This window comes from Dermacentor andersoni, chromosome 6, assembly GCF_023375885.2.
Source record: "Dermacentor andersoni chromosome 6, qqDerAnde1_hic_scaffold, whole genome shotgun sequence".
Taxonomy (NCBI): domain Eukaryota; kingdom Metazoa; phylum Arthropoda; class Arachnida; order Ixodida; family Ixodidae; genus Dermacentor; species Dermacentor andersoni.
This window is the reverse complement of record NC_092819.1, coordinates 64,929,329-64,995,003: the sequence shown is the minus strand read 5'-3', so window position 1 is coordinate 64,995,003 and position 65,675 is coordinate 64,929,329. Positions and strand designations below refer to the sequence as shown.

General features: G+C 49.2%; 1 protein-coding gene across 1 annotated transcript; it reads right to left on the bottom strand.

Moving 5' to 3' along the window:
• Nucleotides 1-5,397: 5,397 nt before the first annotated feature.
• LOC126522736 (uncharacterized) lies at nt 5,398-36,192 on the bottom strand. Its single transcript, XM_050171523.2, has 4 exons — nt 36,007-36,192; nt 20,235-20,272; nt 9,669-12,182; nt 5,398-6,974 (listed from the first exon to the last, which is right to left on the bottom strand). The coding sequence occupies exons 1-4, from the start codon at nt 36,107-36,109 to the stop codon at nt 6,405-6,407; spliced, it is 3,225 nt and encodes a 1,074-aa protein (XP_050027480.2). The 5' UTR covers nt 36,110-36,192; the 3' UTR covers nt 5,398-6,404.
• Nucleotides 36,193-65,675: the final 29,483 nt, after the last annotated feature.

Below are 65,675 nucleotides of genomic sequence, written 5' to 3'. Positions count from 1 at the left end.
CCCAAGGATGCGTTCAGAAATTCTGCTGCAGTGGCTTTGGCATCCTCCTGCTGATCATCATAGGGACCCTACATACACGCGCGCATACTAAGTTCGTTCAATAAAGATTTGCTCTAAGCCACCTTTTTTAGACCCGCATAGAAAAAATCACGCTGTGCTGGACGTGTACCGCTACAGTCCAGAAAACATAACATAGCATTCAGCTCTTTCCTAATGTATATATCAGTTTTACAGGTCTGAAGACCGAGGAAGGCGTATGCATGGAGTTGGGGGTGCGCAAGGAAGTTATTGCCGTTTCCCTTTCTCAAAGGCGACACACCCAAACAAATTTTCCAGGAAATGACGGTGTATGGAACAGCAGATGCCCCATCGTATGATGTCGTTGATTACTGGCATCGGCAGTTCGAAAGCGGACGGAACTGCATAGAGAAGCCACCGGTTTCCATTTGACTTTATTCAGAAATGGATGAGTACACTGTCACAATATAGCGGAGGCTGCCATATTGAAAGAACGCCCCGCAAAGGTTCGAAGACCAGCTGAAAAGGTCACGATTAGTGTAGGTTCCATTCGAAACATTCAGGAACACCTGCAGATGCGAAAGGTGTCGGCGTGTTTGGTTTTGCGCAGCTTTCTTGTTTTTCGCGTGGAAGAGCGAGTGACCATGCAGCGGTAAACTTTTGGCTACGCCCCTCAATAGCCAAGATTGCAATTTTTGCAAGACTGATTACACTCGATGAATGTGGATTAATTTTTGTGACCCAGAAACTGAATCCCAGTCTGAACAATGAAGTCACTACGACTCGCCACTGCCCTAAAGGGCGCGCGTGTAAGTCTCAGAAAGCGAGGTGATGCTGACAGTTTTGTGGAAGCAGCAGTGAGTGGTGTTGACAGATTTCCTGCCGAAAGGTGCCACCGTAACGTGGACCAGTGATACAAACTCGCTGACAAAATTATGGGAAGCCGTGCTGTCAAAAGGCGTCCTGCTTTTGCAGGTCAGTGCTTCTGCTCATGACTCACGTATTGCACAATTATATGGAAGCGCGCTCTCAATTACGGATACAAGATTGTTCAGCACATCCTGTACTTCTCCGGCCTTCTGCTCCCAGATTTTCACCTCCTTCCAACTACGAAGTTGTTTTTGAAAAGCAAGCAGTTGCCTGGTGACGGCACGCTCATCACTGAAGTAATGTCATGGCTCCAAGGCCAACCTGAGGACTTCTACAAGAGTGGTATCAGCAGCTGCTTGCGTAGAACGATGGCGGAAGTGTGACTTGCGGTAGCAGCTATGCAGAGAAGGAGAATAAATATGCCAGTTTTCATGCTCCTCAGCCCAGAAGAAGTGAGTTGGGGGAAATCTTTATCGAACGCGCTTCGCATGTAGGCAGATGAAGTCGCGGGTTCCCGCCGCTCGCGATGGTCGCATTATGACGCATGCAGGGTGCAAAAGCTTGTGTGCTGGGTCCTGACGGATTCACGGAACTAAAGTGTTCTTTCAAATGTGTATTTTCTTTCATCTGACCGGAAAGGGTTAATCGCGAGTCGATAGATAAAGGTGAAGGTATTGGTCTGTTGCTTTGGGACGTTAAATCCCATCAGTCAGCTTGAAGCTAGGGTATCACACGGCAAATTTATCACGCGAAAAAACGCCGCCATTTGACAATTCCTTGGGAAGAAAGCACGTTTACTCTGGTCAACTCTCGAAAACATAGTTAAATACGTTATCGGCAATTACACCCGCGAAATGAGCTGCTAGCTGAAGCTCCCATACACCTGAATCAGGCCCCTGGATCAAGTTCAGGCACCGATCTGAGGGGGCGCGATGACACTTATAGCGTGTCCGGTATTCGGGCAAGCGCGGGCGGTTTTCCGTTTTAGCGGGGGCGTCAACGTGAGCGGCCAGATTGGTGGCGCCAGCTGGTGGCGCAAAGCTCAACCACACAAACACAGAGCTAATTACTATATTCTGCTTAGCTGCTGGCGTAAATTTTCGACAGTGGCGTAATCGTGTTCACAATTACGCCGCTGCCAAAAATTTGCACGAGTGGCGAAGCAGGATATGGTGAGTTACTGCAGTTTTAGCTATGCGTTTGTCTGGTTGAGCTCTACAACACCAGGCGGCTTCACCGCTCACGTTTACGCCCCGACCATCCGGTAATCTGCCCAAACCGCTCCCGTTTACCGGAATAGCGTACAAGCTAAAAGTCTCTAATTGCACCGCACTCCCTGTGGAAATCCGTGGAAGTTAATGTGGCTGAACGTTTGCGCGTTAACGTATCACGCTGGAATCTGTGAAGCATTTTAAGTCGGCGTGAAAATTTCCCATCCTTAATCTTAAATAAGGTTGGTTTCACAAAAATTCGTACTTATATTTTTCGCTGCCATTTTTTTAGGTAAGTAAGTGATGTTATGCCTTTATATTTTGGGGTCTTTTAGGTAAACAAAGCAGATTTTAGCTAAACAATTAAGCTTGAGATGTAGGCTGTTATAATTTAACGATAAGTTACAAAATAGTATATTGTCACGTTGTAGTGATAATGTGCCTTTGCAGTGACGTGTTTTGTATTGACAAAGTAACTGAAATAGTGGTTAGACGGTGATAATCGGTCTGTGAAGAAAAAAATATAGATATGACGTGGCGTGTGTCATATAACGTTAACAATACAGACATTGACTTTCAGGGCACTGTGGAAATATGTCAATTAAAGTGTCCACCCTCTAAGTTACGTGATTGAGTTTCGGCGTGTGCTATGTCCGGTCGCTTGTTACCCCCGCATTCTGTTAATGTAGGCACCAAATGTACCCGAGAAAGTCGATTGCAGTTCGATAGCTCGAACGAAGTGGTCACAACACTTGAATGACATTCCACGGCGATTCCTGCTGGAAAGTTTTGTAACCAATCGTTGCCGGTGTCTAGTCGAATGCACTGAAATGAAGGTGCGCTTCTCTATAGCAACCATATAGAGCTTATCGAAATTACCAAAGGAAACTGGCGCGGCGATCGCTCAGCTATGTCGTGGTACAGTGAGCTGTAACCATAGGAACGGTTAGCACATGAATTTCCCTAATCTTAGCGCTTGTGGCTTCAAACGTTCTTGCCACATTATTTATTACAATTTGTCTTTCAAAATTTAATTCCAAGCGCTCATAGTTTTCCAAGCACACCAAGGCAATTAGCGCGCATGCGTTATCATCGCTAATTGTAGCGTTTTACCGCAATATTTTGTTGAAAACAATGAATTTGCATATTCGCAAAGCCGTTTGAAGCCGAGAGGGTGAACTTCGTAGGCAAATCAATGTACATCCCATCATTCCCATGCTGACTAAACCGCCGTACTTGCAGTTCTGATTGACACTAGCGTCAGAGTTTCTAGTAATATTTGCCGGAAGCTATATGCAAGCAACTAACTGCCCGTTGTAGCCACCACCGAGGAGCGTTAATGACTGTTGCAGTGTCCTCGGTGGAGATGTGACGCAGTGTGCTCTCCCAGTGAAGCTCCAGGAAGAGCTTCGAGTTTGTGAATATAGATAGGGGTTAGAATAAGCGTGCCAATACACAGGACTGTATGATTGCCAATACATGGGACATTTAGTATTAGAGCTGGTTGGCATGCACAAGCTAAGCTTCCCCGACAAAAAATTTATAGAAAAACCATAGACAGTCTATATACGTCTACAGACTGTCTATAGACTTTCTATAAATTTTTTTAAGCGTTGGCGTGTATATACATATATACTCACCGTATTCATACGTAGATGAGAGGGTTGTCCTTCGGACAGCTTTAGGACACCTAGGTGACAGTCCTTTTTCAGAAGAGATTCTGGGACGTGACCTCCTGTGTCTACTGTGAGCAAATCTACAAATGTGCTGCAGTTTTACTTACCGGGCCTCTAGAAATCTAACGATTTGATTGACCGTTTTTCTACACGTTGTTAAACATTGCCGTTGGAATGATTCTGCTAGCGATGCCATGCACTGCCATGCGCTTTGGTCGACTGGGCAAGGTAATTTCTAAAGTACAGTAGCAGTGAAGACACAGAAGCTCCTGTCGGGTTGTGTAATTCTCCGATCCAACGTCTTGGCTGTTTCAACGATGTCTCAAACAACGGTAAATGCTCATGATTGCGAGTTATTTTGATAATTGCGTTCCACTAATACCAAGTGCAACTTTATTTTTCCCACCACGGATTGCTTTTATCCATCATCGTTTTGACAGCGTATGCACAAATTTATTGCGAGCAACCCTTCCCTTCGTATGGTGTTTTCGCTCACACAAGAGCACGCAGTCGATTTCAGACTGATATTCAACTGAAGCTTGACTAGCGGCCTAACGTCTTACATTTTGAGCACCGTCTGTGCAAGTGCCCTTATTATTTACTGTGCAACACTCCACATTACTGTAAAGTACTCTTCACGATGTGAAAAATGAACGTGGAGGCTTCAGCGCTACTCAAATGCACACTAGACCACCTTTCTCAGAAAAGCTGATTGGGTGCAATAAAGTATGAGAAGGCTTCTGCATGGCTCTCTGACTTGACAGCCATTGATTCGCGAGCCTAAACAAGGCAGGGAAAAAAAAGCACGAACTAGGGCCTGCTGCAATGAGTAAAAAACAAATGCTCTAAGCACAATAGGAACTTGCCAGTTTTCACATTTGCGAAGCAACTGCTTTACCGCATAGCATGGACATCACTATGGCGGGTATTGATGTGAGCAAATCTGCATAGTAATTTCATTGCGTGATCTTGCTTACAAGAATTGAGAGCTAGGAGCCAGGCGCATCATATATTTTGCAAATTTCGTATTTTTTTACTCTCAGTACTTATACTAAAATAGCAAATTGTTAACTTTCATTCATGTTCCTTGAAGCGCTTCTTTGAAGTTTCACATTAGAATTCTCAGAAACTGACCTATCAAATTAGCACTCCATTACATGCATTCAGAACACCAGTAACAAGTCGGACTATAATTTGAATGAATGAATGCTACGTCTCGAAATAAAACGTTAAAGCATAAAACCACCGAAAATGAGCGCATTTCCAGCGGTAAGGAATGAGTTAAGGTGCGCCAGCCAATGTGACCGCATGTGATGAACTGAACGGTGAACGCTTCATTGCGTATGTGTCTGTGCATACTTTAAATTTCTCTCCTTCTCATCCTTCAGTTCTCTTTACCAACTGCAGGATAGCCAACCGGGCTTAGGCTGATTAACCACCCGGCTTTTACCTTATCACATCTCTCTTACCGTATGTTTCGTGGTGTCCGCACAGGTGTCACTTGATGATTGTGAAGACACACTCTGAGGGCTGCCGTTGCCATGACTCGGTGTACGGTCCTACGGGCATCCCTGTATGCGCTGTCTCATGTACTACCATGAAACGGCGGATTTCTTTCCCTCTTTTCTTTAATTAAATACATCTTTATTAAACAAAAACGCTCAAAAATAAAGGCTTCTTTCGCTCAAATACTGAAATATGAGGTCAGGAGAGTACTGTTATGTACAAAGACAGAGAGAGAAAAAAAAAAGGTGACCTGCGGTCCTGAGTCCTGCCCAGCAGTATACGGACCGCAGGTGTCAAACCGGCAGTGTTAATGCTCAAGGAGCCGGCTCGGCAGCAGGGCTTGCTTCAGCTCGTCGTCGTCTCGTTTCACAGGCGGCCATGGCCAGCCACAAACACCGGGTTAAGTGAGTGTGCACTCATGGATTCTTTGCAGTTTCTTTGCACCCGCACGAGCCCGCCCACCCCTCATCTACCACGTCCCTTGTTTTCCTTTCTGTGCAGCCTTTTCTGCTTTTGAAGTCACCATATTTTCCGGTCTACGATCCTGGCACTATGTATGTTCGAAAATTGTTGCTCGCGGTGCGGACAATTCGTGATCACGTCAAGATCAAAGATGAAACATCAAGATAACTTCACACAGCGAAGCCTGCCTGGACTACTCTCTCTCACTCAGCGGCACTTCTCTTACTCGGGGAAAGCTCGAATGTAACGTGTCCTGAATACGTCGGCAACGTAATACCACGACTCTTTTAACGATACCAGGTCCACAGTTACCTTTTTTTTTTACACGGGCGACAAACAGTTCAGCCAAAAATCGCACGTGAGAACTACACGCTAGGTGTGAAGTGTAGACCGGAAAATGTGGTGGTGCTTCAACTCATATTGCTCGACCATTTTGTAGAGAATCAGTTCGTGTTGCCCAGCACTTTAGCGTCCGTGCGGAGCGCGACGTATATGCCAGCCACAGTATACGCGGGACACTCTTGCCGAGTTGGCATGTTGGAGGTCTGGTTGCTGCGCCCTGTTGCTGTGGTATTCTGGGGCCCTTCTGTCGCATCGTGTCTGTCCTCCGTCTTGGGTCGCCTAGCTTTCTTTGGGGCGACGTTCACTGTTCGAGTACAGGTCACTCCGCGCTAGATTTGGCGTCTGGCGACTGCGTCGTGGACTGTGTCGTGCTCCGTTGTCGCTTCTGTCCGCCGCTTCCCTGCGACGCCGTGGACCCCCGCATCTTCGTCACCAGCTTTCGTGCCCGCACGACTTTTCGGTCTCCGGCTTGGAAAGTCAGGGTTGCGTTCTGTAGCTTGCCCAGTGCGTACTCCGTGGACGCTCCTGCTTCGGTGCCGGTGTAAGGCGCCAGCGTGTGGGCCTTGGTGCCGGCGGCGACGCTGAAGCTGACGGAACTGCTGTAGCTGGGCGGTTGCGGAGCTTGAGTCGTGGTGGGCTGGCGCACTGCGGGAGGCGACAGCGGCCGCTGCTGCGGCTGCTGCGTTCGGGTGGGCCACCTGTACACGGGGTAGCCGACGTCGTCGGTGAGGCTCTGCAAGGAGGACTCCTTGACGGGCTGCGTCTTGGCGTCGGGCGGGCAGGACACGTCGTGCCACCATTCGCACACCAGCGACTGTTGGCTGAAGGCGGTGCCGTTGGGGCACAGGAAGGTCTGCAGGGAGCCGGCGGTCGTGCAGTGGTGGTACACCTAGGTTTGGGAATGTGCAAAAGGAACGAAACAGTTATGTAGGCTTGCGCCTGTTTTCTTTTGCACTGCTGTACACCAGGGGCGTTAATATTGCTTGTCGACTTGACCCTCACTGCACTATGCGGCAGGTTGCCTGTAGGGGCAGACAGTGCCAGATTGGGACAGGGACCTTTCCCTTCACCGCGTCCCCCTTCACATTCCTGCTTCTGAATTTCTTAGATGACTGATTACTCGATTCTCCCCATCTCAAAGCTCAGAATGTAACAGTTACAGCACTTAACACCAATTCAAGAACCCGCGATTAGTCATTAGCACTGGCATTGCGTTTAGAAGTGAGATTCTCGAGAGCTATCGCCACGAAGCTTTCCCCAAGATCTTCGGCAAACCGCACGCCTGTCTGGCTGACCTCCATGCCTTCTTTCTTGCTTTCTCTTTGGCCCTACTGAACTAAACAGTGAATGTTTTTTTTTTTTTTTTTTCATTTGCGTCTACACACCAAACTCACCTTCTAGTGTTCCCATATTTATTGTATGCACTCCAAATTTGGAAGTTCCGAGGTTGACAAATAAGTGCGCAGAAGTTCCGAAGGAAAGTTGCACTGTGCATACTCATGAATTAATTCTCGTACTCAAGGCGATCCGACGTGGTGAGTGATTTGCCTTTAAAAACACACCACTTCCCTTGGCGTTGCTGATGGCTACAGGGTCGGATGAACCCACAAAGCGCTGAAGTGTCAGCACCTTGCTATAGCAAACCGCGACACGCAAAAATGGCTGCATGACGTTTGAATATGCGTTTCGTTGCTTGTTGCTCGGAATTGCGTTGTTTATGATGATTAGAGCAATACCTGTCTTAAACACTTCGCTTTCTGTATTCTGAGGTATGTATGAGCTGAAATTTAAATATTTTAGGGACATCAGATTACGATAGGAATCGTTAATAACCCGCCCTTCCCTTATGCGTTGCAAATGCGTTCAAGAAGATGTGATATAAGGCCATAGACACAGTTATTAGTATTAGCTTATCCAAAGCTAATATATTTAGTAATTTATCTATGCGTCATTCGCTTATGCCGCCTATTGCTACCTGGAGTTCAAAGAAAAAAATTGGAGGACGCTTAAGCTTCGCCTTCAAGAGTGAAACGCGACAGCGTTCCCGTCGACCCGCCAAGGGGTGCAAGACAATGCGCTACGGCGCAGCGATCACTTACGAGGCGCCCCGCATCGGACTTTGCACCCACCAATCACGCGGTGAGCGTCGAGCAACACAGCGTTCGGCGCGGCAACGAAACGTGCGCTTGAGCAAGCGGAACGAACCAAAGAACTCGGTGTCTCGGAGGGGGAAACGATCTACGCTAGCCAAACGTCGTGATCGGCACGGGCAGAGAGATATATAGATAGTGATCTAAAGAAAGGAAGGATGCTTGATTCTGCAACCCGTGAGGGAGCACGGCGAAGCGTCGTTAGGGGAGAGGGAGTCGGGGCCGCGACGCGCCTCGCACCGGTCCCCGCACAGCTTGGCACAGCCCCAATGCGCGCGTGGCGCGCCACCTGTCGGGGCAGCGCCGTACATAGAGAGGAGGGGGTCTTCTGTGTTTGCCGCAAGATGGCTCTGCGTGTGCGGAAAGCGCAGAAGAAATGTAGCGGAAACGTACTTCGCTACTCATGTAACTGCAACTTCTGTAAGTTACATGCTCATAACTACCGATATACACCGCAGTATAACTTTCTACGGCACGTTTCTAAGACAACACCGCATTCACTAGAGGCGCTTTTGTACCGCTTTGAAGCATCGAACTCGTGGCTGAGTGGTAGCGTCTCCCCCCCACACTCCGGAGACCCTGGTTCGATTCCCACACAGCCCATGTTGCAAGTTGTTTTTATTCATGAATTGCCTGTCGGGATTTTTCGCTCACGGCCAACGCCGCGGACGCCGACACAGGCTTTTCTGCGACACGAGCTTCTTAACGCTGTCGCGTTAAAAAGCAGAGCTCACGGATGAAATGAGCCTATTTCGGTTAATGTTATTCTGGCGCTACAGCATCCCCAGTGACAGCTGCAAAACAAATTAATATTAGATTCATGTTATTCGGTGACTTCCGCATAGCTACGCCGAAGGAAGTTAGCGAAGTGCAATAACTAGATTTGAAGAGAACTTGCCGAATAGCACAGTAAGGAACAAGTCATTCATTTTTAAATCACCCTGCATCGAGCTTCTAAAATGCTATCATAGCGAACAGAATTTTGTGAATCAACCTGCAACGCTTACTGTATTTCTTTTTTCCGTGCGATATGTTGTCTCGCCCATCAGATCGAGCTTCGGAAGGCCACAAAGCGCTGCTGCGATTCCCGAAGGCAACCAGACAGAGTGACCGTCTTTAACACGTCGCTGAGAATATCCATTACGTAGGCGACTCGAGTTAATAAGTGAACAACTCGAGCAATTTACTTTCTGTCCTCTTAATATTGCCCTTCTTTCCCCTTCCCCCAGTTCAGGATAGTCAACAGTGCCCAGTCCCTGCTAACTTATCTGCCTTTCATTTATAACTTTTTCTATCTCTATCTCTATTTCTCGTAGAATGCAATAAAATCGTAACAGATTCGGACATTTACAAAATATCTAGGGTGTTATCAGGACATTTTCTCATCATACACTGTTTCTCTGCAAAACGGCCCTTCGAATGGAGGTTCATACCTGACACCTGTGCTCCGTGCTGGCATAGTAGCCGGGGACTTTGTTGTGGCAACTGAAAGTCGTCTCCGGGATCTTGGCCAGAGCCGGGTACTCCTGCGCAGAGTTGCCCTGCACAGTAGTAGAGTAGCCCGAGCCGTACGGCAGCTCGCTCAGCAAACCGTCCGATGCGGAGGAGTACTTTCGCCTGGCGTACTGGGAGACATGAGTCGCACGTCTCTGGGCCGCAGCACTAATGCCCGAAGACAAGGATGGCGCCGGAGTTATTTGTTGCCGGTAGTAACTGTAGGTGGACGGCGCCCTCCTGGCGTGGTTCGGAGACGGCGCAGTCTGTTTCGGCTTGTGATGAGATTGTTGCCGTGGCCTACCCGGTTCGTAAAACGCGGACGCTGAGTTGTACCCTGTCTTGCCCAAATTGCCAGTCTTCAGCTTGCTGTTGGGCGAACCGAACGACGCGGAACTTTGCGGAGCGACGACGTCGTAAGGCACTTTCGGTGGGAGGTACTGGGATGTTGGTCGGTGATCGTTGTACACTCTAGGCACTGGTGTTGTCGTCTCGGCCGAACTAGCTGGCAAGCGTTTGTTGAGTGCTGTCGCCTGATAGTAAGTATTTACAGCGGGGCTCGAACGTGAATTTGGGGAGCCCATTCCCTGGGTGCCTCTGTTCTGTTCGCTTCTTGGAAGGGCGATGATGACCACCTTACTCCTGTTCTGGTCATTCCCGGGGCCGTAGCTGTATCTACCAGTATTGTACTGCGGCTCCCCTCCGACTTGATGGTATGGACCCCCGGCATTTATAGTGCTGGAGAAGACTTCCTTGCTGGTGCCGTCTATGGGATTCCTCACGAGAATGCGGATAGCCGTGGGCTGCGCGTAGTTTTGTGTACCGTCGACAGGTTGGTAAGTGGGCTGAATCCTGTTGTCCGAGGAATCCAATCCACTGGGCGGCCTCACGTACGTAACTGGCATAAAGGACTGGGCTGCGACCGGGCCGCTTTGTCTAACATGCCCTTCCTGCTCGAAAGAGTCGGTCATAGGACCTGCCTCCTTCTGCTGCTTGTCCTGTAGACCTTGGTTTCTCGGCGGCAATATCACGTAAGACTGTCCTCTGGGGCTTATAAGGACGCGATTGCTGGTGGCCTTATCGAACGTCTCTTCAGCCATTTGATCCATATTTCCTTGGATGGGAACTATAAGCGCTTGAACGTACTTTTCACGATTAGAAGGTGTCTTATTGGGGAGGTGGAACACTATGGGCTGCATGTCCTTGCCTGGCGACGGCGGCGGCTGAGACTCAAGCTTGTTCGGGAAGAAGCTGGACGCCTCGTGTCTGTCCCTGAGTGACGTGACGGCGTCGATGTGCGGCGAGAGGACCATCTTGGGCTCGTCGAGTAGCCCCGAGAAGTCCTGGTGCCTCTGGTGGGCTATCATACTGCTGAAGTCATGAATCACGCTGCCGGGCGAACCCGTGTAAAACCCCGGCGAACTCGTGGCTCTTGGACTATTTCGCTGCTCCGACGCCATGAGTGTGTCGAAGCGGCTGCTGTCCGCCGGTTGGTGAAAGAAGCGTCCCGAGTTGGGATTGTATCGCAGGATGCCCCTGGGTCCCGTGTTGATATCGTGCATGAAGCTACCGGAAGGCTTGGGCACCTCGTCCTCGAATCCACCCCCGCCACCACCGCCGTCGCCCCGCATGCCGTACGGCCGAGAGTCGGACAGCTCCTCGATGTAAGTGACGGGTCTCTTACGACTCGGGTACGCTGGTTCGTCCTGCTCGTCGTTGTCGTCGGCGAACGGCGGACGTCGACCACGGCTGCGGTATGGCTTGCGGCCGCGTAGCACTATGGGCCTCGTCGTGTCGTCCTCCTCGCTGGACACGTCCTCCTCGATGACAATGGGTCGCCGCCGCTTGCCGTGGTGCTTGCGGCCGCGTATGATGATGGGCGTCTCGTCTTCAATCTCACCCGACTCGTAGTTGCCGTCGCTACCCTGCGGCTCCTTGTCCGCGAACACCACGTTGGGCCCCGGCCCCGGCCTCTTGTTGACCTTGGGAGGTGGTGGCGGAGGCGGCCGCGGGCTCGGCGGAGGTGGGAGTACACCGAACGGCGATGACGGCAGCGGCATGCCGTGCATCATGCCTCCCGGTCGCGGGTAGTACGGCGGTCTCATTGGGTGGAAGCCGGCCATGTGATGGGGCATCGGGTACATCGGCATAGGAGGGGGCGGGTGAACCATGGGCCTCACCGAAGTGGGTGCTGGCAGCCTGGGCATGCCGAAAGGCATCGAGGATGGGTACAGGTGGCTTGCCTGGGGCGCGTTGCCTCCGCCGTGCATCGGAGGCGTGGAGTACTGCTTCAGGAGGAGCTTGTGCAACGTGGGCATGCCCGGTTGCGCGCCGTTTTGGAGGAAGTTGGTCAGGTCGGTCTCCATGTTTTGCCCGCTCTGAAGCGGCTTCGTCGTCTCCTTGCGGAAGAAAGGTAGCCGCAGCCGGCCGGAGAGCCTCGGAAGCTTGATGAGCTGCACAGTGGCACGCACACGAATGAGAAACTCTTCAGGCAGAGCACGCAGTAAACATCTTTGCACTCTTATGGGTGCTGGTGTCTCATGGCTAACACACTTACTGTTGAGGCATTAAAGAAAGTTACTGTACACGACCGCGAAACTACACCTGCGATTAGAGAAGCCTTAGTTAATTGAAAACTGCGCCCTAATTCTGAACGCCTCGTGCGCATCGAACTATCTTACACAAGCTTGGCAGAGAGAAGTAGTAAAGTTTATTTCGTTTATCCCCATCAGCGTCTCTATCTTATCCTTTAACGGTAAGCCTGTTAGCCGCGGGAAAAATCAGCACCCCGAGAATTCTCAGTTGGAGACAGCACTGGAAACGGCTATGGGAATAATGACAGGAACAGGCTGCTTCTAGGAAGCTGTTATGAAGTCTCTGCGGAACGCGTAGGTGCACACACATAATGCTTTGCACACCCCCTCTCTGGCGGAGGTATTGTGTGCGGGATGGTGTAACCTACGTTCGTAGAGATAAAAATGAAAACCCATCTACTTGCAGCACAAAAGGTAAGACAAGAAGCGAAACGAACAGAGACGCAGGCAGCGCTGTGTGGCTGCGTGTTTCCAGACAGGGACTCTTGTAATTTCGCTGTATATGCGCATCACTAGTCCTATTAGCGCATATTGGCCTCGAGCTCCACCACTGGAAAAGCTGGCGCCACCGTCGGCGTGACGTGCTATTAGGGATCACGTGGACATAGCGGCCGCGTCGGCTGCTCCGGGAGCGCCGAAGCGAGCTTAAAACGAGAGTTTAAATTCCCTCGTACGCTGCAGTCCTCATTTAGTGGTGAGATTTTCCCGCTTCGAGTGTCTTCTTTACAACGATTGAAAGCACTAGAATAGGTAGTGGCTGCCTTTGAAGGTGCGCAACATGGTAGGCTACTGCTCAATGCCGCAGTGCCGGAGGTACGCAACGGAGCCCGGTGTCAGCCTTATCCATACGTAGCCGCAGGACAAGAAGCTGCGTGAAGCTTGGCTCGCGAAACATAAAACCGGCAAACAGTCATCGGCTACAACTCGGGTATGCAGCAAGCACAGACGCGAGGAAGATTTCTGATTCAGCGCCGGGTCTGCAATGTTCCAAAAACGCGCACTGAGACGCTCGCCCGAATGAAAAAACTTTATTTTCACAAAGAAGGTATACCGGCGAAGGTGGAGCCCTCAGTCCAGGGCCCCAGTGGCCTTTGCCATCTTGCTAGCTCTGTCGATCAGCTTGAGCTGTTCTTCAGGCTTCGAGCAGGATAGCGCAGCCTCCCACTGCTCCGGTGTTGGTGTTTTGTGTACTGGCGCTACCTTTGGCTTTTGGCAGGCCCATGTAACGTGGTAAAGCGTTGCGTGTTCACCGCATAGCGGGCATTTATTGTCGTATGTTGACGGATAGATTTTGCTGAGCAGACTCAGATTGGGGTATGTATTAGTCTGCAGTTGTCTCCAGGCAACCGACTGCTCTCTACTAAGGTCTTTGTGGGGAGGGGGGTAGATCCTCCTTAGGGCTCTTTGGTTTTCTAAAATTGCTCCATAGCGTCTGGTGACTGTGTCCGGTTCCCCGTCGTGGTGCGCCCCCCGGTTGGCGTATGCTCGGGCGTTGGCGTCGGCACGCTGGTTCCCTGTCACAGTCTCATGACCTGGTGTCCACGTAATGAAGCATCTCGAAAAGGTTATTTTTCTCGTCTTGAGTATGCGGATGGCCGCAGTGGATATGCGTCCACTGCTGTACCTTCTGCACGCTTCTTGCGAGTCCGTAAGTATTGTTGTAGTGGCCTCTTCGCCCTTGTGGGTGATGGCGAGTGCGATTGCCGCTTCCTCAGCCTCCAGGATGTTGTTGCCTTTGATCGAAGCGCAATTGATTTCTCTAAGCTGGTGATCAACAACGCTGACTACCGCCCCGGAGTGCTCTTTGTATGTGGTCGCGTCGACGTATAACACGTCTTTTCTCGCCGAGAAATATCTGTTGTGTGCTTCTGATCTTGCCTTTCTTCTGGCCTTGTGTAATTTAGGGTGCATGTTTCTCGGTATCGGGCTAACCTCAATGATCTCTCGAATCTCTTTAGGTATGCTTTCCGTGCTGTTAATTTCTCTGCAAGCATCTCTCATACCCAGTATCTTCAGCGTGTTCCTGCCCGTTGGAGTCAGCATGAGTCTCATTTTCTGCGCGAGAAGGTGAGCTTCGATGTGTTCTTGCACTGTGTTGTTTATGCCCAATTGAAGGAATTTCTCCGTCGAGGTGTTGACCGGTAGTCCGAGAGCGCATTTGTAAGCTTTCCTAAGGATTGCCTCTAATTGTTCTTTTTCCTGCTCGAGCGGTGTTTGGTAGGGGACACTGTATACAATCCTACTGATCACGAGGGCCTGTATTAGCCTACATGTGTCCTCTTCTTTCATACCTCGCCGTCTGTTTGAGATTCTTGCGATCATCCTCGTGATCTGAGCTGTAGTGTTTGCCAGCTGTCTGATTGTGTGGTCCACACGACAGTTGCTTTGTATCCACATGCCAAGGATCTTAACTTGGGATACCTCCGGAATCTTCTTCCCCCCTATGAAGATGTCTATGGAGTTTTGCAGATTGTATCCTCTTCTGTAGACTCTGAGCACCTCGGATTTCTCCGGGGAGCAGACAAGCCCGCAGTGTTCAGTGTATGCATGGACTGTATCTGCTGCGCTCTGCAGAAGGTCTTGTTTTTCTCCTAAGGATCCCTTGGTCACCCAGATTGTGACGTCGTCGGCGTATATGGCATGCCTGAGCCCTTCAATTTTTTCGAGCTTCCGTGCTAACCCGATCATAACAATGTTAAAAAGCGTAGGGGATATCACAGAGCCTTGCGGTGTTCCCTTTTTGGGCATGTTGAAGGTGTCAGTCCTGATGCCTCCTATACCAATGGTGGCGGTTCTGTCACTGAGGAAAGCTCTGACGTAGTTGTGTATTCTCTGCCCGCAACCAATGTTGCTGAGACCCTCCAGCACAGCCCTATGACTTACATTGTCGAAGGCCGCCTTAAGATCGAGTGCAAGCAAGATATTTTCTCCATATTTCGGGATGGTAGTAAGTACCTCCTCCTTAATCTGCAGGAGGATGTCTTGCGTTGAGAGGCATTTTCTGAATCCAAACATAGTGTGTGGCATGAGCTCGTTATCCTCCAGGTGGGTCTCCAACCTCTGAAGCACAATTCTCTCGTATACTTTTCCCAAGCAGGACGTTAGCGAAATGGGTCGCAGGTTTTCCAGGCAGGGAGTCTTTCCGGACTTCGGAATCATAACTATTTCCGCATGTCTCCAGTCGTCCGGGATAGTCCCCTGTTCCCAGTGTTTATTTACGAATTCTGTAAATCGTTTGATGGAGTTTTCGTCCAGGTTCCTTATCATGGCGTTGGTGATGCCATCCTTGCCTGGCGTGGTGTTCTTTGTGGCAGACATCACAGCGTGTCTTACTTCTTCTATGGTAATGGGTTCATCTAGAGCGGGATTTGCTTCGCCCGTGTATGCCAAGCTGCAGTCGACGTCCGTTGTATCCCCAATGTAGCGCTGCTTGATGTTCTTTAGCATTTCCCGGTCTGTGCCTTGGAATCGGTGCGCGATCCGTTGGGTCGTTTTACGATTTTCGGACTTGGTCATGGTTGGGTCTATAAGACTCCTTAGCAAGGCCCATGTCTTTTTCCAGCCCAGGGTCCCCTGTAGCTCGTTGCATTTTTGGTCCCAGTTGCGCCCTGCGAGTTCTGTCGCATACTCTTCGGCTTGTCTGGTGACCTCAACGATTTTTAGTCTGAGTTTTCTGTTGTGCTTCTGCCGCCTCCATCTTCTTAGTAGCCCCCGTCGGGCGTCCCATAGGTGTAAAAGATGCTTATCCACCTCGGGTGTGTTGGTGGTGAGGGCGACCTCTCGGGTTAGCCTTTTGCAGTCTGCCTTGATTCCTGCGACCCAGCTCGTAATGTCTGTGATCTCAGTGTCTTCGGACTCCGCCCTAGTTTTTCTATAGGCTACCCAGTCGGTGAGCCTAGCCCGGCCAAGTCTTTTCCTGATCGGGAGGGTTTCTATCTTGATGCGCAAAATGAAGTGGTCGCTGCCAAGCGTTTCCCCGTCGTTTTCCCATCGAGCGTCCCTTACCCCTCTGACAAATGCCAAGTCTGGGCACGAATCTCGGTTGATACTGTTCCCCACTCGCGTGGGTTGGGTGTGGTCTGTGATGAGACTAAGCCTTCTGCGATCCGTTTCTCTGGCTAGGTCCCTGCCTTTTTGAGTTTCCTTAACGTAGCCCCAGCTTTTGTGCCAGGCATTAAAATCCCCCAGGATGACGAGACCCTTCTTGCCTGCTGCTTGTTCTGCCTTGCGTAACAGGTAGCCAAAATTGGCTTTCCTTTGGCTGGGCGGGCTGTAAATGTTGAGGAGAAAGATGCTTTCTTGGCTTCTCTTTTGGGTAATAATTTCAATAAAGACGTGGTCAATGTCCGTTGCGTCGATGTCGTGTTTGATTACGGTGACAGCTTTGGCAACCAGCGTCGCGACCTTACTCTGGCTGAGCCCTTCATAGACTGTGTACCCCGCAAGAGTGGGTGAGCAGCCGGTTTCCTGTAGGGCGATTATGTCTGGCGGAGCTGTGCAGTTAGTGATGTATTGTTTAAGGAGACCCTGCTTTCTGCGGATCCCACGGCAGTTCCACTGCCATATATCGAGGGTTTCCAACTTGACCGGGCGTTTAGGGTTGCTCGCCATACTCAGCCGATGGCCTAGTATAGGGTTTAGTTCTGGATTTCATGCCTGTAAATTGTACTAGGCGTTCTCTGTCCTTGCGCGCCTCCTCTTGGATGTTAGAAACGAGGTTGCTAAGATTCGCTAGTGCATCATTCATGGCCACCATGGCAGTTGTGAATTCCTGCCGCCCTATGGTGGCCGACTGGGTTTCGGCTGTTTGCGGCTTTGAGTTTGTCTGCCCTGTTCTCAGTGCCTTAAGTTCATCTATGAGCTCGTTGAGCTTCTGTCTGAGCTCAGCATTTTCTGCCCTGAGAGTCTGAATAGTTTGCCTTAGCTCATTTACTTCGTCATTCTGCGTGTTCGTGTTCTTTGGAGCAGTGGGAGAGGCTGAGAAAAGATGCGCTTTCCAGCTCACCTTACTGTCTTCTTCCTTCTTGTGTATGGTCTTCTTCTGCTGCTTCTTTTTCGTTTCTGGAGCCTGCCTGGTCTTGGACGCGGATCTCGACCTTGATCTGGACTTGGATGTCGAGCTGGAGTCCCTACTGAACCAGCGTTTCCTGGGCCGGCCACGTCCGCCGGCGTCCTTGGCTTCGGCGTCCGGTTCCTCTTTTTTTCTCCCCCGTGGGCTTCTCGGTTTCCAGAGGCGTTCTTTGCACTCCTTTGCCCGTGTCGGGTGCGCTTCCTTGCACAGCGCACACCTGGGCTCGCAGGTGTGTCCGTCTTCGATTACTGGCTCGGCGCAGTTCGAGCAGACAACGGCGTCAGGTGTCGGGCATACATCCGCCCTATGCCCAGGCTTGAAGCATATATAGCAAACTTGCCGCGATGACCGATAGAGGTAGCAACGCGTCTCGCCGCCGTAGTAGTAAACGTAGCGGGGGACGATCTTGCCCTCGAAGGTAATTACCGCGGTTTGGGAGTTTCCAAGCATTCTTGCGTAAAGTATTTTGACTCCATGGGTACGTACCCGAAGGTGGGCCAGTAATTCGGTCGGCGTTGTACCGGCGTCCAGTCCGTGAATCACTCCTTTACACGAATTGTCCGGCGCTGCCACGTACGCCGTCACTGCATAGTCTTTCGCACCAAAACGTAGACTTGGAATGCTCTGCACTACATTGGCAGTCTCCATGCTTGGCGTGCTGATTATGGCGATGTTCGATCCGTTGCGCAACCGTATAAGCAAGTTGCCTTCGTTGCACATGTCTGGGTTTCCACATGCTTTGGTTATAGCCCGGGCCATCTGATGCGTGCTCAGTTGACTGATGTTGAGCCCATTCTTCGGTCTAATGATGACTTTGAAATCGGTCTTCGGCAGTGGAGGTAGCTTCTCTTGGCGAATGGGATTCTTTTTTAGTTTGGGCTGGCTCGGTGCTGATTTGTCGACCGCTTCGGTCCCGGTTTCCGGAACGGCGATGAGCCTTGAGTTGTGGTATCTTGCAGTAAACCATCCCCCGTTGTCAAGGGTTTTCTTTTGCGATAGGTCGGTAGCGTTGTCGTCGCGTTGGGGGTTCTTTTCGATCGGCGTCGTGGCTCCGATCGTAGCAGACGCGTCGTCGTCAGCCATCCTGGCGCGTCCCGCACGAGCTGCAGGAGCAGCGTTCCGTTGGGCCGTCGGCCCGACGCCCCTTAGGCTTAGAGCAGCGTTCTTCTCCGCGGATCTTCGAGCAGGCAGAGAACGGGAAATATGGACTTACGGTTGAAAACCAGTTATCCACGGGTTTCGCTTGATTAGTAGAGGACGATAGAGCACTGCATTTTCGGCGGCGTCGAGGTCTTCCGGGTGAAATGAGGCGTCGAGGCAGGAGCTCATGCGAAGCGTGACCGCTCCGTTTGGCCCCCTAGCGTCGTCACGCTCGCCCGAGTCCGCTGCCCGACTAATGTCATGACGGTTTGGTCTATGAACTTGTCGATGCTATAGATACTGGCAAGTTCACTGGAGTGGACATGGAGTGGTAAGAAGCACATAAAAAAAAAGCATGGCATATGGTCATGTTTGTGTTATGAATTAATGCACTGCATTACAAAAAAAGAAGAAGCGGGAAATTGCACGCTGAGAACACCGATAAATATATAGTGCGACGTAACTCGAGAAATAGTATTGAAATGTCCAAGAATTTAGAAAAAAAAAAATATTGAATCGTCGCGACGTCCGGCACATCAGTCCCCGTACGCGTCGAAGTCTCTAACATAAAATTATTTTTGAACAGCTCTGATAGCACCCACGCAACATTGCTTGCTTGTATACTGTCAAATGCTCATATTCTGCGGCCTAAAGCTCATGGCACGGTGCGAAAACGCGCACGCGGCGAAAGCGAAACAGTGCGCGGACAAGCATGCAGACGCGCAGTCGGTCGCTGCGAAGCTGTGCGATGGCTGCATTGAGGCTTCGTTCTATTACGCTCCATTTAGATATACAAACACTATAAGAACATATTTCACATAGTTTGGTCTCAGCGTTTGCCTACCTTTCACGCAAGAAGCCGGTTCGGGAGACTAAATCGCGGCGACCGCGCACAGTAGCGTTCACTGTACGTATTCGGTAAAGAGATAGCGTCTGTAAAAGATTCTGTGCCTTCAGTTTGCCCAAGATTATTATTTAGACAGTAAAAAACTTCTCTCGTCTCGAAAGTACTTACAGACATTTCTGAGAGAGCTCCCTCGTGGTGTTTTCAGTGAGCGCTGACAGCAAAACCTATGAGGAGCGCGCCACGTGATCCCTCATACTACGCCAGCGAGGCGCTTCCGATAGATGGCGACTCCGTAACTCCTCGCCGCCAATAAGCGGGAAGCGACCCTTTTGCGTCAGATGCAGCGATAAAACTTACGTAGGCAAATCAAGTTCTTGTGTAGACCAACAGCCGTGGTATATAGTTCAGTGGTACCGATGCTCGTAAACTCGGCTATAATCCCGACTAGATGCATCACGTCAGCTTTTTCTGCAAACGTTCGAGCCGTGTTACATTATATTTCTGAATCATTGTCGCCAGCTTAAGGCACAGTTCGCGCGGATGGGCTGCAGCGGGTCTGATGACGGGGCAGCTGCTGTGACAAAGCCAGTGCCAACGAGCGCTGTCGGCAAGCATGCGATAAGAACAGGCTGACCGCTATCACGGATTGTTCTTTCGTTCTCTAAGCCAGTTCTCGCTGTCCCCGACCAAAAGACGGTTGTCCCCTAGAAGCGCTTTAAATTCTGGTCTGTGGTGACGCTCGCTTACGGCTCTATCAAAAGTTTTGCCAGTACAGGAAGTAATTTCTACGTGTCTAAACTGGTTCGCTATACGGGAGTTGAATCCAAGACCGGAAGCGTGTCGTTCCGCTTACCTGTGCTTCTGCGCCATTCGGTAACCACAGGAGAGGACCTGCGTGGACAGAAGGGGGAAGAGAGAGAGAGCCATTACAACTTGCTCAAGAAGGTCAAGCGCAAAAGGTAATGTATGCCACGTATAGCACCGATCGTATCCTATGTAGCGCTTTCATTTCGTCGTGCTACCTGTTGTATGTAGTACATCAATGACAGGGACTCGACGCAACTTCCCGGCATCAAAGTGCAAACCGACAGACGTGCCCGCGATGAAGGGCCAGTCCACACGTTTCGCGCGTGTTAGCTGGTGACCTCTTCACTGCTTGGAATCTCATATACGGCTTGCGTCTCGTAACTCTGCGCGTTCCATATTTTTTCTTTCTTTTTGCTTCAGATCATAAGCTTGTCCCACTTTTCTTTTTAACGGTCCGTCTTCCCATCTGCTTTGTCCGCGAGTTGTGTGTGCTTGTTCGCGCAAGAATGCAGTTGTGTACAGCGTTTAGCGGGGTGCCCGTGAATTCGTGTGCACCTTCCCAATAGAGAGTATAGAGATATATAGAAAAGGCAGCGGAATAAAAATAAAGTTTCAAGAAGACTCGTCACAGCGGTGTTTTGCTTTATAAGAAGCAGCGTCGTGCACCATTTCGTTGTAGAAGCCGTGATACACTCAATAAAGATACGTGAGTGCGGCGTGGTTGCGCGCCGTCGTTCTGGAGGGCATTCGCGGGCCCGTCGTGACCGAACGCTTAGACCGTCATGGCCTCGAGTATTCTCGTCCTTTCTTAGCTTCCTGCATGGGGCTAAAGATGCGCACCTGCATTGCGCAACTCTGCCGGTGGGCTTGTTTGCGGGGCGCACGAAAAAAGTTAGGCGCGTTTGAGGTGACCGCTGTGCGCGCCCCTGCCTGAAGAAGAATGCGGGCGCTATGTTTCCCCAAAAAGAACGATTGCATGCGTACTGAGGAAAGAAAAGCGACATCTAACCAAGTTGTAAAACCGTTCAGCGTGTCTTCTAACATTTCGTAAACTTGGAGGCGGTTCAGCGGTTCAGTTCTGACTCCTGTATAGTGAGTCGGTGACAACGTAAAAATTACAAACAAGCTCCACCCACAAAAACGCAGTGTACCCATCTGTCACCCCTGAAAAAGAGCTGAGCCAGCAGGAAGGAGGCCACTCACAATTATAAGGATTGCGCAATTCCCTGACGCCAAGCGCAATTGTGCCTTTGAAACAGCTACTATTTCCTTCTTTTACAGTGGAGCTGTTAGAACCTGGTTAGAACCTCGCTTGGTTTCTCTTTACGTCCGCAGCTTCGCCGAACTGGGAGAGAGAGAGCTGAGAGAGAGTGAAAGCAGAGTATAAAAATAGCATCGCGGAGCTTAGCGACGCGGCAAAAAGGGGTGGGGCCTAGCGGGGGAGGAGGAGCGGCGTGCACGCGAGCCAGGAACGCGGCCCGGATGCGTGCACTGTCCTGTGGCGCGAGAGGCAGGGGGGTCAGCTGAGGGAGGAGAGGCGTTCTCCGGCGGCTGCCGCACGTCGCTCCGTACATAGTGGAGACAGCCGCGGCGTCTACTACGGCATTGGCCACGCGACTTGTGGGCGCTGTTTGGCGGACGCCGTGGGAACGCGTTGCCGGCGCTCGTGTGTCTTGTGTGCGGTTTGGCACTACTTTACGGGCCTTCCCCCAGCTTCACTGGTCTCTAGTGTTTGCGATAGCAGAACCACGCATAACTTTTTTCTTTTTTACGACACGGGGCCGCGCCAATACACTCCGACGTAACGCGCGCGCGTTAAGAGGGAGCTTTAGCTCGAGTGCCCCTATCGAAATACATGTAAAAGGAGAATTCGTTTTTCTCGGAAACCACTGCACCAAATTTCACGAGGTTTGTTGCATTTAAAAGGAAAATTTAAAATCTAGTGACGGTTGGTCTCGGATTTTTATTGAGGTCGTCAGTTTTTTACTAAAAATTGGCAAAATCGGAAATTTTCAGGGAACGGAACTATCAGGTTTACAACTCCGTAACTCTGCAATGAAAAATGATATCACAATTCTGTAAATTGCATCTCATAGTACATCTATAAAACGGACAAAGATGATATGTTACACATGAATCTCAAAAGAATTAGTAATGCGTAAACGCAACTTTTGAAGAACGCTTGTACGCAACGTAACAAATTTACGTAATATATAGATTGATACATAGAATTCTCCCGCTTTGAATAATCTAATGGATTCCGTTTACAGAACCGCGATATCTGTTCTTGACGGAGAGATATTAACTTGCAAAGTTCGTGCTTCTATTTTTTTTAAATTTCGATTTCTGAAAATTCTTTCAACAAAATTCAGGTCCTAAATCGAAATTCCGCTTCCAACAGTCACTAGAATTTAACTTTCTCTCTAAAATGCAGCAAAATTTTGTTAAAATCGGTCCAGGGGTTATCTCAGAAAAGCGTTTTTGCGTTTTACATGTATTTAAATAGGCCATTACGGAGTTGGGCCCGAGCTAAAGCTTCCTCTTCGCCTGAGTAGAGTGGCCCAGCCGGAGACCCCAACGTAAGTGACGCCCCCAGCAGAAGTTCCAACAGCGGCTACTTTTTATTTATTTATTAATTAATAAATTAATTTTGCACAGATCTGTCTGTGTCGCTGGTTTCAGGACGAAACATGAATGTGAAGGGCAAATCTTATGGGTGATCCTGATATGCATCGGTCAAAGATAATATTTTTAGCTTGAAACAAAGCTTTTGTGTTCCTGCTAGTCCAGAATTCATATTTCCAGAACAAAGTCATTAAGCTGTGAGTGGGCTCCGGTTGGGTCGGCCCTCTTTCAGAGGGGAAGGGCAGTGTCCTGCTTTCTTTTTTTTTGCACTTCGTTTCCCCCGCGGCATAACGTTATAACGGAGCTAAATACAGGCATGCAGGCCTCTTTCGTGGAGATGTGTGTCTGTAATCTTCGGACGCTGATCGAGACCTTCCTCAGCACAGAAGGCGTTGAACGCGTTCTTGCGCTTCTTGAGAACACATGTGGACTCAGTGACAGACTGATTAATATCGCGGGCTATACATAGCACTATTGTAAATGTTTTCGGTGTTTTTATCTGTATTTTATTTATTAGAGCGCCGCTCTTCGTCGCCCGTTCCTGCGGCGAGCGTCGGTGTTGTGCCTCGGCATACCCGAGCGAACGCGAAGCGCAGCGGGGTATGAAAGACGCGCAAGGAGGAAAGCGGAGAGGAGGGTACGGTAAAAGGATGAGAAGAAAAGCATAGCGCGGCGACGATGGCTACGAGACGGAGCGTCATCTGGGAGGTCTCTCGGCGGCGGCTACTGTGAATCGCGCCCACGCGTCAGCCACGCGCTGGCTGTCGCGATCTCCAGATTAGCGAGGCAGTCGCGCCAAACTTCGCTCCGTATGCAACGTGCAGCACGAGACAGTTGGTCTGCGCCTGCCAATATATCGCGAAACGCAAACACGTATAGAGCTGCGCTCAAATTTCGCATTAGGGAGTGTCGGAATCGTCGGTGTTATTTTTTTTTTTTTTGCTCGTGTGTTCTTCTGTTACATTTAATTCCCTTTACCCCTTATTACAGCAAAGGGTAGCCAGCCGGTCTGTACACCGGCCAACCTCCCTGTCTTTCCCTCCTACTGCTATTCCTCATTCCCTTGGCACCTATCTTGTTACGCCATTGGTAATCTGCACTACCCAACTCCACATCAGTCTCGGCTAAAATGCCAGATGCACCAGTTTGTTCTGTAATCCTTATCGCTGTCTTCGCGTCAAAGTTACGTCTCTAATTTTTCGTTACATTGCTCTCTACGCGGCCCTTGACTTCTTCACAAGCTGCTTCGCTATCCTCGTAAGTTTCAGCCTTCTCGTGATCCAAGTCCACCCGTGACAACGTCGCTAGATACACTTTAATACGGCTTCGTGAGGCTTACTACCATTCACGAATTGCTGTTCCTTTTCGGGGCTGTTGCGCATTTCCTAAATTTATAGCCTATTGATCGGTAGATCTAGCTATTCTTAGATTGATTATTCACTTTCTCAATCATTTGTTGCAACTCATCTCCATCGTTGGTGAACGGCACGTTTAAGGATTCCCCTGAGGTGACATGCGCCCTACCAATGACTCATACCAATGGCTCATCATCATCAGGAATGGCTCATACCCCCGCAAGCAAGCAAAGGTGCAATGGCGCAATATGAATGAAGAAACCAAAGAATGAAAGACCGAAGGAAAGAAAGAAAGAAACAAAGAGAAAAAAAAAACGAAAGAAAGAACGAAATAACCTTTAGGTATAGTGCATTGGGTGCTCGTATGTGTCTTTGAGGAGGTCGACCTACAGCGCAATGCGTTTACTTCACACTGCGGCTCGTTATGTCTTGCAAGAAGTCTGACACTTCCAATAGCATAACTTAATCCACTACCACGTGTACAGCAGGCTTTCGTCTTCACGTGTTACAGGAGTGTAACATGCTGCCGAACTTATTTATTTATTCATTCATTCATTAAAGAGATCCCCATTCAGTGGCACAACGAACATTCCAAGTTCTAAAGCCTGTCGTGTTCTCTTACGTTAAAAACAACCGACAGTTTTTATTCTCCTTCTTTTCTCCACCTGTCAAATGATCGTATAAAATTTTATAGGTTATATTGTATCAGATACAAAAGTGACACCATACTGCTCGGATGACGCAGTCTGACGTCATAAGAGGTTCGGTGCCTCATGTGCCCTTGTATATGGATGCGAGAAAAATCAAGTGCTGTAAGTCGAATCTGAGAAAACTAAGCGCCTAATTATTGAGGAAATGAGAGAGGGAAATGCAGCGTGAAGTGCGAAAAATCGAGTGATCGACATACATGTATGACGTCATGCTCCGCTCACTGCGCAGCACCTTAAAAAAAGCGCTTAATATTTTTCTAGTTAACTGCTTATCTAATAAAGCTTGCTGCTTTGTTCAGGCTATAGCTACCGCGACTGACTGTGTAAAGGCTAGAAATAGTCCGACGGTTGTATGAAAGGCGTCTGTGACATCTGTCTATGCGGCTTGTTTTTGCCAGTTCTGTCCAGTGGTGGGCAATGAAAACACCTCTGACATTGTGCTGCAGGTAAATTGAGCCCCATTCATACTCAACGTGACTCCATTTCAGATCAGCGCACTAAGTATTTCTGCTCACGACCAGTTTAGTCAAGGCGCTACATTTACTGACGCCATCTTCCATGTACTCCGCTTCGTTAGCGATGGCGTACTAATCTTTTATTGCTTATTTTTCTTTCTCGCAATGCTTGAATTCAATGACTAACTTGTTCGTGCGCTTCGAGCCGGTCAATCAGTTATATATTTAAAGAAAAAAAATCATAAAGAGATCAGGAAAAATAATTTGCTCACATCGACATTTCATTATTCAGTAATTACGAATACCGACTAGAACGTGTACGAGTAATCATCCTATACTGTCTTGACTTCAGGGGCGAGTGAAGCGACATAAGTGAAAAGAAATTACGCAACGTTTACGCATTTATCGGCAGTCTATCATAATTCGCGACATAAGGGGTTACAGTCGCCGTAAAGGAGTTCTTAAAAGCAGACTTTCCGTTGTGACGATAAAACGAGCGCATCGCCGACAGCGTCCTGCATGTTAACTACCCCCGCAAAACCCGGGAAGACGGGGCGCGGAACTGCGCCGAAGTCGTGCGAACTGTTTCGCGTATACGCAACGCGTCACGATCGTGCTTGCTCTTCCGGAGGGGTCGTCAGCGTGAGGCCGGCGGGATCACGCGATCTCTCAGCGCAACTAATTCGGCAGTGGAAGATAGCCATCAGCCGAACGCAAGGGCACCGCGAAGTTACGGCGCGCATCGTCGTGCATCGAACAACCGCGCCGGCGGCGATTCGCGAAGCATGCAGCATGTGGCTAATGAGTCACGTCAAGCCCCCGCGCGCCCTTGCTTGCCTCATCCTCCTCCTTTCGGAATGGGGCGCCAGCCCGAAACGCAACGATCAACGCTCGGTGCGCGCCCGCCGCCGAGTCGGACGCAGCCGAGGAAGGAAGGGAAAAAAAAAATAACGTGGCGTGGAGGAAGGAAGTGCTCTCCTGGCGCCAATCAGACCTTGACACTGGACGGCCGTTTGCCGCGGGAACGGCCCGCTGTTCATGTGTGTTTGTGTGTCGACGCGCTTGGCCGCGAGGAAGGAAGCCTGAGCGAACCGGGCAAGGGCGCTAATCTGGCCTTTGACTTCCATTTCAATACGACGACGCCCCACGTTGACCCCGAGCAGCGTGCAGCGCGAAGCGCGCGAGCGGAGGTTATTTTACGAAGGCGAGTGCGAATTACGCGCCACTCACGGCCCGCCATTTTTTTTTTCTTTTTCGGCGCCTCTTTTTCCACCTGCGCGCCCACGTTCGGCGGCGTGTTTGTGCAGACGAAACAGGATGGTGCTGGTTGTTTGTAATTCCTATAGCGAACGTTGTCAGCTGTGAGAGACGTTTGCGAGGGCGAAGCATCCTGAACACTGTCAAAATTTCGCCAAATTAACGAATTCTGTGAGGGCGACAGTTTGAGCCAATCAGAAAGGCCGTGGCAATGCTCTGGACCACTCAGAGCTGATAAGATGGCGCATTCGGCAATATGGCGGAATTCGACAATGTTCAAAATTAGCACACTAGTTCAGTAGATTACGTAGTAATTCTGCGGAAACCCGCAAGGTGGAGAGAAGTAATTAATGAAGGGAAAATCAGACATCCACCCGTTCGTAGCAATTGCTACAAAGGAAACCCATACGGGTTCCTCGAAAGGAAAGCCTCAGAGTTGAAGAAAAATTCGTCCTGGTCCGGGACTCCAACCCGGGACCACCGTCTTTTCGGGGCAGCCGCTCTACCATCTGAGCTAAAAAGGCGGCTAGCAGAAGGCAGGCCGAAGTCGAACTTGTCGACAACACGAAGCAAAGGCAAGTGTTTGACGTAGTAGTTCTGCGGAAACCCGCAAGTTGGAGAGAAGTAATTAATAAAGGAAAAATCAGACATCCACCCGTTCGTAGCAATTGCTACAAAGGAAACCCATACGGGTTCCTCGAAAGGAAAGCCTCATTATCAATTCCTTTATTAATTACTTCTCTCCACCTTGCGGGTTTCCGCAGAACTACTACGTCAAACACTTGCCTTTGCTTCGTGTTGTCAACTAGTTCGACTTCGGCCTGCCTTCTGCTAGCCGCCTTTTTAGCTCAGATGGTAAAGCGGCTGCCCGGAAAGACGGCGGTCCCGGGTTCGAGTCCCGGACCAGGACGAACTTTTCTTCAACTCGGAGGCTTTCCTTCCGAGGAACCAGTATGGGTTTCCTTTGTAGCAGTTGCTACGAACGGGTGGATGTCTGATTCTCCCTTTATTAGTTCAGTAGATAGCTCTCGCCTGTCCGCCATATTAGAGCAGTCTTGCCAGATTGTCGCGTGTTTTTCTTTTTTCACGTTCCGAGGCAAAATTTCCCTTTATCGACCTTGTTCAGCAAGATGGTAAGATTCCCCTTGCTTTCCTGACTTGAACGAATTTATTAATCAAACACTTCTAAAGAATAAAAAAAGGTTGTTTCTTTGATTTGATATACTTGTTGATAAAAAGGTCACTTGCATAACATACACATTTACAATCAACTCGTTCAAAATGGATGAGAAAAGAAATGGAAATGCATTCAACTAGCAAACACCCGGCATACGCGGTCGAGTTTCGCATGCGTTTCTGTGCGGGCAGCCAGTCGGGAGAGATGTTTAATAGCCATTTACAATGTCTTGATAACATGCTTCTTTTCTAAATCTCACACAGAAAGCGCTTTCATGCAGTACCCGCTTTCAACACCTTTTTTCTTAATCCATCAAGCGATTCGTAAATGAGCAGCTATAGTTCCAGCTCGCCACGTAAGCACGTTTCAAGGATCATACTTAGCTGCGAGAATAAAAGATAAATATCACTGAATGTTGACTTTTCGATGCAAGGACGTGTCCCCGCCAAACATTGGTTGATGGCACAAAAACATATGAAGCTCTGGTAGTGGTCACCATTCACTGCAGCTAGTAACTCATTTAATTAAGGACTGTCTAAGCACCTTTGCCGGAAACTTCTTCCTACAATTCGTCTTACCAGCGCTGCGAATAATATAAACCTAATTGTAAGGTCGCTTATACGTTAGTCCTGCTTTGCAGTAGTCATCGCCGGTCGGCTGCTACATGCTCCAACAAACCTCGCCGCCCGCAACATGCGCGGATTTCGAAACTATGCAACATTGCGTATGCGCGCGAAGGTATAGGCCGGCCGGATTGAGTCGAAATCAATTGGTTCTTCACAAAAGTAAATGTTGCTGCTATTGTTGGTAGTCTGCACTATGAGAAACTGACAATATACTGTTATCGACCACTTAAGAATTTCTGATGTTTTAAATTTTAAAAAATAATAATTTTCACGTTTTCCCTCGGATCCCTAATTTTCCGCTCATCATGGGAGAGTTCCCAGGATTTGGCAGCACTGGAAGGACTAGATGTACACAACAGCGCTAGTGGCATCATCTTGTGACACTGAAGCCAACTAGAGCACACGTTACTACAATTGCAGTAACAATTAATTTCTACCTATCTGATGGTAAAATGGCGTCGGCAGCAACAATCATGTCTTTGCCATTTGTAAAGAGTTGAACTGAGTTACATTCAATTATCCCAGTGCAGTAGGCTTCTTTTTCTTTCTTTTTTTTCACTTTGCTAGAACGATGACGCAACCTCAACAACTCTTTCAAGTCCTTGTAGTTGAAACTGTCACAAGATGGCGATACCAGCACTGCCGTCGCCATCTACTTTACCGTTGACGTCTCAGATATTCCCCAAACAGCAGGCTAAAGTTATCTACTAAACCACTTTATAGAATACGCAGAATACCGGAGCTTTCGTGTTGCGTGAATGATCCGCCTTTCTGCGATCCGCCTTTCCAGTATGACAGGCTTAAACTACCTAAAACCCTAAAACTACTGCGGAGAAAGACAGATCGGACCATGGGCGGACCGGTATACGGAGAGCCAGATGTACAAAAGAAAAAAAAGTCGCAGTTTCTCCAGAAAGGCAGAGCATCGATTGCAATAGCAAATTACAAGACAGCCATACGAAGTAAGGATAGCACTTTTATCAGCCGTATGAACTTCTAAACGTTCTCTTGCTGACTAAATTAACAAGCATGGTGTCAACTAAACGCGCTCAGCAAACATGAACACATCACACTCGATAACCGCGGACTCTCGCTGTCGAAACGCAGGCGTGAACGAGCGCTGCAGCGGCAGCAGCGAACGAAGTGACCTTCGGGCTGTCTGCCGCTTCAATGCAAACTGAGCGCCGAGAACACAGCACACACAAAGCTGCGAGCCGTCGACGGACCTATAGACTCTGCCCCCAACGCAGATTGCTCTCAAGATACGGTCGCGCTACCGCGTGCAGCCACCAGATAAGCAGTTGCAGCCGGAGTATAACGCCGCTACTCCTCCCCCCCCATCCCCTCCACCCGGTACCTCGCACGCAACGTTGGGTGCCTCGCGCGCGACGGAAGACGGCGCGCTTCCTTCCCGCTCTCCTATTCGCGCTCGCACATTCAGCGTAAGGCACGCGGCGACGGCGTTATAGTCCTTGGATTTTATAAGGAACATCACGGCGACGCCGACGGCAGAAATGCGCCTGGAGTGTCCATATAGGTGCTATCGCAATGAAAAAACAGAGTAAAGACAAACCTATCGATTGATAGGATACTAAACTTGGCACCATACGGCTCAGCTAAACCATACAACGTCAAAAGTGCCTCGGTAGGGTGACCTAGAATACTGGTCTCTCTATCTCTATTCTCGGTACCTGCGGTAGAAGAGATGGCTGCGCAAGACGGCTGCGCAAAAAAGAAAGACAAGAACTTGAAAGCATGTCCTACATTCAAAGAGCGATTTGAATTACGCATTACGAACACTTTTTAATATAGTCGTACGTTACAACACGTGTTAGCGAGTAGGGCGCGAGCAGAATTATCATTCGCTTATGCGGCTGACGGGGCAGAAAGTCGGCCTGCATGCGCCGCCGCTGCAGATGCGACGCAGTCGCTCCGTTTGCGGAGAGAGAAAGAAAATAAAAGGGGAGAAAGGGGATGGGGGGCGACAGAGTGGTTTCGCCGGTCCATTTTCGTCGCCGACTCGCCTCCAGCGGCGCACAGTAAGCTCGCCTTTCACAGGGAACAGGCTCTTCGCGTGGCCGCTGTCGGTGTGACCCGCGCGGCGCCTAAACGGCACAAAAGCGCCGAGCTGCACTTGCCGCGGGCGACGAATATGAATGGCGTTACGCTCACTTACACTCTCTGCGTGGCCCTGCGCTTCTTTCTTTCTTTCTTTCTTTTTTTTAATGCGCGTTAGTTACGATTTGGTTACGTCGTCTCCTATTCCCTTGTTTACGTCTTGCGCCTTCGCGTTTTGCTGCCCGTACAGCTCCACCTGTGTACATGGAAAGTTAACGCGCCCCGATTCCTAAAAGAGAGCGTTTCGCTGGCCTTCTTGTTTTCCGCGATGTGCACTGAATTTCACGGCGGCATGAGAACGAGGCCAGTGGCGGCAGTTGTATAATTATGTGGTCGAGAACAATGGGAGTATTCGTCTTAATTACGCTCGTTCTTGTTTCTATCGGATTTCCCCTTTTTTCTTATTCCTCGCCTTACAAAGAAAATAGCTTCAATAACTGGCTGTGTTTGTGATTCGATGATTTAAGATGGATAGGTACACAGTGGCCGCGATTAAGGTATCACGTGTTTCGGTGTTTTACCTCTGTTCGGTGCTACTGAATCGCGCTTTTGACGAAGTGGCCAGTCATTTACCGCTCTTGAGAACGAAACTGATCTACTGAAGTCCGTCCGAAGGTAACCTTGCGCACAGTCGCTGTGGACTAATTGGTTGGTTGACTGATTCATTGGTTATGTTAAACGGCCCAAAACAACAGATGGGTTATGAGGGGTGCATTAAGGGTACATCTCCGGATGAATTATCACGATATGTCGCTTTTTTTTTTTGCCTGTACCTAAATCTACGCGCACTAATAACTTTGTAGTTTTTGAAGAAAGTTGAAGGAAAGGCAGGGAAGTTAACAAGAACAAAGTAGACAGTTTGTTACCCTACACTAGGGAAAGAGATATGGTTAGGTAGAAAGATAAGAAAATAGTAGAGAGAGAGAGAGAGAGCCCATGCACACGATCACAGCCGTTCACCGCTACACTCGGGGGGTAATGCTTCAATTTAATCGAAAAGTTATGCTTTCCCCAGTGAGCGGATGAAAAGCGCAAGGCCATTGCGCGCAGGAAGCTCGTAGGACATTAAAAAAAAAAGAAATAAACATACATATTCTCAGAGCCACTTTTTCCGATGTACGTTCAGCGTCGGAAGTCTACGGGGCGCGGTTTTCACGTGAAAGATGAATTCCCGCTAAGTTTGCGCCCTCGGCCGGTAAAAGATTATAACACTGCCTTGGTCGCGTATACATATATACTGTTGTTGGCTACAATCCTGAATTCCAGGCTGTGCGCACAGGTTGCGTAAATATTCAACTTTTCTTTTCTGCTGACCTCGCGCCACGTAGCGTTTTGACGCCGATAGCATACGTTTTAGCTGATATGAATTTTATTGTCTCATTCAGGGATGGCCACGTCTGCTCCCCATCGAAGTAAGTGAACCGCTGTAGTGCGTTGACAACCGATTCATCCGACACGTCCGTGGCTTACACGATAAGGGGTACAGGCACCGATCATCGAAAACCGTGCAACCCTGCGTAAGCTTTTATGTTTGATTATTTCGAATACATCTCCTGTGCTATTTCGTGGGCTTGATACAGGTTCATTTACCAACTTTTCAGAAGTTAGCAGGCTGTAACGGGAATAGACATCGCTAAAGACGTGTTGGCGTAGAGAGCCGACAATTTGGCACGGCGTTTGTTCATTCTGGATTGAGCACTTCTTTTTTCAAGTTCCCGAAACGTGTTATCACAAAGTAATGAAACGTCAGTAGGATGAAATAAGGGAGAAGATATTATACGCCTAAATGTTTAAAATTGCGCTGTGTTATGTGGCGTATGTGGGCGCTAAATCCGCTGAAGCCCCAAAACCATAAGCGCCCATGAATGTGTCACGCTACTGTCACGCGCAGTGGCGAATGTCCAAAAGGGAAACGCACTTTCTAGATTGTCTTTTTTTTTTGAATAGTGGAGCTGTTAGAACATCGCTGGGTTTCTCTTGACGTACTTCGCCGACCCGTGGGAGGAAGAGCTGAGACAGAGTGAAAGCAGAGTATAAAAACAGCACCGCACAGCATAGCGACGCGGCGAGGGTGGGTGGAGCCTTGCGGGAGGGAAGGAGCGGCGTGCACGCGAGCGAGGAACGCGGCCCGGATGCGTGTACTCTCCTGTAGCGCGCGAGGCAAGGGGGCCAGACGAGGGAGGAGAGGCGTTCTTCTCCGGCGGCCGCTAGGGTTCCTCGATGTCCTCCTCGCCCGCCGCTCTGTACAGAGTGGAGACAACCGCGGCGTCTACTACGGCGCTGGCCATGCGAATCGCGGACGACGTAGTAGACGCCTTTGGCGGACGCCGAAGGGACGCGTTGCCGGCTCTCGTGTGTCTTGTGTGCGGTTTGGCACTACTTTCCTGGCCTTCCCCCAGCTCCACTGGTCTCTGGTGTTTGCGATAGCAGAGCCACGTATATTTTTTTTCTTTCCAGCCCCCTTTTCCCTTCCCCCAAGCGTATAGTAGCCAACCAGACGCTTTCCCAGTTAACACCTCCCTGCCTTCTCTTGTTCTTTTTTTCTCTCTCTTGCTAGTTTGTTTTCTCACGCTAGCGTTTCATTCTGGCGTGATCGTTAGCACCTAAATATTCACTTTAGTACACTTGAAGACACTTTGTACGACCACACAATGTTGCCGGTACGTGTGGTGGGTATTACGTACCCACAAGGGCAACCCTGATACTCTTCTATCTTTTCAGTACCCATAGTGCACAGGGCATTCATGCAGTTAAAGCCTTGAGCACCACTATATAGCGGAAAATCAATCGCGTCGCGGATTGAGTTTTTTTTTTTTTCTTCGGGTGTGCTGCTCGGACGGCGTGGTTGACTTGACAGCACAGTTACCAGCACAGATAGGCACGATTCATGAATAGCATGGTCGACGAGTTTATTACGATACATTTCCGCAACAGCATCGCGAACTGGACTATTCGGTGCAATTGCATTCGAAAATAGAGCTGTGCTACGTAACAGCGGAGTACTCGATTTCGGTCTCTGTCTGTGTGCCTCACTGTTTCGTGGTGCTTTTCTTTAGCATGCATTGCCACCTTGATGTTTAAGTCCTTGAGCAATCAGCATGTTGTGTAATGCTTTAGAAGAGAAAACAGCGTATACGTCGTACGAACAAACGTCAGATGAAGAGTGAACAATGCGTTCCAATGCACCCAGTATGGCGGACCTCTTGTGTGACGTGTGCGCTTTTTCTGAGTAGTCTACGCTTTGCCGCACTAAGCTGCGATATATTGCGTAAATAATGTCGCTTTCGACAACGTAAAAAGTTTTCAGCTGCGCGTGTAGCGGACCTGCAGAGGGTGCTTACCAGGCTGCGTTGGAGCAACGTGGCGAAGCGCGCTTTCCGGAATCTGGATGAACGGTCGTTCGCGTTACACATCACTCCAAGTTCCCGTTTTATCTAGTAAAAATCCCAAGATATCCTCCGTCAGACTTTCTGAACTGTGTATTGTTGAGTTTCGAGTGTCCATTACAAAAAAAGGATAATAGTAAGTTGATTAAGAATAGTCGATCCGTGTGCGACATGCACGGTGCAACCTGAGGCAATGTGTGCTGTTATTCTTAGCACTCGCGCCGGGCGCTCGCAACGAGCGAGCATATAAGAGCTGACCATGATATGTCGTAAGCAACGTAGCGCATGCAGAGCATGGCAAGCGTCAGCGTAGTAAACTACGTAGCAGAGCTTGTCACGTTCGCCACAGCGTACACAAGTTCCTTCTCTGTCAACTCAAACGTTTTACTTACAGATCGTATTTTTTCTCAACTCCAAATTGCTTGTTGCTAGAAGCTAACAAAAATCAAACAGATTAAAGTGCGTAGATATTTCCATTCGTGATGGTCGGCGGCATACGATGCTACCATGCTGAGTTATTCCTCGCATGTATTTTTGTTTCTTTCTGTGGAACGTGCACTAATCGGCTCTGGCTGATGAATGTCAGATCTCAATTTATCCGTAGCGCCTCCTGAGTAATCAGTGACGCATATTATTTCCGAGGCAACAGTGCAGCACTTGACCGCGCGAGCACGTGATGGTTATGCGGTGAGCGCGTTCAGAACAGAAGGGGCCGAATTCACAAAGATTTTTGTTCGTAAGTTGTCTTCGTCATTGGCCAGCCGCCTTCGCTAATACAGCCGAATGCCTTTATAATGAAGTGCTCGGCGCCTCCGAAGTCATTCGTTGTACAGGTCACTTCGTTGTAAAGGTTTGCGCAAAGCACCACTTGCAATAGAACGGGGACATGGTTATTCTATCGTTATACAGGTAATTTCGTCGTAGAAGCGTTCGTTGCAGAGGCATTCGACTGTGATGGAAGTCCATCATCAGGATTGACTGATCTTACGAACAATAGTAGCGTAACATGGTTTTGTGGATACGCGTCCAGATTTTCAGATGAGGGCATGCCGACAGCATCTCTCGTGCTTACTCGTGAGCTTATATTTGCTGTAAAACAGCAGCCTTTGAGGCCAGTGGCAAAAATACAAGCCCTATACTATCTTCAGTGGGAGACATTCAAGGAGACAAGTAACTGCTGTTGTTGATAGATTATCACACCTACCTACTGCTAATCAGCGCCGGCGATATCCGCGCGTCGTGCCGCTATCACACCGTCTAGAAGATAGCGTATGGAAGTGCGAACGCCGGTCCGCACTTTCAATATGGAGAAAACCAAAGCGCGACTGTAGTCCACTTGATTACGATGGTTGCCTATTTGACTGATGACGCCCAACTGAAGAGTAGGAGACGTGTATTCAAATAGCGACTTCAGCAGGCCAAATGCAATTGTCCAACACACACGTCTTATCCATCGGTGCATCGACACTGGGCCCCATGATTACGTGCTACAGACTCTCAGCACAGCAGCAACTCCAAGGGTGTCGCTCATGAGAGAACGTGAGAAATAAGGGCGCAGGTGCGGATGATACTCGTCGCGAACTGTTTCTATATTACAACGTCACATTACTGCGAAAGAATTCTGAACGGAGTGTGATTAAGTTGTGCACGACCTATAATTGACTCACTTTCGCATTCCCAAAATACACACAGACTCTGACGAACATAAATATCTCTGCACCCGTTTTGACTAGCAGGTGTTCTTTTAAAGCTCACCAAACTCTCAACATACCGGCACTTTTTTTTTCCTTCGAGCCTGGTGGAGTTTTCCGGCACAGCACACTAGAAAAGCTCTCAATCTGGACGACTCCACCAATACGTTTACTCCGGACCTGGAGCAAAACAAACTTCTTTCTCTCATACTGCGTCCACCGGAATGCTTCAGGTAGCCGAACGCGCGACCACGCGCCAGCAGAAGGACGCACGTAGCCGCCGACCCACCGCGGCGGGTCTGTACGAACCAGAACACATATACCCGTCTTGATAGATTGACTGCCTGCGCACAACCCAAGATCCGAGCGTAGGGTTCACCTCGTCGATCGAAAGGTTCCCGGCAGAGCTTCCACTCACCGATCAGGAGTAGCAGGGTCGCAGCCCGGGTTCCGTGCCTCAGCATGGGCAGGGTTCGCAGCCGCCGAGGCTGCTGCTGCTGCTGGCGGTGGTTGTGGCGCATGGCTGACGGCTGGACCGACACTGGCGGCGGTCGAATGGCCGTGCGCGCCTCGCGAGGGCGCCCGGGATGATGAGGCGGTCGCCTGTCCCGCTGACACGCTTTTTCTGGAAAGAGAAGCGAGAGCGCCTTTTTTGCTCCGCACCACCGCTGCCGCCGCTCCGCGCCTCCACCCCCCCCCCCCCCCTCATTCCCTTCTCTCTTCGTCCACGGCGCATCGTGCGTACTAGCGCTATTACCACATGCACTGCTCTCCTCCTCTTCGACCCCTTGCCCGTTCCTCTCTCTGTTCTCTGCGCGGGCCGATCGCCGCCGCCGCGTGCGAGCACCATTCCATTGCAAATGCGAGCGCGCGCATAAGCCAGTGTACTGCTTAGGAAAGAAAGAAAGAAAGAAAGAAAGAAAGAAAGAAAGAGAAAGAAATGTTCTTTCGCTGAGCGCTTCTTTCTCCGTGCATCTTTGCTTGCCATCGGTCTGTGACTATGGCTCACTTCCCCCCCCCCCCCCCCCCCCCCCCACTCCCTCCTCTTGGTTCGCCGTCGGCCGAAGCTGAGTACTGTGGAACGCGGACTTGCTGCTGCTGGGAGGGGCGGCTCTCGGCATGCCGTGCGCGCCGGCTTGTACCGCCAGGTTTCGAGAGGAAAAAGTCGCGCGTCAGCACGCGTTGTCGCTGACCCCTGTACCGTTTAGTTCTCTCTTTCGCATTTCGCTGCGTAATACGTTTAGGGCAAAAAATCCGCGCGCGAGATCCTGCACGCTTGAATGTCGTTCCTCTTTTCGTCTACACCTCGGTTGGCTTATTTTGACGAGTAGGACATTATGGGTGCATGTTGTTACGAGGTACTTTAGAGCCGCGTCTGAATTCTTGTTTGGGAAAACCCACCGAAACTCTTTGTATAGAGACCACAAGTCAGTGATTCTAGTGCGACTTCTACGGAAGTAATGTATAGTAATCAGGGACCGTCATAGATTCCAGGCGAACGGTGCGGTAAACGCATGAGAAGCTTGCGGAATGGTTTCACTACCCGCGCAAACGTTCTAATTGAAATGGTTAGTGTCACATAACTTTGCGACGATCCATGTTTGCCGTTTTGGTAAACGAAGGCCAGTGCAGAGCCCAGTTGTATTACCGGAACGGCAGTGACTGGCGCGCAGGCGGAATTAATCCCGAGTGCGCACTGAGCGTTTTTATCACCGGCGTCCATGATGCCTAGTCAGCTGCTAAAAAAGAAGAAAAAGACAGCCTTAAAGCTGCCTGCGTCATCTTGCCTGGGGACCCCCAACTCATGTGTTGGAAATCGTCGTTGTTGTTGTTCCTTTGCAAAAATGGCACCCACCCACCGTGGAATCGGCTAAACTGGACTCCTCCTCCTCCTCCTCCTCCTCCTCCTCCTCCTCCTCCTCCTCCTCCTCCTCCTCCTCCTCCTCCTCCTCCTCCTCCTCCTCCTCCTCCTCCTCCATCTTCTTCTTCTTCTTCTTCTTCTTCTTCTTCTTCTTCTCCTTCTTTTTCTTCAGTATCCATTATGCACTGCTCGTAAAGTCGAAACAGGAATGATACCAGTCACTCGCATGTATTAAATTAGAAACGTGAATGCTCATTTGTTCTTGTTCGGAAGCCACTCTGGAATTATTCCAGCCACGCAATCACCGTGCACGTGTTCACCAAATGCGTAACGGAAGCGTTGTTTACAATCGTTGTAACCACTGCTTACAATTGCGAGGAGAGAGCGAGAGAGAGGGAGAGGGAAATAGAAGACAGGAAAGGCAGGGAGGTTAACCAGATGGACAACTGCGAGGACGTATTGAATATAGCATTCAAGCTGACGTCACTCATTAAAGGAGTGCCAGAAGATATCTGAACGCGAGTCCACAGCTCTCTCGCCGTTGGTGGAATGGGGTTAGTTTCGATGTGCACATCCGGATAAAGCGGCGGCCTCGGAATTCTTTCTTTCTTTCTTTTCACCCCAACCCCTGTCCCTCTGTGTAGGGTAGCAAACCAGATGTGCGTCTTGTTGACATTCAAGATTGCCTGTATTTTCATTTTCTTTATTACGCTCTCTCGCTCTGGTGGCGGTTGATAGCCAGCTCTTTTCGTTCTCACCTCTGTGATCGCTTTATGTTTTCAAACACGACAATATTAACTCAAAATATTCAAATAAGCTTGATCTGAAATGTTGTTATTATCGTTTATTACCTGTGATAATAAGGGAAGTTTGACTTCTGATGATTTGAAATGAGGCTTCCTCTAATCTGTAAGCTTTAAATAGGTTATAGTCTGGACACGCTGTAATGAAGTGAATGCAAACCACAAGATAAGATAAGTGAGTGCTCAAACTCAAGTACATGCGCTGAGATAAAGCGGAGAAGTTTACAGCGTTTGAACTATAGCTTGGGCTGTTGATTTGATTGACGGGGTCGTGACAACGTCAGATGGTAGATAATCCGTACACACCGGAGGTCTTCGAGCGCAACGTGCTGGCGGGAGTATGGACGGGCACTGCAAACTCAGTTACGGGTGTGGAACTGCTGCCGTCGCAGTAAAACGAAATTGAAAGCGTATACACATGGGCATACGCGAACGACAGTGTATTCTGCCCACAACAAGCTGCCGACGAGAAGCCGACAGCACGCTTCGATTGCTCGAACACATTTAGACGTCACATTTATTGGAGAAGCAAGACGAGAGACTAAAATGGTCTTCACTTGCGCCCTATTTATATGCGAATCAGTCTTGCTCGCTACGCGCACCGTATAGGAAGGCACTCGCGTCATCCACACGCCTCACTCCTGAAAAGAGCCCCGCTTGTAACAAACGGAGCGCCTTCCTTATCTCTGTGCGAGTGTATATATACAATTGATCGCCGAGATGCGTTGCTGCAGAACTTGGTCGAGGGTTACGCCCTGCATTAATTGCAATCGCGACACTCACGCTTGGCAGGCCTATACTGGCACACCGAAGGAGATTAAGCGCGGTGCCTCCATATAACGAATAGAACGCGTCGTTTGCGCCGCGTCAAAGAAAGAACGCGGCTCGCAGCGCGTCGCGAAGCCGAGCTCCACGCGAACGGCTAGGCGCATCTGCGGAGCGATAGAAGCGAGAGGGAAATGATCGGAGGGAGATGCCGGGGGATACGCGACGATCGTTTTTTCCCCGCTTATCTAGGACGTATACACTTTCATCCCGGCTGATTTATATAGTCTAAATACCGCACGGTGCGTAAGACGGCAATTGCCAAGCGCGTTTCGCAACGACGTCAGTGAATAACGAGCCGTCCGCCGTGAGCGCGTCGTGAGATGAGCCAAAGATGGGCCGAACGCTATAAGTAGAACGCTGAAGTTCGCTCTGCTTTTCTGTTAATGGTGGCTGCTGCATGGCAGCTTTTCGACATTGTCGTGTAACGATCGCTAAATGTATTAGTTAGGTTTTGTTACGTCTACTATGGCCATATATACCAATGCGTCGTTTTACTTTCGGCCAACACCACCCACCGCGGTAACCCAGTGGCTATGGCGTGGCGTGCGCTGCTTAGCTCGAGGTTGCCGGTTCGATCCCGGTCGCGGCGGCCGCGTATCGATGGGGATGAAATGCAAGAACGCTCTTGTACTTAAATTTAGGAGTTCGTTGAAGAGCCCCAGGCGGCCAAAGCTAAGCCGGAGTCTCCCGTATACTGCGCCTCATAATGAGATCGAGGTTTTTGCACCTAAAACCTCGAAACTTAATTAGCCATATTTTTTTCATTTTTAGTTTTGGTGCTCGGCCGGCGTTGATTTATTGAAAACATTACCCTTTTAATGTCGCCATTCTTTCACTCTTTCGCAAAAGGAATCTGTACGATATGCGAGCTTACTAAAAAAAAAAAAAAAAAAATCTGGAGCACAGGTGTTTACGAGTGCAGTAAAAGTAAAAGCGAAACGTAGCTTGACCTCCCTAAGACACAAACTCGGATTCTCTGGATTGGCCTCGATGGTTTCGCACTGCAAGAACGGTATAGTTAACTGCAGGTCTTAGACAGGGCCTTATATCGCATACTCCGAATGCACGGAGATTTCTTTTTAAGTGAAGAATTTTCTACAATTTATGTAAAAAAAAATGAGTCAGAGAACACCACGCAGTAATACAACGTGCATATTACTGCAACGGCACCTTAGCGAACTTTGTTGCCTCTATGGGACATCTTCTGGTTGTAGATGTCTCGCACATTAGGATTCAGCCTGTCAATCGTCTTACGTATTACCGCACGCGTCCCAGGGAATAGCAAAAGCAGGTGCACAGCGCCTACCATAGCCTCGTGCTGTGCACCCAAGACGTGATCAAAGTATTGGGTTAAACGTCAAGAACCTGTGCAGTGGGCTAGGAGGGAAGCCCTATAGTTAGTATCTCCGGATTAATTCTTACCGTGCACCATGGGGTTCTTTAACGTGCACCTAAATCACGGCACAGGAGCGTTTTTGCATTCCGCCCTCGTCAAAATGCAGTCGCCGAGGCCAGGTATCGAACCCTTGACCTCGTGCTCAGCAGCATAATGCCATAGTCGCTCAGAAGGCATGTTCTGTGGTCACCACGTGGTGGCCACTGTGGTGGCTGGCTCACTCCGGATTGAAGTTCTCAAATAGAGAGAAATCGTGTATTCCGCTTGTGTTGCCGGCCGGGAAGCGGACATTGTGGGCTAGCATTAAGGCTGCCTCGTCAGAGGTTAACATTTAAAGCTTGAAGAATAGCTTGAGGTTAGAAGAGAAGGAAGAGTTGCGGGGTATCAAAGGAAGAAGGCGATCGAGCCATTTGGTCGGCCGTGTGGTTGAATCATCGTTATCGATACACACGCTCCAGCGATACATATTTCAACCAAGATCTTGGGGCCGAATTTACGAAGCTTTTGGTTCGCAAGTGCTGCCAGCCTGAAGAACTCTGCCACTGACCAGCCGCCTTCTGAAAAATTACGCGCAAAATGACGATAGGCTGCTATGTGCTCTTAAGAACAGTTCTAGGTGGCGACGACTCGCAGCTCCCGCCAAGAGAGAGAGAGACAAAGTTCATGTTCGCAGGGCGGGGTAAGAACTGTCAATCTGTAAATCGGAGTGCGTGAAAGAACAGAAGAAAAGGAAAACAGTCGTTCAGTTATTTGCCTTTGGCAGGAGCAGGTACGCGAAGAGCTCCGCAGTCTTTTACATAGGCCCAATCGAAGTATTGTCATGTAGGGGTCCTCACATCTTATTATTTATTTTTATTTTATTTTATTTTATTTATTTCCACAAGCAAGGAGGTACATGGTTGTCGCGGAAAAACAAGGGGAAAAATGCTGCGGAAAAAGCAGCTTGACTGGCCTCAGGTTCCGTTTACAATGGTTTTCTTCACTCTCGTTTTACATAAACAATAAGTACAGTTCAACGCCGTTATGAATGCGCTACGCATCTCTCTTTTCAGGTAAGCGGAGAATATCGGTCCTTTGGGGACCTGCTCATCTGTTATCTCTGTCCTAGATAACATATCATTCAACACCTCGCTATTTCTATCACGGTGACAGCCCTCTGTGCCCCTTTTTTAAGCAACCCTTTCAACTTCGTAACGCTTTCCTCTCCTCCTTCCTCGTCCGAGAGGGCTTGAATTGCGACTGTTCGCTGTTGCCCCAGCGGGCGCAGCAGCACTCGTCGAAACCTGGCAACCTCACCGACGCTCTGCGATTGTTCTCCCAAGTTTCAGCGTCCCAGTATTATTATTTTTTTCTTCTGAAAGGTAGGATCGGGTGCACGACATCAACAAACGTCAGACGTAGTGCGTTTGCGTGCGCGTGTGTGTACGTTTACAATCTATGTCAAAAGCACCAATGCTGTACTGCGTGCCCGCTGTATAGAGTGTACTAGATATCCGCTAAAATTTAATCATGGCCGCGAGGGGCTGCTCGTGCAGCACTCTTGGTACCGTAGTGCTCTAGGAGTCTAGCTTGGGGCTCAACGTGAGAGATCGCATCCCATTTCAGAACAGTGCGCATGCAACGGGTGGCCCACTGCATGATGTGGAGCCAGTTTTGCTCATTCTGCGATTGCCAAATGTTTGTATTTATCGGGCTATTGGCTGTGGTGGTAGAATCGGCTTCACGTCAGGCAAGGTGAAGTCCGTCGCTGTGGACAGGCAATCGGCCTGTGTGCACAGATGTTCATGATGCACATCCTGCGTGCGTTTTGCGAGACCGCTAATTATAACAGCGAGGCTGTGGGTACTTAGCTTAACAATAAGCACACTGAATTTGATGCCGTGCGCATTTCGCTCGTTGTATTATCGCATCGTCACCTCCCACGCCCTACCCTGTTAACTTTCGTATCTATTTCCGCTGATTTGGGGTGCAGGTCAGAGCCAGAACCTTCTGGCTGGCATCTCCACCCTTAACTTACCTTTAGATCTTCTGTGCGTCTCTTTAACAAGTGCTTGAACATGCGCTTGACTGCTTCGTTTTCGAATATGGACCATTGTCCAGCATCACTTGGCGTAGCTCGCTGTGCCCTTTACACGCATACATGACCTGAAAGAGAATAACATCCCATCGAACGTTTTTATAGCCAACTTAACGATGATCATATCTAACTATATTGCCACGCCTGCCAACTGTGAAAATGGCCAGTTGTTGATGCGTGGCATTCGCGTCGTGAAGTCTTCCCTGAGAAGCGCCTGCTAGTATGACATTTGATTCTGGACGGAAGCATGGCCACATTGTGCGAAATGCTATTCGAAGGAAGAGCGGAGACGCACATCTGTTTTGGTACTTTTGCACGGCTGGAATGTTTATTCAGTTCGCATGCTGCGTTCGGTTGGTCGCGCATCTAGTTGAGATCAAGCTCCCACCCGGCTTGTATACAGGGAGGCAATTAATAAGACTCGTGTCAGGTCTCCTCATCTTAGAAATAGTGGTGCACACATCCTGACACCATTTTTATCGTATAGTAAAAAAGCACGTGAGAGTGAACTGCCCGAAACAAGAGCTCGCTGTGCGATGACTGCCAGCAAAGCGTCGTGCTCATCTCTGATCCTGGATGCTCTTGTTAACCACGTTTCGTCCACAGATATTCGCACGCACGGCACCGTCTCTAGGCAAACCATCATTTATGAAACACGACGTAGTGGGGGTTTTTAGGGTTACGAAGTTAAATGAGGCGACGTGGCCAGTGTGGCTCCCTTGGCGTTCCTGCGAAACAAACTGCTCCGTCTTCGAGTTTCTCGCTGCACGTCGCATATGGCATACACGCATATACAGCCCTGTGAACCGTTGACGAGACAGCCGGTATGGGAAAAGGAACGACCTGCTCTCGAACGAGATCACTGCTCGCGCGAGCTCGGCAAATGGCCCGCTTTCGCTTCGTGGCGCTCCCCGGGCCTCGTCGACGCCGCGTGCTGCGCCCATGGGACGTTCCCTTCCTCGCACGCCCCCTTTCGCTTCGTCATCACCGCTCGGCGTACGCGTCGTGGGACAACCTTCTGTGAACGGGACCGCTCACGGAGGGGGGGAATAGTTGAGGCGTCGGCTAGCAGCTTTACTTTCGAGTCGGAATACGAGTTCCGATGCATCGTGAACGAATTAGTTCTCTATACTCGCGCGAAATGGACGACTCCTCTGCCTTATAATTCAGCTCCACATGCAGCGCGTTACGGAGACTGAATAGGCACGCGGAGTCCCCCCCTCCCCAAACAAAAATATTACGGGAAGAGCGCATTCGCTCGAACTGCATAAGATCGTCAGGGCGCGGCGTTCGATTGGCGAATGTCCCGCTTTCGCTTCGTGGCATTCGCGTCGGGAGGTTGCGGCTGCATCGACGCCTTGCCCTAGCTGCTCCGCTAGGTTTCCACATATTCGCACGCCAAGTACACGGCGGGCAATCATGAACGCCATCCACCGTCTCCTCATGTCGTGTGATCCTTCTGAGGTCGAAGGAAGGGCCGCAGGGAGGAGTAATTAGGAGGAAAATCTTGCGGTCCCTCTTGCGGCGAGTGCGAAAGCATACCCGCGGCTGTGGCTCAATGGTCATGGTGTTCCGCCATATAGAGCACGAGGGTCGCGGGTTCGATTCCCAGCCGAGGCTGCTGCATTTCAGTGGGGGAGATATGCAGAAACGACTGTGGACTTCGCTTAAGGTGGTCCGGATTGATCGAAATCAACCCGGAATAGCAGATACACGTATACTATTCATAGCAAAAAAAAAAAAAAAAAAGAAAGGGATGATTTGCACTCTTCTGCGTGCTGGCTTGTCCCATATGGCTAACTTCCCTCACCCTCAAAGGGGTAAGATTGCATCACTGATGGGGAGAAAGGAGGTTTTCTTTTTTCGGCGACCTTTTGTGAGAACATGACGATAGGAAAACAGATGACAGAAACTACATAAAATAAAATATTATATATCTATATTGCTGTTACACTATCGCGTCAGATACTTCGGTGCGCATCGGGACCCGTATTCACGAAGGAGTGCATACGCTGAATCTGCTCGTGAGAGGAGAGATCATGCAATAGTGATCCAGGAGACATTGTCAGCGAGGAGGGTCGGCCAGTGGCAAATGAGCACTTACAAACGAGTAGCTTTGTGAATTCCGCTCCAGATGGTAAGAATTAATACACATTTCGTGACTACGATTTTTTTCATAACAGGTGTAGTTTGAGCTGCTCGCTGTCGTCTACAATAATAAAAAACAATATGACCTTCAAGGTAAATGCGTTATCCAAAGGACAAAGCGGCACTATTACGCGTGCAAAAATTTTGTAGCATGGTCGTCGCAATAGACCGTCGATCGGTAGTCCAGAGTTGTGTCCCGCGCCCATTAACTAAGCTTGTAGGTTGGGCTTCTTGCTACGTCATACTAAAAGGCCTTGGACTTAGTGAACTCGACACAGGACAAAAGAGCGACGTGGCTACAACATACCGCAGGGCACTATGTGTCTTCGTGTTGTGCGTCGCTCGTTTGTCCCGTGTCGGCTGCCATATAAGCTCAAAGTCCTTTAGCATACATATAGTATACCGTGTCAGCTAGCCGTCTTCCCATGTTTTCGCTGTTTCGTCACCGCCACAAACGTTGGCGCAGATGGCATTATGGCGTGCCCAGGCAGCAGCCGCTAGTTGGAAAGGCCTGTGCGTACGCCCCGCTTTCGCTTCGTATAGCATCGGCGTTGGCAGCGCGGTCTCATTGACGCCATAGCCCGCATCGGCCGGGGTCCCTCCCTTCGCACGCCCCGTTCGGCGCTGGCCATCGCTCGCCGTCCGCATATCGTGGGAGCCCGGACCGATCGAGGAGCGTGTGTGTGCCGGAGGAGTAATTAAGAAGATCGCCGCGCGGTCGCCGTCCATGTCATCCCCGAGGTGGTGGTGGCCCCCGAGAGCTCAAATTGCCGCGCGTTCCTCCGTAATGGTCGAGAAGGGGGCATGGCGCGTAATGCGTGTCCATAGGCGCACAGTTCAAGCAACCAGGGTACGCGCGTTCTTTTTTTTTTTTTGCGTGTGTGTGTGCATGCTTGTAAAACAAAACGGCGCGCGGTTGCTCCCGAATCGCAAACGCACGCAAATACCGATGGCAAGAATACGTGGGGAGAGAGAGAGAGAGAGAAAACGAAAAGAACGAGATGCGATGCGTGGAGTGAAAATAGCTCGGCTAATTAGGCGTGGCACGCGGAAAGGAGAAACAGAAAGAATGTGCAACTAGGTTTCCATGCGCAACGAGGCAGTTTTATTGCCACGTGCTGTGCGACCCACAGAACACGTCTGCAGGGGCCACAGATTAACTGTGCAAAACTAACAAGGGCGAGCGACTTCGTGCTCTTTCTATAGGGTAATGTCACCCTGCGGAACACGTTGTTCAAACTTTTTTTTTTCGTAAACAAGATGACGTTGCTGGTCATGCAACACACTTCAGAAACACCTGCAGTTCGTGCGTGCCCTCGTGGCCCGTCAAGCAGCACCAACTACTTGTAATGTAATCGTCACATCTCGGGAGAACATGTTCTGTCGATGCCTGTTGCAGGTTTTCTCAGTGAGTACATGGCCTAAAGAATGAAGAAACTCAGCAGCGGCAAGGAAGAGGAAGGTCGTAGCTTACCCTCTAGCCTAGATAGTCGTCATAAGTGAACTTCGCGACTGCTTCGAGTGCAGTGTTGGTGAGTGTTGCTCATGTAACAGCGAAATCCCAATACAATAAACGTCGCGAGCGCGTCTTGGGCGCAGCGAAAACACGAACCATTGCAATAACGATAAACTCCTCCCCACTCCTCCATGTAGGAGTAACCGTGTGTCTACTCTGCTTTCTTCTCGTGCTCCTCGATGGAGTAGCCCTGAGCTGTTTGTGCGTGTATAGTCACGTCCAACGTACTCACTTGGGCGGTATAGACACGTACTTTCGAAAATACAATTTAACGTAGCACAAAGCAGGCTGCTTCTTCACAAGTACAGGTGCCAGCGTTTGCTTAGTGCGAAATTTTGGATGCTGTGTTGCACCCTACGTAGCCGCGCGAGTCTCCTGCAAAGGCTAAGACTATAGACGTTGCATTTGCGCGACAATAATTGTATCCCTTCCAACGCACGGATTTGCCAGACTGTGATACGTGATAAACAAAATGTTGAGGTGACAGTGAAGCACATACTCGTTTCTTGATACAAATATGATCCCGAACTGCACACACTGACCTTCTCGTTGGCACCTGTTAACAACAGGCCGTTCAGCGAAGTAAAGTGTGTGGAGCCTTGGCCGGACATAATATCAATGAAGTGAGCCATGAAAGGCTCACTGGGAATTTTGATTTAACACCGGCTTTGATTCAAGGTTTCAACAAGATCTTCGGACACGAAGTTGTACATAGTGGCATCCTTCAGCCCATCATCACCATCGCAATAATAATAATAATAATAATAATAATAATAATAATAATAATAATAATAATAATAATAATAATAATAATAATAATAATAATAATAATAATAATAATAATAATAATCACCAGCAGCAGCACTCCTCATACTTTTCCCCTTTCTCTCCTCTTTCCATTCCCTCTGAGAACAGAAGCAGGCTAGAGCACTATCACCTTAGGTCGATCTACTTGCGTTTCCCCAATAAGTTCTCTCTCTCTCCGTCCTTGTTCTAAGAGTGTAACATTGTGGACCTGCACTAGAAAGCAACATAAAACAAATATTTAAGGCTCATGACCTGAAGTATTATTAAGAGGACGCGGGTCGCACACCTCTACCTCTTCGCCTTCCTCGCAGTCTCTTAAGCACTTGTTGTATCGCAACGATATGATGCATAGTGTGAAAGCGGTATCACGTGAACCCTGAAGATTTGTTGCTGGGCGCTTGCGGGTCGTCTCTAACTATACCCATGTTACCTAACTATATATTACGACATCCATCGCGTCTACGACGTGTCACGCTGCGCCAAATTCTCCCCATATCGTAGAAATCGGGTACGTTTCCCACGAGGTCACAAGATTCAGTGCCCCATTCTCGATATACTTCCAGGGCGCAGCTCATTCGTCGGCAGCGAAGCGAGGTAAAGGCGTCCAAGGATGTGCCTCGATGCGACCTCTATAGCCCGTGTATTGCCTCCAGGCGAAACGCAACGTATGATTAGCGCGCACCGTGTATGTATACGGGCTCCTCGTGCTATGGTAGTATATACTCCAGGCAATGCAGCAACTAGAATTTGTTTTTCTGACTTCACGCTTCAAATTGTCACCCCGCCCAGGCCTTAGGAGGTGTAATACTTTCACATTTCCTTCCTGTTTCACCTATCAAAAGCAATGTTGAAGAAATAACCTTGTTTTGACTTCTCTGTTGCTCTCCCGTGAACTGTATCACCCGGGGTAATTTATGAAGCGATTCGTGCATCCGTAAGAGTATCTGAGAGCTAGAAGTACGATCTAAACACACACACACACACACACACACACACACACACACACACGCACACGCACACGCACACACACACACACACACACACGCACACGCACACGCACACACACACACACGCACACACACACATGGAACGCCGCGTGGCTATCAGCGTATAGCCGAAAATGAGAGCACGTCGGGATGACTTACGCGGAGACCGCATCTTCGCCTCGCAGGATCTGAGGAGATCTCGAAAGGGCGACTGTGCGTTGCAAACGAGCCAGCATACGAGAGAGAGAGAGCGAAAGAGAGGAACACCTGCTGAACACAACACTCCCCGTACACACGAATCTCGTGCGCGAGTGCGTGAGTGCTGCAATCCACGGGACAAGTCAGATCCAATCCGCAGAACTCAGTGAAGCCAGGGGTATACAGGGAATGATAACAACAACAACAATAATAAAAGTATGTATATATAGAGAAGAACGGCTGGCGTGGCTGTTCGCCGCAAATGTACACACACAAACTGTTACACGTGCAACGGCCCAAACAGCGGCGACTGAATGCAAGCGGCCGCCCGCCCGCCGTACGACGACGCTGATTACGCGCCATTAGCAAATGGACGTCGGTGACGAATCGTCCGAGTTGCGTGCTCTCGACGCGGTGGCTCCGCACCTGAGGGGTATGCAGCTACTCGGCCGTCCCGTTATAGGGGCGTCGTGCTTGTTTCGTCGCGGTGGGGGAGAGGAGGAGGAGGAAGGTGAATTCGACCGCAATCGTGGGCCCGTGCGCATACACAGCCGCGAAGGGCCACGCCGGCGCGCTCTCGCTGCCGCTTGGTATTACGACTGGGCCGTAAGTAATGAAAAAGATACACAGAGACGCGAAAACGACTGCGACGACGGTGACGCCGATGAGCGGAGAACGGCCCCCGAAGTGGCGCGTCAACTAGAACGAGCTCGGACCGCGAAGGCGATCATAAATAGAGGAGAGAAGGAGGAGAGCTTGCCCGAATGGACAGGAAAGTTGCTACGAATTGGGCGCATCGGTGGCCCGCGCCGCGGAGGTGCTGTGCGGACTTGTGCCCGTGTGGTCTGTTGTCCAGAATCGGCCGCACCCGCTGGAGGAAGTGCACCCACGCGAAAGGAGATTAAAAAAAAAAATAATGAAGAAGGGTATTCGGTAGTGGACAAGGGCGCAGTCTTTGCCGGCGTTGCGGTTGCAATCAATCGATCATTTGTGGGGGACCTCGTTTCGCGGTCTTCTTGCGTAGACCCGCACGAGATGGAGACTGGCGTTGTGTGGACTCGATAATAAGGTCGACGGGTGTTGAAGGCACGCAGGTTACATATGTACACATTGGTAAAGACGCGGCGCATTGAGCGCGAACCCGCCGTGGTTGCTCAGTGGCTATGGTGTTAGGCTGCTGAGCACGAGGTTGCGGGATCGAATCCCGGCCACGGCGGCCGCATTTAGATGGGGGCGAAATGCGAAAACACCCGTGTACTTAGATTTAGGTGCACGTTAAAGAACCACAGGTGGTCGAAATTTCCGGAGTCCTCCACTACGGCGTGCCTCATAATCAGAAAGTGGTTTTGGCACGTGAAAACTCCATAATTTTTTTTTTTTAATTGAGCGCGTGTAGCGAAGATGCGTGATAAAAATGAGCATGAGCAAAGAAGGTTCGATACTCGGTCATGTAACTGCCGCGTGGAGCCATGGGCACAATCGTGGGAGGCAAAGGAAAGTTCCGGCGCTTCATTGCAAAGACGAGCGTTACTGGCCCTCCAAAGATTTCTCGAAGCGAGCAATACTCTCGGAAACTATTGAACAGAGTGTTTACTTGTGATAAGCTCAGTCTATAGATTTTTTTACCCGAATTTGGCCATATGAATGCCTGGGCTCAGGTGCCTTCATTTGAATCTAACTCGTGCTTTCTTATGTGCCCTGATGTTACTGTATAGTTATGTGACTGGATTTTGTGTTGTTGTGTTTCTGAGTTGACTTTCAGTTTTAGTGTGACGTTACTGTATCTATGTGACAGGACTTTGTGTTATTGCGATATGGAGTTGAAATTTAGTCTTAATGCGATTAAGATATCTTTTTTTCAAACCTATATGTGAAAAGGTGCTAGCAGCCGACGCCACTTAAAGGCGACATCTCCTAAGTACCATATATTAATAAAAAAGAAAAGAAAATGGTTCCGGTTCACAATTCCGGTAATTGTATGGCGGGGTGGAATTTGTGCTTATTTATGGATCTCTACTAGAAGTGACGTACGGGGGATGAAAATGAAAGAAATAGGCACCTTCCCGCCGGCAGAGTCGTGTTCACAACGTCCTCAAGACCTCTGCAGCGCTGTATGCGAACGGGAACTAATGGCGGCACATGGCTGTGCGTGAATTCAATGTGACGTGCTCAGGAATGCTATGACGATCTTTGAAGTTGTTCGTGCGACATAAGAGTGCGCACCAGTCGAGTCAAAAAGGGTTTGTTTGGCTTTTAATGCGATAGTGTTGAAAGTCCCGTGCCGCAGAAAAACCGGTGTCGGCGTCCCGCAACCAGCACCGACCGTCGCTTCGGTAAAAATCGTCTCGAACCACGCATACCCAACCACTCTTTTATCGCCAAAGTTTCTCATACCTTGTCTTTCATTCTTTACAAAGTTATTGCTCGGAATTTAGCGAATGACAGTTCACAAACAAATGTCATGTAAAAAAAACACCGACAGCACATACCTTTTAAGTTAGGTCTTCTCACACTGAAATATTCAAAGTGCGAAACAGTAACAGGAGATCGGCCCACGCAGGAGGCCGTGTTTCTGCCAGAAAGCTCGCCTTCGTGCGAAGCGTTTGCCACCAGAGTTTCCCGGTAAACATTACGGTTACATAAGCTGCAGTTGCCGGGAAGAGTGAAAATCAGTCAGGGATCTTTGAATGATATCGCGTTCTACTCTTAAATGCGAAGCTTAAGCACCCTCCAGTCTTTTTGGTGGCGGTATGGTGCTTTTCCTCGGACGAGGCTCTGTAGTGGTTACGCGTAGCGATCAAATTTAGTGGATGGCGGTCTATACGCCTTGAAGATCTAACAATTGGGCTATGAAACGCGTTGTTGTAGCAGTCTTCGGAGTGGTTCTGCATTCTCGGTTTCCTTGTAGAGCAGCGCATTTCACAGCGCGGAGACGTTCTCGTATTTAGCCTCTATTAGGTAGCGCTGTCCGCTTGCGTGTACGCATGCAAATTTTACCGCGCTTCTTTTGTCCTCTCTTTTTGACTTCATTGTGCTCTCCATTTCTATTTCCCCAGCGTAGGTTAGCCAACTATATATATACGCTATAAGGGTTAACATCGCTGCCTTCCCCTTTCTTTTTTACCTCTGGCTCCTCCTCCTCCTCCTTGAAGCTGTGCTGCCAGATATTATTTTGATTGTTCGCGAAAGAGATCAGTTGATCGCACATTTTGTCTGTTCCGTCTAGGAGGTGTAGAGTGAACACGTTATTTTGAGAAATCACGCAAACGCCTACACGCGATAAGCGTATAAAACAACAACAACGCTGTAAACTTCAGCGTTGTAAAATGCCAACTCGTTCTCAACAACGAGCTCCGCACCTTGCTTGCGTTGAAGCCTTCAGCCGGTTGCCGCCAAGGTAACGACTTCACCTTATTTCCCCGAGAGCCATGTGTTAAACTCTGTGACTTAAAAAAAAGAAGGGTGTGCACTACACGCACGTAAGAATAACATTATTTATTTATTTATTTATTTATTTATTTATTTATTTATTTACCCTGAAATCCCCGAGGGCATTACATGGGTGGAGGGGGTTGGCGCAGCAATAAGGGGAAAACAAACAAGGAAACAAGGGAACATTGCTTTTTAGCACACACAACTAGACAAGAAAACGAAAGCAATCGAATAAATAAATAAATAAATAAATAAATAAATAAATAAATAAATAAATAAATAAATAAATAAATAAATTAATAAATAAATAAATAAATAAATAAATAAATAAATAAATAAATAAATAAAATGTGTCGTATTGCAACCGCACTGAAATTTGTAAGATGTTGAAAGACTCTGCGAGCATTACTAATACACAACAGTTTGTATCTTTGGGAAACACTTCGGACAGTTTACAGGTGTGTCGTGATCAGCAATGCACCGATGTCTATCGGGAGTAGATTCTATTGAGGTATGGCAAGGATCAGGAGTGGTTGAATGAAAAAAAAAAAACATTGTGTCAGAAACCAGTGTAGATTATTGTCGAAGTCAGGGATAGCTTTCGTGTGTGACCGTGCTGTCCATCTCCGCGCAACCTCATTATCCAGGGCGCAACTTACGGACATATCAGCAGACACAGCAGGGCGCCATCTCGCTGCCAACTTCGATGTCGAACTCAATGCCACTGCTTGGCAGGTTTCTCACGGAAGCTCGAGCTCAACAGGTAGGCTATACAGTATGAATCGAATTCGAAGTACCTCTGTGCGCTTTGGACGTATTCTATATAAGAGAACATATAGCAGGAAAAGTGCGGTCTTCGCAAGGGTGCCAGTGAGCGCAACGCATCTCTTTTGTACGGTAGTAAAGGGCATGGCTTCGCGTAGAGCAGCTGCATTGGGAATAAGGGAATTGCAATGACGGAATGCCACGTCATAGCACGTGTCATTGTCGTTACTCGATCGGCCAACGCAGAGCTTGCTTCCCCTTCGGGCTTCACGAATTGTTCTAGAAAGTGGTAAAACGTACGTGTCTATTACTGCTTGCCACGCACACTCACAAAAAAAAAAAGAGAGAGAGAGAAACCTTTGAGATTGAACAAAAGTGCGATTGTTGCCTTCCACTTCGTCGGCACAGTGGCACACTGACAAACGTTTTTCTTTTTTCACCCTAATTTTCTTTTCTCGATGTTGCAAGTAAACGCATACGTAAAGTTACGGAGACTCGCCTCTGCCGCCGCGCCTCTTTTTCCACGGTCTGAGGGAGCCGTCATCGCCCGACGCGACCGACCCAGGTACCGGCACGGTGCTCTTGGAGGATGGATGACGTAACGCCGGAGGCCCCCATCGCTGTCCTCGCTTCGTTTCACTCTGATTAGCGCCCGCGGAACTCTACAGGCCTGAGCTGACGCCGCGATACTGCGCACCCGAGTCGGCAAGCATGAAGCACGTATAGGCGTGTAGACGCACATACACACATACCCGCGCACCCATCACCGAGCTCGGCCGCGCTCCAAATAATGGACACCCATCCCTGGTGTGGCTAAGCGAGCGCACCGGACTATCGCCGCCTCCTTATTTTCTTTCAATATTTTTTGTTCGTTTCTTTCGGTTTCGGCTTTTCTTTCTCCTTCCACCTCATGGACACGTGCGTAAGCCGGCATAATCGGAGTTAAGGCAGCGGAAAATAACCGTGGCTTATAGCGCTTCTCTCTGTGTCTGTGTGTGTGTGCGTGCGCGCGTGCGTGAAACGCGAGTGTGTGAGTGTGTGGATGTGTAGGTGTGTTTTGGTCCCTTCGTTTCAAGAGGGAAATACGAAGATGGATCGAAGGTCTCTATATATGTGTTGATATACTGCAGTTCCTGTCACTCTTTCGTTCTTTGAGTGAGCTATTCGTGAAGTGAGGGATAACGCCCCCCGACTGGCATTGTTGGCGCCTTGTCCGGTCGGCACCTTCGCAGGCAGCGGTGGTTTAGATCGCGCAGTGAGACGCTCGGCCGGAGAGCCGGGATAATCACCGGTTTCTCAGGCGGATACTGTCGCGCAGCCTCCCCTCCGAGCAGACGTCGGTTCGGATCGCGCGCGTAGTCGCGCGTTCACACCGGCCGTGCTGGCGCGAAACGCGGCTGGATTGAATGGAGCACGCGTAGATGATGCTCCGACGCGAAACCACAGTTTACACGCCGTTTTAGTCGGCGTTGGGAGTGGGCACGCCACTGGATTCCTGCGTGTTCTTTTTGCAGCGGTGCAAGAGGGGTGCACTTATTGGCGAAGCACGGTTCGCTGCTGACGCCTGCGTTCGAGAATGTAAGAAAGGCCGAGTCGCGAGGAGTATATTGTGAGGTTCGGTGACAGCGGGGGAGACCGCGGCCGTTATGACGACTCTTGTCGAGTTGTCATTTGCCGCTTCGCGTATCGGCTTAACGACGCGAGCTCTGGTTTGACGGCTGGGTGCGTTGCGGTGACGCTTTCGCAATATGGAGCGCGAATCGTTAACTTGGCCGACAGAAAGTTGCTATTGGTTACTTAAGTATACGGTCACTCTCCTATATAAAGTCCTGCAGACTTGGAGTGCGTGGGTTACTGAAAATATATCTAGGTGCGCGTTAAATCATGACCCGGTGGTCCAAATTTATTCGGAGCCCTCCGCTACGATAAAGTGCAGATTTGGCCGGTTAATGCATGTCGCATGAAACATCCGCTACAGCTTGCTAAATATGTTGTTTCTGGCGCAAGGTACGGAACATGAAAAAAAAAGGGGGGGGGGGAAAAGGTAAGAGACGGAAGAGCGCCATCTGTTCAAATGGCGCTCCTCTGTGTCCTAATTGTTCCCATTTTTTTAATGTTCCATACTTTGCGCCAGAAACAACATGTTTAACAACTTAGACACCGAATAGCCCACGAACAAGTTCTTCTGGATCCACTACAGCGTCCTTCGTGTATAGTATAAGACGTTAAATACCACTGACATTCTTTCTTTATTTTTGAACTGAAGATAGGGTGTTCACTGTACACTCTCAGGGAAAAAGACGTTTGCAAGAAGCTTTTTGATGACGTTTCTGCAACGTGTCGGTTTCGACGTCACAGATATCGAAGAGTGTATAGAACGCACCAAGACTCAGCAAGTACAGGTTTTTGTAACGGCCATTTGAGCAGAATAACAAAACCGTACGTCCGTCTTTGCAGTCTTCCGACCCCCACGGAGATTAATTTCTCCATGAGAACTTGGGCGATCAGAAAATGGGCCGCGGTAGATGCACCAGCATAATATTGCTGGTGCATCTTTCGGTCCCGGTTATCTTACGATCCTGCATGACAGCCAGCCAGCTTCGGGGCTTCAGGGCGCATTCACGAGGAAGTTCCTACGTTATACTTGTCCGGTATAAGAACAAACGCCGGATGCAGTCTTCATAATGAACATATTAATCAGCGGAGGCGGTCGGTCGGCCCATGATAAACTGCTTTGATGAGCTAAAAGATTTGTGAAGTGAAATTAAATTACATTCCGGGGCTTTATACACGCCAAGAACACGGTCCGATTATGAGGCACGCCGTATAAGCGGAGGGATTCGGATTGATTTTCACTATACCCAGCGCACGGCGCACGAGCGTTCTTCGCATTCCGCCCGCATCGCAATGGGGACGCCTCAGTCGCAATCGAACCCACGACCTTCGAGTTCAGCCGTGCAACGCCACAGCTACATGGGCTACTCCGGCTGGTTGTGTGTGAACTGCAGCGCTTCGCTTTTCTCGTAGCATCTTATGCAACAACATTAAATTGTGAGGTTTCTAGCAAGCCAAACTGCGCAGCTTGAGGGACGCCGTATTGGAGAGCTCCGGATGGCTTTTTTACCACTTGGGTTCATTTGACGTGCGTGGCCGGCAATCGAAGATTCTTCATAGACTATCAAGACATTTTTTTCTTTTTTAAATTCGAATAACAGGCCTCAAGGCTATACTATAGATATTGTGAAACTAAAGCCAAAATAAGGACAGTAAGCGTTGTATTAGCGCAGCAGTCTACGATATGGCTTTGATAAATTATTATCCGCTGGCCTACGATTATCGTTCTTCGTGATACATAGCAAATGAGTTTGGCCTCCTGAGCTCCTTGCGTTTGATTGACATGCGCACTGACGTGCACATTGTGTATTGGTGCTTGAGGGGGCGATCGCTTAGACTCGAGCGGCGCTTAAATTCGTGTTAATACAGTGTGCAGTTTTTTCCTGAGCTTGATTCATAGCGCCACATCATTCGTCAATCGGAAATTACGGTTATAAAGCTTCTAAACGGTGGCAACTGAAGACTCTATACACTTTATAAATAGTGTGAACACTTTGTTGCAAAACATGTGGCCGATAGTAGCTCCTCGTCCACGAAGAGCGGCCGCAAATACAGGTTAGCGAGTGCGATTTCGTGGGCCCGATTCTCTGCCGTCTTGGATGAGCTGATGAGAAAAACACCTACTCCGTCCGCTCTGGCGCTGTTATTCGAAGCTTACACAGAAACACCACGGTGTAAAAGTCACAAGAGCGACCGGATCTCACCCACAAATTTTCCGCTCCACAGACTCGCGCAATGTCCGCCAGAACCCACACGCTCTTGTAAACACTACAACCCCTCATTGCTTTACGAGCTCATGCGTTTCTTCGAGCGCATGGAGCGTGGCGCTGCTGGATGTGTGATTGTTCGCGATTCTTTCTGTGTCGCCTAGGTTGCTGGTAAATCTTAATTCTGTCGCTTTCCAATGAACAGGAGCGCTGAGCTGGACTACTAGAAATGTGCGCTTGAGGTGGCTTAAACAGTCACGTGTCGTCGATTGCGAAGGAAAGTCATTTTAACCATGCGTCCTTATCCGGAGTCGCTAAATAACCACGGCGGATATTCTCAACCAAAACAACGGGTAATTGGCCACCAGTGAACACTGGGAGTGACGGCCAGGTTATACGACCGACTTAACCGACTATTTTATCGCTTTTTTGATCACACTGTGAACAAATTAAGGCTTTCTTGCGAGAGGTGAAACGGTAGCTTTTTAGTAAATCTCTTGTGGTCCGCGTTTGTCTATTTCATTCATCATCACATGCCTGCATTGGTGATGATAAGGATGATGACGATAATGAATATGATTATCTTAGAAACTGTGGCGAGTACTTACTTTAAGGGAAGTTTACTTAAAATAACTTTAAATTAAATGTGTGAATATTTTAGAGAATGAGAGCAAAATAGTATTGGAGTGTAGTGAGACGAGTATGAGCAGTATTTAAAAAGAACACAGAGAAAGGGGAAAAATCAAGCCACAAGACAGACTCTTGCTGATTCGAGACAGACAGGTGTAAGCCTTTAACTTCCTCCGAGTATTGCGATTTCAGGACATATACTAGTTCTGAGCTCGTTAGGCACAACGGGTCGCTAAGCTAGGAAAGACCCGATTCTGACGCCATGTGTGGTTGTCCGAACGATAACATTTGGGCATCTCACCATCTCATTTAGAATAGAGCGTTCTGCAGAAATATTTTCTAACAAGGCTGAACACTTTGCGAAACTATTACGGTCTGCATCCGTTCAAGCGTGCAGTTGAAGTCGTCATCTCTGCAATAGCAACTGCTTTACCGTCTGTCATAAAGATTCGACGCGGTTCGCCTTCCAACTCAAATGTCGTACAGCGAGTAAACGTGAGGATATCAAATCATTCTTCCGCACTATACATTTTCAAAAATTTTTTTATATAAGAAGGCTACAAAAGTCACTCAGGGGCAGGAAATGGCGCAAAAGTAATTTTGAATATATGGTACGGCAAGTCAGGCATGCAGGGCACGGACACAAGTACAACGTGAATGACAACACAAAATTCTCCTTCTCGCGCTTTTCTCGTGTTCGGGTTTTGTACGCCTGCAACGTTTCCGTACTGCGAAACCCTATAGCAGCTCGTGCAGCTTTTCGTCGTCCTAAACTTGCATGATTTAACGTCACACACAAGTATAATATCTTTAAGATCAACTCGAGAGTTTTTCTTCGGGGAAAAAAGAAAAATGATCTGGCAGTTAAGAGATGAACTACGAGGGAGCCTATTCGATCAGCTCTAAGGACAGCGTCCACCTGTTCACCACCCGGATTGCATTATTACGCACAACATACACACGTTCCGCTAGCTGCCCCGTCTGAAGAACCCTATACGCGCCTTTTACACGCGTTGTTTCGCACTTGCACTTACCGGTCGGTTCCGAACAACGGCGCTCCTTCTTGAACTCGGACCAAGCGGGACAATCTACTTCAGCTCGGACGCGAAGTCTTATTGTGCTTCGTCGTAGCCGGTCCACATGCGGCGCACACTGCAAGTCCAACGGCGAACGTGCGGGGAGCTGCACTGTGCGTGCGCTCGAGAGAGAGGTGCCGATAACGTGGATGTCCGAGACCCCCAACCTGTATGCACAGAAGGCGGGCGGGTGCTCGCGCGGCAGCGAGCGTGAGCACAGCGCTGCTCTTCTCCGTCGTTTCTCGCCGCGTAAAAGCAGGCTCGACAGCTTCGGCGCGGCCGGTTGGGGTTTTAACAAAAGTTCGCGCGTATTCAGAGTGGAGCTAAGAGAGCTTTGTAGGAGGGAGGAGGAGAAGACAGTCAAAGAAAGTCCCCCTCTGCAAACTTGGCGCTCCCTCCACCACCACCACCCATACGAAATATCTGGGTTAAGCTGCCTCGCGGCGCGGGAGTCCACTTGCGGCGCCGCTTGATCGCGCACCTAAGCACGCCCACTCTCTCGCCTATCGTACTGCTACTGCAGTGGAGCTAGGCTTATCGCCGCCTCTATTTACGAAGGGCTCTTTCGGCGGGCTGTCGTCATTTGAGCACCGCGAGGATACATTGTATATAGAGATCGAAGCTATAGCTGTACTTCAGGCCACGGTGGGGCCTCAGGGAGCCGGTGCGGAGACGGTAGCGGCTCCTGGCATCATCACAAGTGCCACACGAATGCTTCGCGCGGTTTGTGGGTGTTCCGACAACTACGCGCCATCAAGTCCATGCACCTTGAGAAGGTGCCTGTCTTGTCTTGTCTTGTCTTGTGTCCTCCTGTGTCGGCACATCGGCCACGAGCTTCGTTTTTTTTTTCTTTCGTTTGTGGTAGTGGTGGCGTCCACGTGCCTGTTTATCTAAAGCCATCTTACTCTGCGGGAATGTTCGCGTGAGCTCGAATGAAGCGCGATTAAGTAATCGAGGAACTGGAGGAATACACCTCGCGCTTCCTGCTCTGCGGATTGCTGTTAGCCCCGGATTCTGATCGATGGCAAAGAGCAAGGGCCTACGTACAAGCTTCAAATTTCACAACCCGAATTCGCTTTGTAGCTGCAGTACCCGCTAAATGTGTCATCAGCAGGAGGTCATTCTTCGGCTCGGTATTGCAGGACTTAGCGGGTTCCGTCCTATTTAAAGAGACAGGGGTCATGGTAGCTCTGTGCTGTGTTCTGGGTGAAACGTAAACGCGGAAGGACCGAGATAACTTCAATCGCGCCTAGTTTATATCATACGGGATCGTTTGCCTACGTTGAGCGCACGCCACCGATTGCACCTCGGGCGGCGAGGCGATCTTGGACCGCGCGGACGAGCACCGCCGGTGCGTACCACGTTATGAAGGCGCTTTTCATTTTCCTGCGAGATACTGGCCTCAGTGACACGCTCTTGTTAGCTTTGGATGTGCCTGAGTGTTGAGTGTGTATGTGGAGTGTGTATTCTGTCCCTTACAAAGACGGCTGACTTTCCTTTCCGATTGCGACGTAGGAGGAGGAATAAACTTAATAAAGAAATAAGCGGACGAAAGTCTTCGCCCTATGAGGTCGGCGTCCTCAGTCCAGGAATCGGTGGTCCCTGGCCGTTTCACATCTGTGGACCAGCTCGTGCTGGTGGTCAGGGCCGTTTGTGACGTATTGTTTCTTTCTTTTTCTTGTCGTGCATATGGCATTTCTACGGCAAGTTAAGAGACTTTTGGCAGATATTTTCTTTTTCGAGTTCTCTTTTTCTTCATTCTTTTTCTTACCGTTTCTGAGTTAGCGCGACCCACGGTAACTTTATTCTTTCTTTTTCTGTTCCCACTGGCGCGCTTACGTAGAAGTGATGACGCGACACTTTAGTCTGCGTTGTGTCATCGCTTCTTTTTTCCCCTCCCTCATTCCTTCTTTCACCTCCTTCTATTATTTCTTTCTGTTTCTGTGACCTCTTTCCTAAAGAGCAAACAGGAGGCATTGGGTCCCTTCTTGTGACAGTTACCAGCCTGCTCCTTTCTTTCTTTCTTTCTTTCTTTCTTTCTTTCTTTCTTTCTTTCTTTCTATTGTTCTGACATTAATGCCCATAGTCTGTTTGCATCATCGAATTCATTTGGAGCAGCTTGCTATTTTATTTATTTCACACTGCAGATCATGTTACAAATCCAAGCAGATCAAATACAGAAATTGATAACATCGGTTCGAAGGTAGCAAGTAAAAGCAACTTAAAAAAATATTGAGCCGCTATGAGAGGCTCCATCCAAACATCTCCATGCTCACTTAATTAAATAACCTTTCTGTCTAACCCTCTCTCTGTCGGTCTGCTAAAGTTACAGATTCATTGCGTAATTATTGCCTGCGTCGCGCTCCCGCCCGTGATGTCATAGACAACGTTTCGTTTGAGGACGGCGTAACATAAGTCGCGCAGCTCAATTATACTACGCTAATTTAGTCGTACGCACTTCGGCTCGTGTGATATATACCTGCTCTAGTCCAGGAAAGCAAGCGAATTAAGTACGTTGTTCAGTCGGAAAGTAAACAACTACCTCAACGTTACTCCTCAGCATTCTCTTTCGGCACAAATTCCACGTAGCCTATATACTCCGGCGCAACAACGTCGTTCGCAGCGGATAGTGTTTCGACGCGCTATTATGTACAAGCGTGTTGACAGCATAGGGTTGATCCGTGCGGCGCACTGAACCGTTTCGCCTGGGGACAGCGCCTATATTAAGTGAAGAGGACACAAATTCGTTCTCCTTTCTTTTTTTTTTTTCTATTTGTGCGACATCCGCCAAACTTGGGCCTAGCTCCGCCCCCGCGAAGAGAAAAGCTGTCCTCTCCTTTGTTGCGCTGTCCAGATGATTGCCCTTCCCTGTGGTGTGCGTCGGCCCACATGTGCGAGCGGTAACGCTTGACGGACCTTTGTCTGGCACAACGAGGTAGCAAGAGGACGTCTGGAGCGGAGGTGACATCCTGAAAAGTGAAATCGGAGATGCGATGTTACCGTTGATGACATCGAAGCAGTTTATAGTGGCCCGCAGGGCGCTTCCACTGCCCGTCTTGTTTAAGGGACACTAAATTGGATGTCAGCCGAAGCTTTATCTTTAAACTGTACTTCTGGAATGCCGAAAATGCCACTGTGGAGGCAGGAAAGGCAACTAGGGTGTCGCAGCTAACGTTAGCCTAGCGGTCCAATGAAAAACGGAAGGATTAAAAACAGACGATGGAATATACCATTTTAAGACCCACAGTGTTCGATTGCCAGTGTTCTGACAACGTGACACCATAGGTCTCATAGTTGCATTTTGCACAGTGTTATCTATCTTCTTTTTTTCATTGAACAGCTTGACTAACGTTAGCTGGTACACACGGTATATTATGTGAGCGGGGACTTGGTAAACCAGAAAAGACGCAAAAATAAGACTGGTGGCGACACCATCTTGAGTTTTCCGTACTAGCTTCCGGTGAGAGGGTGGTCGTAGCCAAGACGGTGCATGGATTCCCGTGAAGAAAGAACTCCTTCTGAAAATCAAGCCATGCTTATGCTCATTAAAGATGTTTTCTCTCAAGGTGACGTCGTGGATCTTCAAAACGTCTGTTTGGAATTTGCAACAGTTTGCAGACAAACGAGGTGTGAATTGAATTACAATGCCGCTGTGGACTCAACCGAACGAGTTTTTGAACTTTCTCGGCACAGAAACGGTGCCAACGCGCAAGAATGCTTTGAAATCGGCGACGTGTCACCGATGGTGCCGCTTGGAGGCTTGGGTGCGAAATTCAAGAATGGAAAGCATTGGCCTTCACTTTGTCCGCAGTTAACCAACCGTTTTGATCCCCGAGTCGTAAATAAACAAACAAAATCGAAACAAAATCTCGGAAAATTACTTCGCTATAGTCAAACCCGATTTACCGTTGCTCCTCAAGGTTCTTTTAAGATTCTGAGTGCGAGTCGCAAGAATCTTCAAAAAATTATGGGGTTTTACGTGCCAAAACCACTTTCTGATTATGAGGCACGCCGTAGTGGAGGACTTCGGAAATTTCGACCACCTGGGGTTCTTTAACGTGCACCTAAATCTAAGTACACGGGTGTTTTCGCATTTCGCCCCCATCGAAATGCGGCTGCCATGGCCGGGATTCGATCCCGCGACCTCGTGCTCAGCAGCCCAACACCATAGCCAATGAGCAACCACGGCGGGTTCGCAAGAATCTTACTCTCCACGTATATTTTCCATGGGTGACGATTTTTCCGGTCACAGTTGAAAAGATCGAGACAACTTTAATGGTCGACTGCAAGGTACCAGCCATCGTGAGTCTTTCAGCTTTCGCAAAAGGAATGATAGCTAACACTATAGCGGGAGAGAATGGGGATTCGCCATCATGCTTCTAAATACTTCTCTGAAGGTGAATTCCTGACTTATTACGCGACCAAAGAGGCGCCAACAGCACTCGGCGTTGTAACGTCCTGTCTGTCCTCATGAGTGACCAAGCCCAACGCTGCCAGCTTCGGCGTCTATTCGACATGCAACGTCCGAACTCTTTATTTAATATTTTATCCAAATATATTCTGCAAAGAGAAAAAAAAAACATGGGTCGGAGCTATCAGAGGATGATAGTCAAAGTCAAGCTGTAGCTTTCCGGGAGACCTGCTGAGAGGCGCTACCAGAGGTACTTATTGATTAATTCTCGTCGTTAATCATGGGAGGTGTATCGGTGGTCCGACGTTTCACTGTATCCAGGATTGGGCCACCATACAAACCACACTAAAGCCCTTGCGAGAACACTTTTCTTTTCTGGGAGTGTCTTAACAGGTCTTTCTTTGCAAATGTCTCAGGATTGACCCACCACGTTCCTACTTTCGATCACGCTGTCTCCAGAATCAGCCGGACAACCATTCACGCAAAGTGGGCGAAAGATCCAAAAATATTTTCATTATATTCTGAAACATAAAAAAAAAAAACGTACTGAATTCTCTTACCCGCACAATATACGCAATTCTTCACCTGTCTTCCCACATAGGCGGCTTAGAGTACGGCCACTCCAGTTAGCTTTATAGCCTCCTTTTGTTTGGCACCCCCGTTCCCTTTCTCTCCATCTCCCCTTCTTTCTCCCAGAGCCTCTCGTAGCTACTAAGAAAGGGAGACCAGCCGAGGGTGACACAGTGGGCGAGTCACGCCTGCCTGCCTCACTACTTCTCTTTTTTCTGCGGTATACGCGGAATACCGCGACAACGCGAGGATATAGACCATTGTCCGGATGCCCCGCGGTGATTAGCGGCCATAATACGGACACACGAGAACTTCCATTTGTGTCTTGGTCCGTGCGCACACGCAGGGAGACAGGGGAGGGGGGTGGGGGTGACTTCGAGGCTTTTGTTTCGCATTCACGTTGATATATGCGCTGGCGAGATTGCGCCCGAAGTTGCTTGTTAGGAATATAATACGCGGCGCGTGCCTACTTGCCGGCGTCACTGTATGCATTGTTGTGCGCCGAGAGAGATCTGTGCAGAGCATAAAATGCTTATGAAATGGCTTTACATCGAATCGCTCTTAGCTGCAGCTCTACAACGGCACGTATACTCGTGTTGCTGGAATGGCCTTGCGAATGAGCGCACGTGTATGCTTATCGTCCGTGCGTGGTACTGTGTGTATGAGCATTGTGAGTGAGTGAGTGAGTGAGTGAGTGAGTGAGTGAGTGAGTGAGTGAGTGAGTGAGTGAGTGAGTGAGTGAGTGAGTGAACGTGTATGCTTATCGTGCGTGCGCAGTAATGCGTGTATGAGTATTGTGAGTAAGTGAGTGAGTGAGTGAGTGAGTGAGTGAGTGAGTGAGTGAACGTGTATGCTTATCGTGCGTGAGCAGTTCTGTGTGTATGAGTATTGTGAAATCGAGGGTTCGACGGAAGCCCGTCTGGTCGGGATGAAGCATGAAGCAATAAAACGATGGACATTGACCAACACAAGTGCTAAAAAAATGATTAAAACTAAAAGACGTTTCGACTTCCCTACGGAAGCCTTGTTCACAATGGGATGACGGAAGGTTCATGGAAGCTTATGTATACTTCAGAACGTGACGTAAGCAGTGCGTGTATGACGGGGGGGGGGGGGGGATCCCTCATTCCGATTGAGCGTGTGACGTGTTTTTTGTATCTCCAGCGATTCCAGATACAGCCGCGATTTCAGGTTTCTTTCTTGGCCGATAACTCTCGAGCGATACCAGTCAATCTTGTGGCCCGTTGCATCCATGTGCTCGGCAAGGGCATTCTAAACTGTACGTTTCTTTACATCTTTCTGATGCTGCCTCAGTCTCTGTTTGAAGTTGCCCGATTCACCGATGTATGCGTAGTCGCAATCTGCGCAGTGTATCTTATAGACTATAGTATACGCCGGGAAACGATTCTCTCGGAAGCCTGTCCTTACCGCCAACGATTGCTTGCCTCAGCTTACACACGGTCACGTGTGCTACCTCAACATCATAACTGCGTAGAATGCGAGACAAGGTTTCGCTTATCCCTGGAACGTAAGGTATGGCAGCACGCTTTCTTGGTCGGGGATTCGCAGGAAGAGCTGGATTGGACAGACGGCGCTCCACAGCACTCAAAAAGGATATGGGATAGCCGCTTGCCGAGAGATCTCCTCGCACGTGGTCCAGGTCAGTGGAACGACTTTCTGCTGTAGTGCAAATGCGGTTCGTACGGTTGAGCCGTGAGGCAGCAACCGACCTTTTGTGAGCGTCAGGATGAACGAATTGAAAGTTCAGCTAGCGGCCAGTGTGTGTGTCCTTACGGTATAAGCTGAACGAGAGCCGTCCTTCGCGTCTGCTGACAAGTACGTCTAAAAATGGGAGTCTGCTGTCGACTTCTGTCTCAACTGTGAATTGGATGGCCTTTTCCTGACTGTTTAGGTGCGCAGTGAAAGAATCCAAAGCGCTGCGCCGAATCAGACAAAAACAGTCGCCCACATAGCGCAGAAAAACTTTTGGCCTAGGGCTGAAGGACGCGAGAGCACGCCTTTCCAAACACTCCATCGTAAGATTGGCAGCAGTAACAAAGACGGATGCACCCATTGCCGTACCGTGGACTTGCCTGTAGAAGACCATACCGTGGACTTGCCTGTAGAATGAGTATTGTGAGAGAGTGGGTGAGTGAGTGAGTGAGTGAGTGAGTGAACGTGTATGCTTATCGTGCGTGCGCAGTACTGTGTGTATGAGTATTGTGAGTGAGTGGGTGAGCGAGTGAGTAGGTGAGCGAGTGAGTGAGTGAGTGAACGTGTATGCTTATCGTGCGTGCGCAGTACTGTGTGTATGAGTATTGTGAGTGAGTGAGTGAGTGAACATGTATGCTTATCGTGCGTACGCAGTACTGTATGTATGACTATTTTGAGTGAGTGAACGTGTATGCTTATCGTGCGTGCCCAGTACTGTGTGTATGACTATTGTGAGCGAGTGGGTGAGCGAGTGAGTGTAAGGGAGTGAGTGTGATCGTAAGTGACTGTAAGTGAGCGAGTGTGAGTAAGCGAGTCAGCGAATGAGCTTGTGAATGATTTATCTATTGGGTGGTCATATTTAAGATTTATGGAATTTTTAAATATCGCCTTTGGCAGATAGCATGGCATTCTTGTCCTTAAGCTGGATTATAGGAAGAGGCGGACTTACACGATAATTCGAAACACATACTTCACTAATAACATGTATTCACTAATAAACTTGTTACTTAATTATTTACGGCAGATAATGCAAGTTATGAATTGTAGCT

Excerpts from the sequence above, each read along its gene's own strand:
- LOC126522736 (XM_050171523.2), bottom strand. The coding sequence starts at position 36,109 with ATGCGCCACAACCACCGCCAGCAGCAGCAGCAGCCTCGGCGGCTGCGA. Across the intron at positions 12,183-20,234 it reads CGAATGGCGCAGAAGCACAG|CTCATCAAGCTTCCGAGGCT; the intron begins GTAAGCGGAACG and ends GCCACTGTGCAG. Across the intron at positions 6,975-9,668 it reads GCACGGAGCACAGGTGTCAG|GTGTACCACCACTGCACGAC; the intron begins GTATGAACCTCC and ends TCCCAAACCTAG.